Source organism: Lactuca saligna, chromosome 5 (genome assembly GCF_052625555.1).
Source record: "Lactuca saligna cultivar CGN05327 chromosome 5, ASM5262555v1, whole genome shotgun sequence".
Classification (NCBI taxonomy): Eukaryota; Viridiplantae; Streptophyta; class Magnoliopsida; order Asterales; family Asteraceae; genus Lactuca; species Lactuca saligna.
In genome coordinates this window covers 99398862-99470950 of record NC_136421.1, presented here as the reverse complement: position 1 = coordinate 99470950, position 72089 = coordinate 99398862, and the positions used below count along the sequence as shown (strand labels likewise).

The 72089-nt window shown below is 38.4% G+C and overlaps 1 protein-coding gene and 1 long non-coding RNA gene across 5 annotated transcripts in view; one reads left to right on the top strand and one right to left on the bottom strand.

The window, feature by feature from the left end:
* LOC145048851 (T-complex protein 1 subunit beta) overlaps positions 1 to 4813 on the bottom strand; it is a 6080-nt gene extending 1267 nt beyond the window's left edge. The window contains exons 1-11 of one of the 3 annotated variants that reach the window (XM_078997477.1): positions 4673 to 4796; positions 4525 to 4598; positions 3501 to 3539; positions 3342 to 3398; positions 2502 to 2567; positions 2297 to 2408; positions 2031 to 2159; positions 1827 to 1898; positions 774 to 889; positions 223 to 299; positions 1 to 77 (exon numbers count right to left, since the gene is read on the bottom strand). The exon at positions 1 to 77 is cut by the window's left edge and continues 409 nt beyond it. In XM_078997477.1, the coding sequence (XP_078853603.1) occupies positions 1 to 77; positions 223 to 299; positions 774 to 889; positions 1827 to 1898; positions 2031 to 2159; positions 2297 to 2408; positions 2502 to 2567; positions 3342 to 3398; positions 3501 to 3506 (712 nt within the window). In that variant the 5' untranslated portion in view covers positions 3507 to 3539; positions 4525 to 4598; positions 4673 to 4796. Of the gene's footprint in view, positions 78 to 222; positions 300 to 773; positions 890 to 1826; positions 1899 to 2030; positions 2160 to 2296; positions 2409 to 2501; positions 2568 to 3341; positions 3399 to 3500; positions 3540 to 4524; positions 4599 to 4672 lie in introns of all 3 variants that reach the window. The other 2 variants (XM_078997480.1, XM_078997476.1) reach the window with 2 other exon arrangements.
* Positions 4814 to 37467: 32654 nt separating this feature from the next.
* LOC145045870 (uncharacterized) lies at positions 37468 to 51739 on the top strand. Of its 2 annotated transcripts, none has more exons than XR_013681906.1 (4): positions 37468 to 37944; positions 38025 to 38087; positions 38346 to 38459; positions 51579 to 51739. It is a non-coding gene; the product is annotated as an uncharacterized LOC145045870 (long non-coding RNA). The 2 variants fall into 2 exon arrangements; XR_013681905.1 differs by lacking the exon at positions 51579 to 51739 and adding an exon at positions 42299 to 42461 and having other exon boundaries at positions 37469 to 37944.
* Positions 51740 to 72089: the final 20350 nt, after the last annotated feature.

Sequence of the window (72089 nt, the reverse complement as noted above, 5' to 3'; positions counted from 1 at the left end):
CTGTGTTGGCTACCAGGATGTTTGCGTTTTCTATGCGTTTTGGTTGTCCCAGACCAATCTTTTTGTCTAGAATAAATCTGCATCGACAAAAATTGGTTATATTCAAAGACCTAAATACAATTTTCAAGGTCCCGAAATGGAAGTTGTTGCAATTTTTTTTTATAAAGAGAAGACGCAGTTAGCAAAAAGAGAGATTAATAAGAATAAGATCATCTGACTCACCCCTCATCCAAAAAGGAGTCCTTTAGTGAACCTCCAGCCTTTTTGATGATCTGGATTGACTCCAAGTTTGTGCTACCCTGATAACAAATTGAATTTATCAGAAAAAAAAAAAGCTGCATGTAAGTTATATCATGTGTCTAATTGTCTATTTTACCCCTCGGAATAATGTCGTGTCAGTTAAATTTATATACCAACAGAAGAGTAAAATATTTAGATTGATCTCCAAAGACAGTGGTTAGATGAATTTCCATAAAACATAAGTCAGATAGAAATATGAAAGTAGGACATGGTTCTGAGAAAGAAATGTATAATCTATTTTCATTATATGTTATATAAAAATGCTCATATGTTCAAGAGTAGTTTTTACTTTTTAATTAATAATCTAGCATAATTTTAAAAATTAACACAATTAGAAACAATTCATAAATAGGTGATGAAATTACTGTTAGAAGATAAACCATTAAAAAAATTAAGATAGAAGTTAGAAGCTGATGAAAAGATAAAAAGAAAATTAATAATAAAGTAATAATAACAGCGGGTTAACTACTTACTTTTAGCCTCATAACAGCATCAACAGCCAATGTTGCAAAATGTTCCTTGTCTTGTGAAAGAATTTTAGAACTCAAAGTGGTCTTTGCAATCTTCATTAAGTCTGACCTAAATTTCTCTGCAATATTTAACATTTTCATAGGATTAAAAAGAGCAATCTAATCTTCATTTATTTATATTACATTTCAAATGCAAGAAATAGCAATGGACTTTTACTTATTTGTGTGTTATACAATACTCATTTAAAAAAAAAAAAAAATACAATTCTCATTTAAATTTTTTCTATTACACTAAGAGATTGTCTTTTAAATAATCTATCCAATTACAAGATTGTACTTATTTTTATTTTCTGATAAAGACATTATATGAAGAAAAATCTAGTAGTGATAAATGCTTTGTATTTGGATCATATTTATATGATTGAAAAATTACCCAAAGTACAATCTTATACTCCCTCCATCCCAAAATTATGAACACAGAGATTAAGAAAACATTAATTACCACTAAATTTATTAAATGAAATGACAATTGTACCCTTAAATGAAAGCATGGTAGGTTAACTAATAATGAGGAGTATTTTGGTAAAAAGGGATATTTATTTTTAGAAGTATGCTATTATTTTGGGACAAACCAAAAAGGAAACGTGGACTATTAACAGTAATAGGAGGAAATGAAACTAGGATGCTAACAAACAAATGAATTTCTTGCATTTAACCCTTTTTCTGAATCCTGGAGTTCATATAGAGATAAGTAAGATTTTTAGCAAGATATTTTCATTATTTGTGTAATCATAGCATTTTAGTTTGTACACACCATTGCACTTTTGAATTTCTTGTTATCAAGCCAATATATAGCAAACAAATGAATGAAAATACATATAGCTATTTCATGCATTTAACCCTTTTATTTATGAATCCTCGTGTGTTCTTTTAAAAATAAGCAAGATTTTTTATCATTGAATATTTAAGTGATATTAAATGTAACTAGAATAAACTTGAAGCTACAAATATAAGAAACTTCAAAAAAAAAGTATGATTTATGTAAACAATCAATACCTGCATCTTCTTTGTTATTCACCACCCTCTGTAACAATGCATTTCGGGCACAGTCAGCAGCCATACGGTAACCTGAAAATAAGAGAAAGAAAAGAATCACATACAAGTAATTTATGTTTTATATTTATATGATGTTATTAATTTATTATAGATAAATATACAAGTATTGCATTTTTGAAAATGAATAAAGCATGATGATGTCACCTGATATGATTGTCATTGGATGAATTTTTGTAGCTACCAACTTCTCAGCCTCCCTTAAAAGTTCACCAGCCAAAACCACCACTGAAGTAGTCCCATCACCCACTTCATCATCTTGCACTTTTGAGATATCTAATAATCATAAAACTAAGGAACATACTTTTTTTTCCTACCTTTGATTTATTGAAAATTAACACCACCTTAATAACCAACATGTGACAGTTTTTTTATTGCCACATGGAAAATGATTTAGAATATTTCAAGGATACCAATGAGGACTTTAGCAGCAGGGTTATCAATATGAAGGGACTTTAAGATTGTGGCACCATCATTAGTCACTGTCACACTATGTCCTCTACCTGTTGACTGTAATATTTTATCCTGCAAGTTTAAAAATTAAGTCATATAACTATTTGTTGTATTCACTATTTTAGGAGAAAGGAATTAAATGTGAAAAGGAAAAAAAAAACCAACCATTCCCTTGGGTCCTAATGTTGTCTTTACCAAGTCAGCTATCGCCATGGCTCCAACAAAAGATGCCTGAAACCCAGAAACATAGATTTTTTTAAGTATAAAGAAAAAATTATAAAACGAGATTTTATAATCCTAAAAGGAGGTAAGATTATGTTTATCAGTGATGAGTGATCCAAACCAACCCAGATTTTAATTAAATATAATTACTCTCTCTTCTTCACAATCCACATATACTGATATACACCCAAACATTTTAAATTTTGTTAGTTTATTAGCAATCCTTTATAAAAAATATATATATATTAATTATTGACAATCAACTTTATTGTTTTTAAGATTATGAGAATATATACAATAAGAATTTATTCAGTTCCACAAAAACTGAACTTTTATTATTATTACTATTTTGTCTTCTTAAGATTATAGGAAACATAAAATAAAATATGATAATATGCCAATATTGGTCTTTATTTGTAGAAAAAAAAATTACAAATTTTGGTGTATTTTGTTTTTAATGAAAATAGAGCCTAATTTCTAACCAATAAATTTTGTTAATATAATAAAATGAACCATCAGATGATGACACGTGGCAGATAGAGAAAGAGCCAACCCAACCGAGATTGGTTTTTACCTTTTTTTAACTGTTTCCTTTTGTCTTATTTGAAATTAGTTACCAAAGATCATGAGTAAGAGTAACCATGATCTAACGATTAACCAGATGAACAAACACATCAGTGCAAAATTACCAAATCAAGCATCAATCACCAAATGTATAACATATACATACATACAAATACATGTGTGCAAAATTTTGTCATAAATAAGGCAAAACACACTCACCATTCGGGCTCTTTCACCCTTTTCTTCTGTAGCTTCATCTTTAAAAAGTCTTTCAACCTGAGACACAAAATATTCACTTGAATGAATTGGGGTGCTAAAAAAAGAAAAGAGAAACAGGACCAACTAAAATTTAGTAAACTGGATGAAAGTGTAACATACCGCCATATAGAGAAAGTAGATTGATCAAATTCAAATGCTCTGAAACAAAACAAAACAAATTCAAGTTAACCATTATACATAATAAAGAAGTGGTGGATCATTAACTTATATTCGTAAATGCTTCTTTTTCGCTATTATTGCAAAGAAAAGTTACAAATTTTATACCAGAGCATAAATACAATAAAAATAATCTTTAAAATGTAACAACCAGTGAATACAGAATTACACCATATGTGAAACTCGATTGTCCATGAGTATTTGAAGACACATTTGCTACCTATATGAATAAGATTCTGTATAGTAATATAGTATCTCTTCTCTATGAAGAATAATTAAAAGGCATCTTAAGCATGATTAAAGTCTTGGGGTCCTCTTAGACATAGACACTACATTTACTTATCTAACCTTGACCTATGGTAGTTGACGAATGCCATGTTGTGGTTTTACTACTAAGTACTATTTAGGCTTTCAAACTTACACCCAACACCCATGTCATGATATATAAGGTTGTCTAAGAAGTAAGAAATTTCCTTCCATTTGCCATATATCACTCAAAGGGTTGAAGGGGGATGCATAAAGCTGTTGGAAAGGGCCAATGTGATCCTCTTCCACCCCCTTTAGGAACCTAGGAGAAATTATTATCAATTCATCAAAACAGCACTTTCTAACCTAACCCATGTCATAATATGCTCCTTCCAGTCCAGTTTGCTAAAGCCCCCTTACATGAATTGCAAAAAAACGACTTGTTTGACTGATATCACCATTTCATAAGAACAACAACCATTATCCAGCAATAATACACCTAACCGTTCACGATAACAGAGAGGAGACGGTGAATCAATATGTGCACCATATCAATCAAGTAGCTACTTCAGTAGTGACGTAGAATAACACCAAAAACACGCACGTTGTCTGAAATGTTGAAGAACTGTGTACCGAAACTCCAGGAACAGATCTCCAATGTAAAAAAGCATTCAAAAAACTGAACAAAGTATTTCTTATAACATCTGGATTATAGTATTACCTAATTTATTATTTGCTAACGATTAGCTCGCAACTGACGAGGCGACACTATTTCTATTACCCTTTCCCGATCTCCTTGATGTATACCGAAATGTTTAGCGTTAACTAACAAAATGAAAGAGAAACATGAGTAACAAATGAATACATACTTGTTTTACTTCGATCTAGCGGCTAGTTGCCTACTTCACACTGATGTTCTTCCTTTTGCGAAACAGAGAGCTCGACTACTGTTAGTCGTGTGTACGTTGCTTTTCTGAGGTTGATGAATTTTAGGGCTACAAACTTTGTGGTAATGGGCTTCGTTTACCCAAACCCGCTGGATAACCCGGGTTGCAAATCCGCGCCATGTGGACCCTGGAAGATTATGACTAGAGTTATGAAGAATTTCATATAGGATCTTTTTAAACATCAAACTTGTTAACTTTAATTTTTCAATATTATATTTATTTTTTATAAATTTTCAAAATATCATATTTACCTAAATATTTTTTTATAATGTTTTTAATATTTTATAATCATTTTTATACCTTAGAATTATTATAATAATTAAGAAATTTAACCATATTATTCTTACGTCTATGATAATGAAATGTGAACTTGTAAATTATTAGAATGTCGGCATCTTGATAGACAAAAAGATTCATCTTTAACCCTTTCGATGAAATATATATTTTGATTGTTTAGTTTTTGTTGTTATTGATTATTATCATTTTTGTAGATGGAAGATATTTTAGATATTATCATTGATATTTTGTTGTTGTAATTTTTTTTTGTTTTTTTTAAACCTTCTTCTCTCCTATAAATACATACATATTAAACATCAAACATTATTCACACTACTCTCTATTCTCTCTATTTTCTTCTAAAATAATGAATCCCGACAATCAAACTTTAACTTCCGATCGAAAGAAAAAAGTCATGGTTTGAGTATAAACATCCCTTCTTGAAACATTTTTGCTATCGATTCATCCCCGCAAAGAGTTTACCGCCCCCAACTCGATGCTCTCATTCAATCCCTACTACAATTCCAATACCAAAATGTTGGACAAGATTACCCGATGCAAGTTCCAAATGTTCCGTCGTAAATGTTTTCAAACTTTGTTGTGTTTCCGGATCAACAATCATCAAATCAACCTCAACCCCAAACTCAAACTCAAACTCAAACCCAAACCCAACAACACCAACTTGTCCATGAGTCAAATGACACAGAAGAAGAAGACATGGTTCCGAAACTCAACCAACACCACCACCACCAAGACGTAAAGGGAAAAACAAGCGCGCGAGGGTGACGCGCAACCGTGAAGACAAAAGCCGACAACATGGGTTCCACACGAAGAGCTAGTTTTGGTCAAAGCTTGGGTTGATATTTCTGAAGATTCGATTCAGGGAAACGCACAATTGGGAGACCATTTTTGGTTTCGCATTTTAGAATGATTTCGAGAGGAGCTAGGAAAAGGTGACGACTATCGTACGAAACATCAACTTAATTCGAAGTTTCGAGAAATAGCAAATGGGGTTTCAAAAATAAAGGGGTTGTACAACAACCTAAAAACCCAACGAAAAAGCGGTCAAGACGACGAACAAATACTTCAAGAAGCGTTGCAGTTTTACCTTGAGGAAAGTCGGAAAACCATTCAAGTGCCACGATTGTTGGAAATTATTGGTCCGATTTCCTAGGTGGAAAAAATAGGAGCAAGAATTTTTTTTGGAGTCCAACAATCAAAGCGAACGAAAACGGGCTCTAGTGGTTACACAACCTCCTCCGATGCTCAGGTCGGTCTAGATGTAAATCAAGACGACGAACTCAAGCTAGAAGAAATTGCCCGCCCAATGGGTAGGGACAAAGCGAAGAGAAAGGGAAAAGGGATTTCTTCGAGTGCATCTGATTTCAGCGTGGACATTGACGAAATGCGAAAGATAACATCGACGTTTGATCGATATAATCTAAATTTCTCAGAACGTTTGGCTTTTGATAAAGAAAAATAAGAAACAAGGAAAAAGGAGCGGGCGGAAAGACAAGAAATGGAGGACATTAAGTTTTTGATGGAAAACATCGATCATCTTTCGGGACCGGCTCTCGAGTTCGTGATGAAAAAGAGGGAAAAAATTCTGAAAAACTATTTTCCGTAGGTTGTTGTTGGTTAATTTGATTTTTAGTTTGTGTGTGTGTGTGTTTTTTCTACTTTTTTAAATTTTAGGTTTAATGTAAGGTTTATTTTAATTAATGAAATGCTTTTTATTTTTAATTAAAATTTATGTTTAATATTAATTTAAAATTTATAATTCATAACAAAAAAATTAATTTTATTTAATAAAAAAAAAAGTAAGGGAAGGGTTTCCCACCCATTCTTTGGGTTTTAGGTGAGGGAAAAGAGGGTATGGCCTACAAAAAGTGAGGGAAGCTTCCCTCCTACTCCTTCCGGTCTAATAAATAAAGATCTTTTTTTTATCGCATGTTATATTTTAATTTATTTTGTCACATGTAATTTTATGGTTATTTTAAATTAACTTTTATTCCACATGACATTTTATGATTTTTTTATTTTATTAAAATGTAGATAATATTTATATTCAATAACTAGTTTATAACCCTTGGGAACCATGGTTATAAAATTAATTAAATTTTTATAGTAAAAACTCAAAATTATTAATCAATAATTTTATATAAATTATTTTAAATAAATTATTAATTAAGATATATTTTTTAGTTATATAAAATTATAATTGATTCAAATAAATACGCGGTTATATAATTTGTATTAATTTTATTTTAATGTTATTAATTTAATGTAAATAGAGTAAAAATTTTAAATTTTGAAATTTAAAGTGGAGAATAATAGGTTGACAAGTGGTATGATATTAATTAGGAGACCTAAAAGGATGACACATGATAAAAGGAGAATCAACCTATTCTTTTATTAGAACTAGGTATGAGCCCCATATATTACATGAGTGTATTTAAAACAATTATATATGTATAAACATTTGAAAATTTTGAATTTATAAGACAAATGAGAAAAATATTGAATTACTAAAATTAAAGTGTTTTTTTTTCTTTTAAATTTAAACAAATCATTTAGATAAAATAATTAAAGCAAATTAATGAGATTTTATTTTAAAATTTTAAAATTATAAGGAAAGTTAATTAATGAAATTGACATGCATTTATTATTAAATTTAAATACCATATGGAAATTAATAAAATAGGAAAACCACAAAATTACACTTAGAATAAAAATTAATTCAAAATAACTACAAAATGACATGTGACAAAGTAAATGAGAGTGTGACAAGTGACAAAAAAAAAAAAAAAAAAAAAACTTCATTTATTAGAGAAGATATGGAGATGGAGATGGAGATAAATGCATATCAATTTCATTAATGAACTTTTCATCTAATTTCAAAATTACCAAATTAAAGATTCATTAATTTGCTTTATTTATTTATCTAAATGATTTGTTTAAATTTAAAGAGAAAAAAACACTTTAATTTTTATAATTCAATATTTTCTCATTTTTCTTATAAATTCATACTTTTCAAATGTTTAGAATTTTGTATTTAGTTTTTTTTTTTTTTAATAAACTCATGTAATACATGGGTCTCACACCTAGTTAATAATATTTTAAGACACTTAACATTATTTCACATGAATAGAATGATAAGTAAAAATGTAACATCCGAAAAATACAACCAATTTAAATTTTTCAAAACAACCCGATTTTCATTAAAATGTTTACAAAAAGGTTTTCAATACAAATTATTAGAGTATTCCCAGAATCACATTGCTACAAAATCATGAGGAGCGGTACGATCGCGCCTTCGCCTTGCCACGGTCTCCTGAAGAACCTGAAAAACATTAAACCACAACTGTAAACCCGAAAGCTTTGTGAGATACCCCCAAAATACCAACCACACATACACCCTTCCAGGCTGCGACCTTCCGGTCCAAAACATATAAAACATACATAACATAACAGAACATAGAACAGCCATACATATCGGGTCAACTGTGTGACTGGTCCGCCGTATCGGGCCTTCAGTCCACCGGATCCATCCTCCAGGTCTAGTCATGTCCTTCGAGTCTACAGTGGGGTTGGTCCGCCCGCATCGGGCCTTCAACCCACCTGGTCCACTCTCTGAGTCTACAGTGTGACTGGTCCGCCCGCATCGGACCTTCAGTCGGCCTGGTCCATTCTCCAAGCCTCGGCACATCTGGTCCGCCCTCTTGGGGCCTACAGCCTATCCGGACTGCTCGTTGGGCCTTCGGAACAACCGGTCCGCCCTGGGTATCTTGGCCTACAGCACAAAGCAGGACCCGCCTCAACCCATCTCCAGTCCAAACAACCATGTGCACAAAACATACATTCATATAACAGTCATAGACAACAAACCGAGCAAGCAGGTCACATAGCATATCATTATCCTAACCGGGTTACCGACCTAACCGGTCACTAGCATAACATCACTCTGTATATCGGGAAACTGACCTTAACAAGGCCTCCTAGCATGTACCATCCTAGCTACCAGGATGCAGACACATCAAACAGTAACATAATAACCATATCCGAATCTCAATCCAATAAAGGGTCAGCCTTGGTGCCTTAGACCCTGTTGATATAGTGAGGATAACTCACCTCGAAACTGTCGGCTGAAAAGATAAGATCCCGTTGCTCCGAACTCTGACACAAACTCCTCCACTGAACATCAAAACATACAACTCAATAAATACCCTTAATTACCAAAATACCCCTGGAAGACAACTGGTCAACCTTGGACAAGTCAAAGTCAACCCCTGACTGACCCTACTCGCCGAGTCAACCCGATGACTCGCCGAGTCCATATGCTCAGATCTTCCTTCAATCAGCAACCCAACTCGCCGAGTCACCCCAAGACTCGTCGAGTTCAACAACTCTGAGTCCACTCGCACCCAACTCACCGAGTAATCCCTTGACTTACCGATTCCTCGACTCAACCAGAAATATTGGGACTTCCTCGACAAGACTCGCCGAGTCCAAATGGACTCGTCGAGTCCAAGGCTATCTTCAACCTACTCGCCGAGTTGTTCTTCCAACTCGTCGAGTTCCAGGCCATCTTCAAGCAACTCGTCGAGTCACCCCATGTGACTCGACGAGTACCACCGGTCTGAATCCATACAGAAGCATCTCAGGCCATGCAATTGATCCAAAACATAGATCCAACCTCCTATAATCCATCCATCACGTAAAGTGGCAAACTTTACGTGAATCTAAAGAGATCTAGGCCTTATTCACCTTAGAACCAAGGTTTGGGACATGGTGGCTTCACTAAGCACTCAAACACAGGAACTTTAATGCACTCTAGGCCTTCAATATTCCAGATCTGAGGTAGAAACCTCAGATCTAACCTCCAAACTCCAAAACATTCCAAGATATACTCCCCACAAACCCTAAAATGAGAAACTAGTAAGATACAGCCCAAGAACGAAGGTTTTACCTCCAAAAGATGTCTCAATAGCAACCAAACTCGAATCCACACAAAGCCCTTTGATTCAAGCCACTTCTCCTTCAAGATCTCTTCAAACAACACCTCTCAAAGCTCTAATTTGCTCAATAATGGGACTCTCCACGAATTTAGGATTTCTGGAACTCAAGGGGGAATAAGGGAGGCTGTGGAGGGGTATAATGCTCTTTATATAGGGCTCAACCCCGAAAATTAGGGTTTTCTCCATACAGCACCTACTCGCCGAGTCTATCCATGGACTCGCCGAGTCACCCTCTAAAACTTACACCCCTTCAACTCTACTCTTGCGATTCCGGGATGTTACAATTCTCCCCCACTTAAATTAGGCTTCGTCCTCGAAGCCTACGGCATCTCATCTTCAAATTACTTCTCACGACACGTCGGCTGGCCTTGGCCGAACCCAGTCCCTCAAGGCACAACCATAAAAACCAGAAGCTCACTTTCTCCTTCCATACGGTGCCCCAACCACCTACTCAACCCGGGCACCAGCTGTACGCTCCGATAACCCCACTCAACAACCGAGAATTACCCATGATACCTTAATGCTCCAATTCTCATCTTTCACTTGACTCATATGGCTATAAAGCAACGAACCATCGTATCCCCGATCCGAATTCCACTCTATCCATCCCATGACGACCGAAAGACCCATTCTTCCATTCCGGAGCAACTCCCCCGAGTTCTCCTCTCGCAATCACACACACATGCTGAACTAGCTCAAGCACCCTCAGGTTTGGAAAACCCGATAAACTGATGATATCCTCAAACATCCTTCCAGGATGAACCGTTGATACATACCCAAAACCCTGATCAAAATCTCACTGAGAGTCCAAGACTCTTTCTCTGTATCCCTTCCGAACCCCTCTCCCTGGCTCTACGCCGCGGTATTCCCTCCGCACCCTGAGCAACATATCAAGTCGAATGAGCTTTTATTCTACCGCCGCAACACACTACTCAAAGACCATCGACAGACCACTCCAATCGTAACTCTACACTGCCGCTTTCACTTCCGTGAATTCGCACTCCCTTTTTGGAATTTCATTCCTCCCTCTTTCCTTACCAAGGAAACCACTCGTCCGCCCAGTCACCATGACAGGCACTATGGTGCTCATCCCACGCTACATTACCTCTTTAAAGCGTACCCGACATCCATGCATCCCCACTACTATGACTCTCATCACAGGAACTCTCAAGCCCATGCACTACCTTCGCTGCTCAAGATCGCTACCCGGGGCCAGACCTCCCAATGTAACCACACTGCAACATACGCAACCCATAACCTCGAACCGATCCAACAATACTCGCCGAGTCTTCAGCATGATTGGATCGCCTCCCCAGGCCTTCAGCCAATCTGGACCACTCTCAGAACCTTCAGCCAATCTGACTGGACTGTCCTCCGAGCCTTCGGCCTGACTGGTACGCCTACCGGCCTTCAGTCTATCCGGACCGCTCAACTAACATCCCTCATTCCGAACTATCCCTTCGGGAAAACCTCCCGTGCATACCGTTCTATCCCTCTAGGGGTTCCGAACTCTATCTCCATCATACATACTCGATCCCAGCCCGCTCCCATGCCTTCCACAATCAACTGCTCTAGGTCTGTATTCCGCCCCGCACGCCTGTTACTCACCCATACGAGCCTGCTCTCGACTGATAGAAATATCGCTGAATTTCCCAAACAGCTAAACAACCTCTCATACCCAACGATCATCCGGAGAACCTCCAATTCTCCCCCACTTAAGATACTGACAACAAATCACCGGTCGCCATCACCGATCTCCCACGGTAACCTTGCAGAAAATCAACACTTACACGCAAAATGTTTCTCACCAGCGCCAACAACTTTCATAAAAATCATGTTTCCACACTGAACAACCCGCTCGAAAGGAACCCAATCTTCAAATATCCATTCCTCAGACTGCAGAATCTACCCGACCTTCAAACCAATACCGCATCCGCCACCAATCCTCACAAGGATAATCAATGATAACTCGAAGTACAAATCCATAACCATGTCAATCCTTCCGGGAACAAAGGATACCAAAACGAAATCTCGATCACAACTCGCCAAACCCTCAAGGAACAAGGGATACCACACGAAAACCCGAAACGCAATTTCATAACCAACCAACGAAACTAGCAGATAACAATACTCCACGACAATCATAAATAATAAAAAACAACAGAGAGAAACATACCCGCAGCAACAAGCTGAAAAACACGACCCTAAGCCCTTGGGGGCTCCGCTCCACCCTGACCTCCACCTGTGATCCTCAACGTAGCCGGTGCTGGAGCCTGCACCGGTCCTGCAGCGAGCCATGGACAGTTGACCTTTAAATGTCCAACCTGATGACAATGATAGCATATCCTCAAATCCCGAACAGTAAAAGAGGGTTATTTTTTAATTTTTCCCTTGGACTTTTGTTGTTTATAACTTTTGTCGATTTTTGTCCCTAGTCAAATAATATATGCATCTTGGTCACTATATGTAAGGGGTGGAATTGGTACAGTACCAAGTTTTTTTCTTCAAACCATGTACCATACCAACTATAATTGTGTAAAGCCCGAAAACGGATCTACCAATGATCAAAACGAATAACAGATGCACAATACGAATCAATAAGCAAAAATCAAATGAAACCAAGCTTGCATACGCTTTAAAGCAATAAAACGTTAGATACAACTTGGGAAAACATGAAGGCATCAACAACCTTTAAAGTATGACACAACGCCCTATTTATAGACTCAACTTACAACCACAAGGTGTTTACGGTCGTAAGGAGTTTACGGCCGTAAACACATATGGACCGTAAACTCAAGACAAAAACAATTATCCTACACACCCACTACCACTAACTACTATGCCTAGACCAAACCATTATTCAGGGTCTTTCAATCTCCCCCTTGGTTTGGACTAGCTCGGACCCATTCCTTTCTTCACTAGCATGACATCCATCTGGCCCATCGTGCCGTTCCACATCTTTTTTCTCAAAATCTTAGCAACCATTCTTGTATACGCCTTGGCTCCCTCCTTATAAACATCTTCAACAACTTTGATTTGAAAGTTGCTTAGATAATAAATATCCCACTTTCGGAACTGCAACAGGTCTCTATGATCGTACAACCGGATACATCCATTCTTAAGTTTAATGACTGCACCAGAAGTATTCTCGTCATAAACCTAACACTCCAAAGAACTGAGCGATCCATCTTGATAATGTTGGGGTGCAAAGTTATTCATGATTGACTTTGTAAATGTTTGACTTTTGTAAAACCCACTTGCATGTGGTGCTTTAGCCTTTAGACCCATTTGGTAGTTAGAGTGAGAGAGAGACATGTAAACACCACTATAAATAGTGGGTTTGTCCACTTGTAGAGGTGTGCTTTGAGAGATGTAGAAGTGAGTGTGTAAGTGTGTGTTAATTATGTAGTCTAGATCTAGATCCTTTTTGTAACACCATATACATTCAATATATCTCTTAAACACCCAAATCACCATGTTCAATTGTGCAAGCTTTAATTCCGCATGCCAAACCATGTTCTTTGTCACTACATTTGGTATCAGAGCGGGTGTAACATCCCGAAATATCAAGAGTAGAGTTGAAGGGCTAAAAGAGTAAATTGGGAAAGAGTGACTCGGCGAGTCCATGTGCGGACTCGGCGAGTAGGCGCTGAGTGGAGAAAACCCTAATTCTCGGGGTTGAGCCTTATATAAAGATCACTATGTTTTCCTCCCAGCCTCTTTATCACCCCTTGAGCCCCAGAAAACCCTAAATCACGGAGAAGCACCATTGTTGAGTGGATTGGAGCTTGGAGAAGTAATGGTTGAAGGAATTTTGGGAAGATTGAAGGCTTGGAGCAAGGGGATTTGCTTGGATTCGAATTTCATTGCAGTTGGGGCATCACTTAGAGGTAATATCTCGTTATTGACCTGTTGTTATGTTGTTTCTTCATTTTGGGGTTTGTGAGAAATTGTCTATGGATGAAATGGGAAGTCTAGAGGTTAGATCTGAGGTTGCTACCTCAGATCTGGAAGGGAGAAGAATTAGAGAGCATGAAAGTCCCTGTGTTGGAGTGTTTAGTGAAGCTTACATGTCCCAAACCCTAGCCCCAATGTGCAAACGACTTAGATCTCTTTGGATTCACGTAAAGTTTGCCACTTTACGTGATGGATGGGTTGTAGGAGGCTAGATCTATGTTTTGGATCAATTGCATGGCCTGGAGTGCTTCTGAATGGATTCAGAACGGTGGTACTCGGCGAGTCACATGGGTCGACTCGACGAGTTGCTTGAAGATGGCCTGGAACTCGACGAGTTGGAAGAACAACTCGGCGAGTAGGTTGAAGATAGCCTTGGACTCGACGAGTCTTGTCGAAGAGTCCCAAATATTCTCTGGTTGAGCCGAGAATCGGTGAGTCGAGTGCGAGTGGACTCAGAGTTGTTGGACTCGGCGAGTCTCGGGGTGACTCGGCGAGTTAGGTCGCAGATTGAATAAAGTTCTGATTATGGGAACTCGACGAGTCACAGGGTTGACTCGGCGAGTAGGGTCAGTCAGGGGTTGACTTAGACTGAGGACTTTGATTTCGACCAAGGGTTGGCCGTTGACTTTTAGGGTTTGGTCAGCGATGTGGCCTTTGGGCCAAGAGAGAGGTAAAATAGTCTTTTAACCATAAGAGGGTGTTATGAGAGGATTTATTCTAGTCTCGAGAGTTATATTCATGAGAGTATTTGCCTTACGTGTTAGGCGGTGGCGAGTTCGAGATTCAAGTGTGGGGATATCTGCTTCCTGCTTGCCAGGTGAGTCTTCTCACTATATTTTACCTTGAGTAGGTAACCAGAGTTATGTGATTAGAGTATTTGTATGCTATATGTACGTGATGTGTTGTACTGCATTATTTCTATGTGATTTATGCTGTGCATGTTTATAGAGTTGGAACCGGAAGGTTCCCAGAGTTAGAACCTGAGGGTTCACCGAGTTTGGGTGCACGGACCCACAGAGTTATAGCCTCGAGTGGCTAATATGTGTTATGTGTGGTATTTTGGGGAACTCACTAAGCTTCGTGCTTACAGTGTTTTGTTTGATGTTTTTCAGGTTTCTTTCAGTATCACGGGACGGCACCGGCTTGATTGTACACACCAGAGAAAGAGTCATATTTTGGAGGATCCTGGTTTTCTATGCAAGTGAAAATGGAGTTATGTTTTGTAAATCGACTATGAATAAGATTCTAAACAAGTGTTTCTAAGAGTAAAATGATTATTTTAAATGAAAATTTTGTCTTGAAATTTACGGTGTTACAAGTTGGTATCAGAGCCTTGGTTTGAGGGATTCGGATGCGCCTTCGGGTAAATCTGGACTCAAACTGAGGAAGTAAGAAAAGTTTTAAGGAAATAATTTTCTAAAAACGAATAAGGGTTCAAAGAGGAAGCAAGAAAGAGTAGTGTGTACAATCAGCCAGAGCCCGAACGGTGATTTCCCAAGATACCCTTATTTTGTGTTATGAGATATTTATGATGCACTTTATGAGATATTATTGCATGCTAGAGACAGGCTAGGTATTTCATATGTTAGGACTAGAGTGGCCTGATTTCTGATGCCTTAGCCTAGGACTCGTTGTTATATGTGTTATGCTTTTGAGTATGTGATGAGTGAGAGTATCCAGTTAGAACCCATGAGGGGTAGAGTTACAGAGTTTGGTGGTACTTTCGAGGATGAGCCGAGAAGGTGGAGTTATCACAGAGAGGGAGTCCTATGTATTCTTCGATGCTCGAATGCTGCTTGCTTTGTGCTGTGGAACTCTCGATGATGGGAGTCAGCTACCAAGTGAATATGACGATATTCAGGAGGTAGATGGCTGGCATCATTAGGAGCTCTTCAGCAGCTGATAGCAAAGAAGGGGAGGACAATGGAAGAGCCTGGGGAGTAACCCTAGCCAGATGAGTGCGCTTGCAGAGTAGAGAATTTCGCTGGGGAGCGAGCACGCGCGATGGGATTAGTGAAAGGGCAGGTCGAGCAGCTACTTAGAAGCTCTGGGATGGTCCGTGTGGAAAGTATGGGTAGATGTGGCAGGTAGTATGGGCCCGTACTACTGAAAGCAGAGGACCCATACTTGATACAGGGAGTATTCTGAAGGTTCTAAGGAGCGGATTGAGGAGTGATGTTATGGTTCGGGTACCATACATCAGAGCATATTAAGGAAGTGATGTTATGGTTCGAGTACCATACATCAGAGCAGATTGAGGAGTGATGTTATGGTTCGGGTACCATACATCAGAGCAGATTGAGGAAGTGATGTTATGGTTCGAGTACCATACATCAGAGTAGATTGAGGAGTGATGTTATGGTTCGGGTACCATACATCAGAGTAGATTGAGGAGTGATGTTATGGTTCGAGTACCATACATCGGAGCGGATTGAGGAGTGATGTTATGGTCCGGGTACCATACATCGGAGCGGATTGGGGAGTGATGTTATGGTTAGGGTACCATACACCGGGGCATATTGAGAAGAGATGGCATGGAATGAGTACCATGGGTCGTAGTGAAGGATGTTTGTGGTTCTCTGGTTATTCGGTTATGAGTAAGTTCGATGAGGCGTCCCTTGAGAGGGAGATCGAGAGCCCCTCAGAGTATTTTAGTAAGGAGTCAGTGAGAAGGGAGAATTTCGATCTGATTTGGGCAATCAGTCGATAAAGGAGATGTCACCTCCTATGATCGGGGAGGTACTGATTATGTACGTGTGAAAAAAAAAAATGAGGAGCATGATGTTTTAGTTTTGGGTTTAGGGGTAAACCCTGCAGGTCGTCATTGGCGATGATTTCCCACCAGAGTATCAGGTAGCATGTGTGTCGCGAGGCAGTGATCTATCATGAGCAGATAGTTAGTTGGGACTAAGATAGTCGAGGGCCACGCTATACCTAATTGAGTTTAGTCGGGTGTACGGTAGTGGTATCAGCGGGGAGTTCAGTCGAGTTCAGCGGTGCCAAGAGTTTTCTATCCATGGGGTGTTGAATTTGGGAGTGGGTTCCTGTTCTTGGGATGATCCCGGTGTTGGAGCGTTGGTTAATGAGTTGAGGTGAGGGGTATGATGGTTTTATGGTTCAGTCTATGAGCCAGGGATGTTATCGAGCAGTTGAGTTGTTTGGTATTAAATTGGTACGAGATTTGGAACGGCTAGAGGCAGACGTGACGAGAAGTTCTTGAGGAGTTCACCAGAGGTTCAGAGTATATGAGGTCGATTCATTTCCTTAAGGGGGGATTATCGGGCGTTGTGTAGCACTTTCCGGGGGCAGGTGCGATTTTGCTGGAGAATATAGTTATGGGTTAGTTGCGTGCTATTTGGTAATGGTTCGAACCCTAAGTGGGGGAGAACCGGGTGCCGTATGTAAGAAAGCAGAGATTTGTCAAGAGCAGGTATAAGTGGAGTATATAGATATGCGGTAAGAAATCATGAGACCAGAGATGTCGGTGATCGAGGAAAGGGGTCAGAGTGAGTTAATACGGGAAGTACTTGTTTGAAAAGGATGAATGTCTCCACGACAGGTGTTTATTAGTCAGGAATCTGGTATTGGTCGGTGTTGGGGCAAGTAGATAAAGAATGATTGGGCAGCCAACTCCCGGGTCGGTATGCGTATCCTTGTTTGGATTTTGAGCGGCGGGAAAAAGGGTTTCGGAGAATTATCAGCGTATTTCGTAGCGTTAGCGTTTCTTCGTATTGCAATTGAGAAATTGAATACACCGAAGTTGCAACTTGGGAAAAATGAAGATCTAGTTATGGGGTTCAGAGGGAATGTATTATTGCATCTATATGGTGCTTGGGGCAGGAGATCTGTGGTTGTGGCAGGATCTTGTGATGTTCGGTGGGGGTGTTCCGAGGTATCCGGGTATTGATATCTTTATTTCGAAGTTATTCGTGAATCTTGAGTTGAGACGACTTGTGGTATATCAGGTATCTATGGAACTAGTGATAGCCCTTCGAGTATGGGCATACAGGGAGATTACTTGGGAGAGTGGATCTTCGCAAGGGTGGGCATCTGTTATGACGATTCCCTCCAGAGTCTGTGATGAATATTCGAGACGAGTATGGGTAGCCGCCTATGATAGTCTGTGGAGCACGAGCTAGTGGAGTCAGAGGGTGTTGTGATACTGCGGGGAGCCGTAGTACTCACTAGTCAGAGGGTGTTGTGATACTGCGGAGAGCCGTAGTACTCACTAGTCAGAGGGTGTTGTGATACTGCGGAGAGCCGTAGTACTCACTAGTCAGAGGGTGTTGTGATACTGCGGGGAGCCGTAGTACTCACTAGTCAGAGGGTGTTGTGATACCGCGGGGAACCGTAGTGCTCACTAGATGGCAAGAGAGTGTGATGATGGAATGTTCTCTGATCAGTGTATGATGTGGAAGAGTTTTGGGCTTGAGTAGCCCTAGTATTGAGTTTTTGGAGCCTGGATGTTGGACCGAGGGTGAGACTGGGGTCCGCGTCTCTGTTGGGGAATGTGGTGAGATGGCAAGGGATATGCGCAGCAGAAACCAGAGATCAGAGTGGAGACGATCCTCGGTTGGATTGTACTTTCTTGCATAAGGAAAAGAGAATTTCGTGACTTGCGTGTCACGGGGCCGGGATAGTGGTCACGGGGAGGAAGTTAGTGGGATATTTGGATCATGATTTGGGTGACCTTTGGAGGCTCAGCTGTGGAGTCAAAAGCTGACCTGGTGCCCAGTCTCGAAGAGGGATATATGATGAGCTAGAGCTTATCCTGATGATGTCGGAGGACACCTCAGAGGGAGTGAACGATTCAGACGCTCAAAGACATGCTTCGGGCATGTGTATTAGATTTCGGAGGGTGTTGCGGCACCTATTTATCCTTGGTTGAGTTATCCTATTTCAATAGCCATCATTAGTGCATTGGTATGCCACCCTTTGTGCTGTTGTATGGGAGGAAGTGTCGGACCCTCATTTGCTGAGGAAAGTGTCGATTCGCGGAAGTGGAAGTTGTAGCGAGAATGGATGATTTGGAGTCTGATGGTCGAACATTATGTCTGTGACAGTGGTATGGAATGACATCATGATGGGATGTCTTCTGAGGATGCGGAAGGGATTCCGCGGGTGTAGAGCCAAGAGTCTCAGGATGGATGTAGGGATGGAGTCTAGGACTCCCAGCTTGATTCTGATCAAGGGTCGTGTGCGTAGTGGTGGTGTCTCCTGGGGACGTTAGAGATGTCATCAGTGCGACGGGTTCTCCTAACCCGAGAGTGCGAAGGTTGGTGCGGCTTGGGTGCTTGAGTGCAAGAAGAGGACTCATGAGATTTGCTCTGGGATTGAAGAGTGGGCCTTTCTGTCGTCACGGATTGGATAGGATGGGATTTGGATCGGGGATCCGATGGTTCATGGCTTCTAACCTTTATGGGTCAAGTGATTGTTGAGATTTGGATCAGTGATGCTTCATGGGTAATTCTCGGATCGTTGAGTGTGGTTATCTGAGGGTACATCCGGTGCCCGGTTCGAGACAGTGGTCAGGACACCGTAAGGAAAGGGAAAGTGTGTTCGAGTTTCGATGGGTATGCCTTGTAAGAGCGGGTCCGATTAAGGCCAGGTGGCACGTTGTGGGAGTATTTCTGGAGTTGAGTTGTTGTAGGCTTCGAGGATGAAACCTAATTTAAGTGGGGGAGAATTGTAACATCCCGAAATATCAAGAGTAGAGTTGAAGGGCTAAAAGAGTAAATTGGGAAAGAGTGACTCGGCGAGTCCATGTGCGGACTCGGCGAGTAGAGTCGCGACCTGGTCGCGTGTTAAGTGGCCGACTCGGCGAGTCAGTGTAATGGACTCGGCGAGTAGGCGCTGAGTGGAGAAAACCCTAATTCTCGGGGTTGAGCCTTATATAAAGATCACTATGTTTTCCTCCCAGCCTCTTTATCACCCCTTGAGCCCCAGAAAACCCTAAATCACGGAGAAGCACCATTGTTGAGTGGATTGGAGCTTGGAGAAGTAATGGTTGAAGGAATTTTGGGAAGATTGAAGGCTTGGAGCAAGGGGATTTGCTTGGATTCGAATTTCATTGCAGTTGGGGCATCACTTAGAGGTAATATCTCGTTATTGACCTGTTGTTATGTTGTTTCTTCATTTTGGGGTTTGTGAGAAATTGTCTATGGATGAAATGGGAAGTCTAGAGGTTAGATCTGAGGTTGCTACCTCAGATCTGGAAGGGAGAAGAATTAGAGAGCATGAAAGTCCCTGTGTTGGAGTGTTTAGTGAAGCTTACATGTCCCAAACCCTAGCCCCAATGTGCAAACGACTTAGATCTCTTTGGATTCACGTAAAGTTTGCCACTTTACGTGATGGATGGGTTGTAGGAGGCTAGATCTATGTTTTGGATCAATTGCATGGCCTGGAGTGCTTCTGAATGGATTCAGAACGGTGGTACTCGGCGAGTCACATGGGTCGACTCGACGAGTTGCTTGAAGATGGCCTGGAACTCGACGAGTTGGAAGAACAACTCGGCGAGTAGGTTGAAGATAGCCTTGGACTCGACGAGTCTTGTCGAAGAGTCCCAAATATTCTCTGGTTGAGCCGAGAATCGGTGAGTCGAGTGCGAGTGGACTCAGAGTTGTTGGACTCGGCGAGTCTCGGGGTGACTCGGCGAGTTAGGTCGCAGATTGAATAAAGTTCTGATTATGGGAACTCGACGAGTCACAGGGTTGACTCGGCGAGTAGGGTCAGTCAGGGGTTGACTTAGACTGAGGACTTTGATTTCGACCAAGGGTTGGCCGTTGACTTTTAGGGTTTGGTCAGCGATGTGGCCTTTGGGCCAAGAGAGAGGTAAAATAGTCTTTTAACCATAAGAGGGTGTTATGAGAGGATTTATTCTAGTCTCGAGAGTTATATTCATGAGAGTATTTGCCTTACGTGTTAGGCGGTGGCGAGTTCGAGATTCAAGTGTGGGGATATCTGCTTCCTGCTTGCCAGGTGAGTCTTCTCACTATATTTTACCTTGAGTAGGTAACCAGAGTTATGTGATTAGAGTATTTGTATGCTATATGTACGTGATGTGTTGTACTGCATTATTTCTATGTGATTTATGCTGTGCATGTTTATAGAGTTGGAACCGGAAGGTTCCCAGAGTTAGAACCTGAGGGTTCACAGAGTTTGGGTGCACGGACCCACAGAGTTATAGCCTCGAGTGGCTAATATGTGTTATGTGTGGTATTTTGGGGAACTCACTAAGCTTCGTGCTTACAGTGTTTTGTTTGATGTTTTTCAGGTTTCTTTCAGTATCACGGGACGACACCGGCTTGATTGTACACACCAGAGAAAGAGTCATACTTTGGAGGATCCTGGTTTTCTATGCAAGTGAAAATGGAGTTATGTTTTGTAAATCGACTATGAATAAGATTTTAAACAAGTGTTTCTAAGAGTAAAATGATTATTTTAAATGAAAAATTTGTCTTGAAATTTACAGTGTTACAGTGGGTCTTCAAGATCAAGGTGATATTTGAAGAACGATTCTCGGTTTGGCAAATTTTGTCACAATTTTGAGCAATTTTGGTGAGTCTCTCTCTATGATCTCTCGTAATCATTGAATTCGTGCGTTGCGTTCTTGATTTTTGATCGTTTGACTCGTTGGATCAAAATTTCTTTGAAAAACCCATTTGTTGTGATACAATAATTTTTCTTTGATCAAAGTCCGATCCAATTTCATATTTGTGCGTTCAATTTGATTTTCAAATTGCAATCATATGTTTGAATTAAATTTTAATTATCTTCGAATTCATCCAAAATTCATTGAATCATATTGGAAGTCCAACACAATTAGTTTTTACTGTTCATGAATCAATTTTCTAAGCCCGATCTCATCAATATTCATTATTCATTTGTTAGCCCATCAGTTTCTTTTCAAGATCCAATATTAATGTTTGAGCCCAAAATATAACAGATGTATTTGACTTAATTCGCAGTTCGTCACTCTTCGTTCTCTTTATATGTTATACATATTGTTCTTGATTCACGTTTTGTTCAACCTGTTATCATAGATTTGATTTCGTTTCGTCATCTCTAACATTTGATCAGATTTGATTCCTGAGTTAGAATTATGAATCGGTTGTGTATCATAAACCGATAATGATCAAGTAATCGTCGATCCATTCTTTGATTTAGATGAAATTGATCAAGAGGAATCAATTATTATCTGTTTAACATGAAAATCAATGATAGATTCATGGATTTATGTTTGTCGATTGATGAATTAAAGAGTCAAATACAGAAAGTCAAAATTAATTTTTGTTTGAGACTTTGTGACTGAATCAATAATGTAATCAAAAATTGTTTTCTTTGGAGCCGATTCAAGAGGATTCGTTCTTGATGAGTAATCGATTTTGATACTTGATATGTGATTGAGAACGGAGGAATCGAAAGATGTTTTGGTTGATTGAAAGTGAAGGACGAACAAGTTTTAGGTTGACATCAAAGAGTGAAGGTTTTGTTTAAATCGGGATCGATGGTCGATGGTTTGGTAATAAACTGTGAACAACGAAATCAGATGATTATTCGTTCGAGAATGATGAAATCGATTTCAAATGGGTGTTTGATATCTTTGAGTGTCAAAATCAGTTTGGTTTGGGTTGATCTCTTGGATTTTAGATTTAGATGTTGATGAGTGAACTGAGAAAATGATTTGGGATTGTTGATAGCTTCGATTTTGAAGAAATCGTTGATGTACGAAGGATTTCAGTGTGGTTGATGATTTGGGAAGAACTCAACTAATGAATGTTTGAACTCGACTGATGGGTTTAAGATGAATTGATTTGAATATCGACATGAGAACGAACGAATGTTGTGTAAACGAAATGTACTGGGAACGAAGATTTTAGAAGGAATCGATGAACTGGGTTTATATACGAAGGGTACTTGTGTTTTGGGTATAATTGGGAAAAATGAAGGGTAACTGTGTTTGTTTTGGATTTAGATTCAAAGGCTGTTTTTGAGTTTGAACGAAGGGGTACAAAATTTCAGGTGTTTTAAAAAGCGAAGGGTAATAGATGAAAAAAAACACGAAGGGGGTGTTTGTGATTTGGATTCGAAGGAGTTTAATGTTGAATATTCGAAGGGTATATTCTGAATTTTCGAAGGGGGTATTTTGGAAATTCATACGAAGACTTTTACTGTTCATATAATTGATCCTTCGTATGCTTCGTATGTTCCAAAGTCTTCGTATGTTGATGAATTGAAAGCAAATGACATATTTTCGAAAACAGCCCTTGAACCTTAGAAATTCTGACACTTCGCAAATTAACTCAAGTTTCGAATATTTGACACTTTTCACCCGACTTCGAAAATTGGTTAAGGCTTCGCATTTTTGAGCATGGTCTTCGTATGTTTGGTGCACAAGGGCAGAATTTACGAAGATAGTCCCTGAAACTTCGAATTTTTGGTAGTTTTCACCCAAATTCGAAAAGGACTAATTTTTGCTGAAAATTGAAGAAGTGCATTTCAGGCCTCTGCAGTTTGTGCAAATTGACGCTTTCTACCCAGATTTGGAAAAGGGGGAGAGTTTTGCATATTTTGCTGTTTTGGGCGCAACGGGTCACTGCAGAATTTTGAAATTGACAATTTCTACCCATTTTTGAGAAATTTTGTCAAAGGCGATCCGTGAACGGCAATAAAAATTGAATATTTTTTGGGTTTTTCAGATTGAAGCACAAAGTTTATACCACATGTTAAGGGGGAGTTTTGACACGAAAAATTCCGAATAGAGCATGTTCTTTTTCCTTTGGAGTTTTATAATCAAATTTCGATTATAAAAAGGGGGAGAAGTTTTATATGGAAATTCGAACTTGAATTTTTCATATTACGCGGATTTGAAGACCGAAGTGATCTTGAAGTTTTGAAGATTACAAGATGATGCAATTGGATGTTCGGAAGTGATATATTTGAAATGGGTTTGGATTTATTGAAGATTTTTGGGGTGTGTTTTTATGCGCAACTATTGGGTGATTATTTGGAGTTTGGAATACTCAATCATTCGTTGCTGCTTGGATTGTATGGTCTCACATCCTAGAGCCCAAATTGAAGAGTCATGGAAGAATTGAAGATTGAAGTTCGTTTCGACATGTGTCACCTTTGAGGCTTGAACCGTGTAGTGCTTGATTTTGGAAGATTTGAAGTGGGTCATTCATTCCTAACTTTGAGGGGGAGAATGTTGGGGTGCAAAGTTATTCATGATTGACTTTGTAAATGTTTGACTTTTGTAAAACCCACTTGCATGTGGTGCTTTGGCCTTTAGACCCATTTGGTAGTTAGAGTGAGAGAGAGACATGTAAACACCTCTATAAATAGTGGGTTTGTCTACTTGTAGAGGTGTGCTTTGAGAGATGTAGAAGTGAGTGTGTAAGTGTGTGTTAATTATGTAGTCTAGATCTAGATCCTTTTTGTAACACCATATACATTCAATATATCTCTTAAACACCCAAATCACCATGTTCAATTGTGCAAGCTTTAATTCCGCATGCCAAACCATGTTCTTTGTCACTACAGATAACCTTGAGCAATAGGAAATTGTTTCACTTGCTTCGAGGGTGGCCACATGACTACCTGCAGAGGTTTATCGGAAGACGCTTCGAAAACATCTGGATGCTCCAAGATAACTGATTCAACGGTTGGCATTGTTGGAAAACCCTTCTTGACTTGTTCATCCAAAAAGAACTTGAATTGTGAAACTTGAGAATTATTCAGAAGATTGATAAACGGAGCCTGTGATAACTCCGCAAGATCAACTCTCGTCAAAGAACTAAGGAACTAAAGGCATGAATATCTTTATACAACTCTGAATTACCACTTTTACGAATGATAATCCAAAGTCAAAGAGGATCGTGAAATCCCCAAGTAGCCACACCAGATTGATCCCCAAACGTGTCTCGGAATCGAACAAGCTCAAGATCAGTTACAGTTACCATAGGTCCACCCTTAGAAGCACTCCGAGTAGCATTCCTTTTGAACAACAATTACCCCCTTTCAGCATCATCTTCTTGACCTTTTCGAATTATTTCTTGAATATGAGGAGCCACAGGAGGATCAACTGTGATACATTCAGCAGTGCCAGAAGACTGACCGATCGGTACGTCTACTGGAAATGCCTGCACGTGTAAATAAATTCTCTATTCTTCTGCAGTTGCCTTATATCTATCGCCAAGATCAGCTTCCAATTTCTTTTTCAATTCAAAGTAACTAGAGGTCAGCAGATTGAAATGTTCCTGTAAATATGAAATATGCTTACTCTTCAATTTCTTATCCTTTTTAAATTCCGCCAGTTGTCCACTAAGATAAGTTTTATCAGATTGAAGCTTGGACACTTGAATACGAAGATCAATATTCTGAGCACGAAGCTCTGCTACTTGTATATCAAGTTCGATGTTCTTCTGGCTGAGCGCTGAGACTTCCTTTTGTAAACTAGCAAGTGAAGGATTTTCATCTTGAGCACCCCCCTTCATCTATAGAAATGCCCTTTCCTCGAGGACTGGGTGAAAAGAGTTGTTCTTCTGCCATGTGTAAGGCTAGCCTCTCATAAGCAACATCCCTATTAAATCGTGGAACTTAAAAACTAGGTGGTACTGAAGAACCGACGACATCAAAAACTGAACTAGGTCCAGTTGAAAACACTTTCGTGGCAGAAAGTCGCGTAGTGGTAGCAATAATTGGCGGGGTAGGAAGACCACTAACCAAACTAGCAATTAGTTTGAACTGTCTTGTTTCAAGTCTTCGTCTCTTTGACTGAGGTTGGTCAGCTTGTGGAGGAAACACACTTACAAATGGTTATGTAGTAGGAGAAATAGACACGGGAGGGAAACATCCCACAACTATCTCCATATGAATTGAAGTTGACACCATTTGTTCAGAAGTTGGAGTTTGCGTCTCAAGATTTTCGCTTGACTTCCCTGTCTCAGTTGTTGGCAAAACAACATCATCGACATTTTGAAAGATTGTGTCAAGATTTTCATTAGACACAATGTTGGTACTACTGGCCAAGGAAGCCGCTATATCATCATTATCAAAGCCTGTCAGATCAAGATCCTCAAAAGAATCATTTCTCTCATCACCAGTAACCATTTCACCTCCAGCTTGTCTCTCACTCGACTCTTGTTTACGATCAGAAGCATTTTGGGCTTTTGGAGTTGGTGAATCTTCCTTTTCTGTTTCTTTGTCTTCAGACACATCTATTACAATATTTGCTGGAGTTGACCCTTCAGTAGATGTCTTCTCAGAAGAAGTCTGTTTAGACGATTCATACGACACTGGCGGCTCATCTAACTCCGTAAACTTGCCAAAATTTTCTAATGGATAAAGCCCTTGAAAAATGAATTTTCCTCTTCTGTTTTGTTTGATGAGTCCCACGGTGTGTGGACCCAAAACTTCATATCCAGTGTATCACCCGTCTTTCTCACCTCCGGAAACTGTATGTTGATGAACATCTGTATGAAACGGGGATATTGCAGAATAGTATCCCTTGTAGAAGCTCTGAAGTTTATTACGAATTCTTCAAGAATAAACTTTGAGAAATTGAAATGAAATCCCGCAGCCAGAGATACTAACGCACCAGTTGTGCGTTGAGAGATCTCATCTGCTCCAGATCTTCTACCTCAGACGCAGCTTACGAATACATGAGCTAAGAATCTCCAATATGGATGGAGCAGCTTTTTCAAAGTCGGCGGATATGTTCCCTCGTAACTCATCCTTCGTAGTATCCTTTGAACATCTTCAATACCAATTTCTGTCGGATAGTTAGGTTGATCGTCAATTAATAACGCCTCACGAACAAAGCTTTCATTGATCACAATGTCTCGACCTTGCACCTTTTTCGTAACTGTGAAATTGTTGTCGTTATCCATATGCGACCTGGCAGTCGCCCAAAATTCACGTATAAGATTCTGATAAATCACCGGGTTGACTGTTATTGCTGATGCTATACAACATTCACGTAGTCTGTGAATCATTGATCGCATGTCTGAATGTGTGACCGGTGGATCCGCAAGAACAATCGCCAGGTTGTGCATTTGAGATTCACCATCGTCTGCACTCAAACACAAGTGTAAGAAACCAACACCAAAAAATAAAATTTATTTTGACCCAAAAAAATATCATAATAAAAAATATGATCAAAATAAAAATTTATTTATCAACACATTTGAGAATTTACTGCTATCAAACCCAAGAAAATCGTGACACAAGATAATTGTAAAAACAGATAAAAAATTAGTTCTTGGGCCGTAAACTGGAGTTTACGGCCTAAAGATCTTTTCGAAAAATTGATACACGATGATTCCTGAATTATTTCAATCATATATGGGCAGTAAACACATGGATTCATGGGCCGTAAACATGGGGTTTACGGCCTATGCTTACGGCCGTAAACACCCCCGAATCGGTTTTTCTAATTTTTACACACATTGATACGGTGAAATGTGAAACAAAATACATATTTGTGATCTACAAAATATTACCTTTAAGATGATGTATTCGTTTTTCCGAAAATCGAGAAATTTTTTTTAGCGAGTTCTGGGAGTGAGTTTGCGGCCGGAAACTCGTGAATGAGGAGATTCCGGCAGTGAACTCCCTTTTTTACCTTTTTACCTTCCCTTACCTTCTTACCTGATAATTACCCAATATATCCAACTTCCACCAATTAAATTAAATTAAAAAAAACTTTTTGAGGATTAATTTAATTTCGAAAATAAAATAAAATAAAACTTAAAAAAATTAAAACCAACACACCACAACTTAAATGCTAGAAAAATAAAAACAAGGCAAAATAAAATAAAACTAAGTTAAAACAAAACAGTAAAAAGTAAAAATAAAATAAAATAAAATTTGAAATTGCACGCCAAAAATTAAAATAAAATAAAATTAAAAATAAAAAATATATTTAAAAAAAAAAAACTTTAACTACTATTTCTTTTTTGATGCTTGGATTAAAGTTATTGGACAATCTTATTTACTTCTCGGTACCCTCATTTTCACATCTCCGTCTGATCGATTACCAGTATTGTGGTCCACTTAAACACAAAAAACTTTTGACAGATTTGGACATTTTACCAATGACAAGATTCAGACATGTATCTAATTATGAATATCTATCACTATGATAAATTCTAAATCTTGAACAAATTTATCCTATGACCATTTAACTGACTACAACCAGGGATATTGTTGTCCACCTAAATCGAGCAGCGAGATCTACAGACAACCTGTATATGTTCAATTTTAAGTGTATCAGAACGTGTTTCCCGCTTCCTGACATGCTCCAGCCTTCAAGAACTTCCAGAGTACTCCTTACACCGGGTGAGCAGACAATCATTCAAAGAGAAGATAGATTCAGAATTCACTAACTTATTACTTTAGAGGGATTGAAAACTAGAAAGTTGCATATGCTGTGTACCAGGTCGGATTTGAGGTCACGCAAAGGAGACAACATATGGCTAACAAATAGGAGAAGTTTCACAGATATCACATGCAGAGAAGAGAATTGCATATGCTGTAATCCAGGTCGGATCTCTTCCAATCACGCAAAGGGTGCAGCATATGACTAACAGTAGGAAAGAAAAGAAAATGATATTCTACAAACCTAACTTATCGGAATTTACCAGTCACCCCATCCAACCGGAATTAAGGACAGAATCCGCACATCGAGGAAAAGTGACTCCACGGTTCCAGATACGGGTTATTTAGTGTGACCGATAAATTCCCATGTATATCTCCCTGTTCAACCTATCCGAGCATCGTGACATCAGGTTAAACGGATCTAACTAGGTCAAAGTTTGTCAAGTCCTTAAATTCATTAGGTTCAACTTTTCCTAGTCAAGTCCATTTAAAATCTTTCGTGCCTACCAGCACATCGAGTACAGATCATAGACGATTCAACTTGGCTACAATATGTTGATTTAGATTGCCCGTTATCACTAGATAATTTCATTTCCCATCACAATACTTACAACCGAAGTTGTCAACTGAAATGCTAAACAAAAACAAAAATATTTTTGGAGTTTTCATATTTTCTAAAGAAATGCTAAACAAAAATGACACCATTTTTGGATTTTATCAATCTTTAATTTTTGTTGTTTTTGGATTTTTATTTCTCCCCCTAAATTTGTGCATGGGTGAGAATACGAAACAAAACAATGCGCAAATTTAAACTAACCTAACAAAAATTCAAAATATAGACTAATAAAACCAAAAATAAAAGAAAAAGAAAATAAAAAATAAAAAACTTAATCCTCAAAACGTATCATTTTCAGAAATCCCACAAGCACATCGAAGCGAGCTTTGTTAAAAGGTTTTGTGAACAAGTCCGCCACATTGTTATCAGTGTGGACCTGTTCTATTCGAATTAAAGAACGTTCATAACAATCTCTGATAAAGTGAATTTTAATATCGATGTGCTTGGTTTTAGAATGTTGGACTGGGTTCTTAGCAATTTGTATGGCAGCTTCATTATCACAATAGATAGGGGTTTCTAAGTAATTCAAACCGTAGTCCAACAGCTGATGTTGGATCTAGATAACTTGAGAACAGCAAGCTGATGCAGCTACATATTCCGCCTCTGCTGTCGAAGTCGAGATAGTGTGCTGCTTCTTGCATTGCCGTGAAACTAATCTGTCACCTAGGTATTGACATCCTCCTAAAGTTGATTTCCTGTCAAGCTCACAACCTCCATAATTGCTGTCAGTAAAAGCATAAAGATCAAATTCAGAATTCTTCGGATACCAAAGACCCAATTTAAGGCTTCCTTTGATATACCGAAAAATTCTTTTAACAGCAATAAGATGAGAGATTTTTGGATTAGCCTGATAATGTGCGCATTGACAAACTACAAACATAATGTTTGGTCGACTTGCAGTAAGATACATCAGGGATCCGATCATCGATCGATAGAGAGTTTGATCTACGGGTTCGCCTTCTGGATCTGGAGTCAGGAGAGGTCGTTCAGCCATCGGTGTAGAAGCAGATTTAGCATCGTGAAGTGCGAACTTCTCAAGAATATCCTCCACATACTTGGCCTGATGTAGTAGGATTCCGGTTGAATTTTTTTTAACCTGACGCCCCAAAAACATGGTCATTTCTCCCAAAGATCTCATTTCAAATCTTTTCTTCATTACACTTTCGAACTAATTGCAAAGCTATTGGTTGGTTGATCCAAAGATTATGTCGTCAACATATATTTGAACAAGTATCTCGTCTTTGTCGACATGCTTTATGAACAATGTTTGATCGATAGTACCGCGAGTGTAACCATGTTCGAGCAAATGCTTTGTTAGAGTTGCATACCATGCTCTAGGAGCTTGATGCAGCCCATACAACGCTTTGTCCAACTTGTAAACATGATTAGGAAACTTCGGGTCGACAAACCCTGGAGGTTGATCAACGTAGATTTCTTCCTTCACCTTGCCATACAAGAAGGCAGTCTTGACATCCATTTGAAAAACAGTGAAATTCATATATGAAGCATATGCTAGGAAGATACGAATTGCCTCCAAGCGAGCTACGGGAGCATATACTTCAGTGTAGTCAAGACCCTCGACTTGTCGAAACCCACGAACTACCAGTCTAGCTTTGTTTTGTACAATAACCCCTGAATCGTCTTGCTTGTTACGATAGACCCACCGCGTGTCAAGAGACTTTTTGCCCTTTGGTAACTCAACTAACTTCCAAACACCGAGTTTTTCAAATTGATGCAATTCCTCATTCATTACATCCACCCAGCTAGGTTCATTTAGATCCATTTCTACATTCTTGGGCTTAATTTGTGAGATGAAACAAGAATACAAACATGTATTAACGTCTCCACTCTAGCTTCTAGTTTTAACCTCATCTTCTAGCTGGCCGATGACGTTTTCGATCGGATGATCGCGTTGAACTCTTAAGGGTATTTCTTGGCTGATATCATTTAAGGATACAGGGAGCGTGTGAATGTTGATCCCTCCTTCATTTGCTGGTTTGGCAGCACCAGATAGTTCTGCGACATAGTCATCTGCAATAAGATCAAGAAAGAGTAATTCCATGAATGTTGAGGAGACAGCGGAAGCATCGTTTGGAGTTAACTCTTTCTCCATAGACATATGAGGTGTCGTTCCAGCATCAGAAGAATCAGTATGGACTGATTGAGGACTATCATGTACCACGAACGGACTCTCTTGAGGAGTAGAAGATGATTCCCCCGATAATGTTGAAGAAGACTCCCCCTCAGATGTAGAAGAAGGCTCCCCCTCAGATGCAGCAGGAGATCCTCCCTTATGAGAACCAGAGGTATCTCCCTCAAGTGAGGCTTTAGCTTTCCCTTTTGATGAACCAGAAGATTTGGATACAGGCTTGTACACGACTTCTTCGTCTTCATCTTCAGAGATGCCCTTCCCATGCGAATCAGCTCGAGATACATTGTTTGAGTACATGTCTAAGGATTTAAAAAGTGACGTATAATCAAACAACCAATCCGGACCCACTCTTGCGTCTGTCTCATTCTCTTCCAACCAACACACGTTATAGGATTCCACAATCTGCTTTGGTTTTCTTATTGTAGACTCTATAAGCGGTGCGAGCAGCGTACCCCACAAAATAACAGTTATCGGCTTTGGCATTAAACTTCGGGTTGGCATCTAGGTGAAGAAGGGTGCAAGGACAGCCAAATACTCGAAAATAACTGACCAACGGCTTGTGACCATAGTAAATTTCATACGGGGTTTTCATTTGAGCTTTGTTGATGAGCACTCAATTTTGAACATAACAAGCAGTGTTTATCACCTCCGCCCAAAAGAAAACAGGTAGCTTGGAGTCACACAACATCGTTCTTGCAGTGTCTTTGAGTGTTCTGTTCTGCCTTTCAGCAACACCATTTTGTTGAGGTGTATGAGTTGAACTAAATTGATGCAGGATACCCTTTTCAGCACATAAGTGATTGAGAACAGAATTCTTAAACTCTGTTCCATTATCGGTACGAAGCACCTTCACCCTTTGATTGGTCTGATTCTCAACAAGTATGATGAACTTTTTAATCAATTCAGTGACGCCATCTTTGTTGGATAGAAAGAAAACCCACGTGAATCGAGAGAAATCATCGATCACAACTAAACAATAAGAACTTCTATTGATGCTTAGCACGTTCACTGGACCAAACAAATCCATGTGAAGTAGTTGAAGAACCTGACTTATTGAGTTAACCTATTTCAACAAATGTGGCTTTCGATGATGCTTTCCTTGAGCACATGACACACATTTTTCAAACGTGATAAAGTCTTTGACAGGCAATCCACGGACTATCTCATTCTTCGCAAGACGATTTAGGTTCTTGGCGTTAGCGTGACCTAATCTTCGGTGCCACAACATTGCAGTTTGCTCGGAGATCTTGGAGAACAAACAAGTAACTTGATTTGGGAGATTGCTATTCATATCGATAATATAGGCGTTCCCATCCCTTCGACTTTACGAGAATGCATTCTTCCGGGATGACAAAGCCTGGCTTTAAGATCATGCATTCCTTGTCAGTGAAATGCGTAGAATTGCCCTTGTCACAGATCTGAGAGACGCTTAACAGACTGTGTTTTAACTCGGGAGCGAAATTCACATTTTCAAAGCTTAGAACTCCATTTGACACCGTTCCCTTTTGTGTAATTTTTCCTCCATCTCCACCCGCAAAAGAGACATATCCCCCATTAAATGATTGAATGTTGTGTAGTTGGGTGATATCTCCCGTCATATGTCAGGAACAGCCGCTGTCGACGAACCATGGTCTGACGACATTTCCCCGCAACTGTCCCTGCAAAATGTGCGGGTTTAATTATATTTGGGCACCCAGGTCATGATTTTCCTGGGTGTTCCCGATTCCTTTTCAAATTTACTACAAATAACCTTATCAGGTGGCGTAGATGATGTATTGGGAATAGGTTTGGGCCTCCACTTATAATTAGATTTTCTGTATGTCGCATTTAATTTTGTCATGTTATGCTTAACAGTCTGCTTACAGCATGTATGACTTCTACCAGAGTTGGTTGAAGTTCCATTGCTGCTTTGGGAAGAGCTTGACCTTGGCATGGCTGAGCTCCTCTTTGGCAGACTTCTTGGGACATGGTGTTTAAAAACCTTTTTACGTTTGTGAAAAGTATCCCTTTTTCATTCATCTGCCCAATCATCATCTCGAGAATGACTTCTAGAGAAGTTTCTATTTAAAGACCTTCCTCTGAAATTGTTCTCCCCTCTTGGAAGATTATGGCTCATAAACATTCTATTCAGACAATTTCTAGCAATATGACCACTAGTGCCACAGTTAAAACAAATATGCTTGTTATTGATGGAACTAGTACTGCATTGTTTAGATTTGTTTTCCCTACCAACACACTTGCTTCTCTCACAAGAACTAGCAACAATATTAGATTGTGAGGGAAGGGAGGGTGCTTTACTGGTAGAGGGTTGTGAAACCAGTGGTATTTCAACATTTTTATCACAAATACACAAATTGTCAACCAAATTGTTCAAAGATTTATTAGACATATTAAAAACATTCAAAACAGTATTAGTATCAGGGGAAATAAAAACAATATCAGCTGAATCAAAAACATCACAAAACTATTGTCAATCAAAACATTTGAAAAAGAATTGTCTTTGTTTAAAGCTAAAACTTCAGGTTCGGACTCAGGTTTAATTTCAGACACAAATCCTTTAACTTCGTGCTGTGACTGATTCAAGGATTGATCTGCAGGAGAAGTAGAAATGTTAGTACTTTCAACATTAATAAACCCTCCTGAAACAAAATCATAAGATTCGCCATAAACCATAGAAGGTTCATTGGCAATTTCTTTCTTGGACAATGACTTATGTAGATATGAATGATTAAAGGGAGGTGGCACATTATTGTATCCTAGACCTTTCAATTGATTTCTTTTAAATTTCATGTTGTGGTCTATCATGTTCGCAACCACTTCACTTGAATGATCATATTTTCGAACATCAAGTTTGGCAGTTTCAAATTTGCCACTCAAGGACTCAATTTCAGCCACCAATTATGTGTTTTGTTTGACAACATAATCATAGTTTTCACATTTATTACTGTATTCCTCCTGTAGTTTTCTAAAGTCCTTTATTTTTTATTCTAGTTGAGCCTTAAGAGATTTCTGACCTTTCCTAAGTTGATATCCTTCATATCTAAGGTCTTCTACGTCCCTTTTTAATTTATCATTTAACTCACGAAGGATTTTAAGGCTATCTAGTTCGCTTTCTAAATTTTCAATTTTATCATGTAGGGATTTCACATAATCAATACAAGCTTGTGAACATGATGGAAGACTTACCTTGGATGAATTAGGTTCATTGGAAGAAGATACCATCAAGGCAAACTGAAGCTTCATCATGCTGTCCTCCGCTGCAACGATCCCTGCTGGTGTATCATCCTTTACTTGTGCCAGATGAGCATTTTCTGGACCAGAGATGTTGAGAGCTTGTATCTGATCTTCCCAGTCAAATGATTGTGCAACCATAGCCTTCTTATTGTTTGGTTGCCCGCTGTTTCTGCTGTTTCCCACTGCAACAATCGATCTGTTATTATTGGGTCTTCTGTTGGGGTGAGGACAATCACGAGCAAAATGCCCTAGCTCGTGACAGTTAAAGCACCTAAGCTTTCCTTTATTGAACCCAACCTTCCTGTCAGCGCTCATTCCCCAATTATTCTTTCCCATCTTCTTGGCAAATTGCTTTGCCCTAAAGACAACCATGACAATTTGCCATGTGATGTCCATCTCCTCAACATCCTCCGGATGGATTTGATCAAGATCTGTAAACGACAGTTGAGGAGGAAGCTCCCCAGCTACAAGAGCATTATAGCAATTGATTAGCCCTGCAACAAAGACAATGTTCTCATCAAGCTCCTTTCCCTTTGAAGAAGAAGAAGAAGCCACATTTGAAGGAGGTGTCAAGAATGATTGGTTCTGTGGCTGGGGCATGGCTGAGATAATGGGAGCCGATTGATGAGAGAGTATCTGAGTCTGAGGAGGTACATTGAAGGGTAAGCATGCAGATGAATAAGAAAACGAAGACAGAGCATTGTTAGTTGAAATGCCAAGGTTTGCAGTCGAGTATGAGTTAACATGGTTTATCTCTCTTTGCTTGTCATCAATGTCACATGCTTTGATGACAGCCATCACTTCAGTTAGGGTTAGGCGATTGAGATCTTTGGTCTTCTTAATCACAGCCACATTTATGTCCCAAGATTTTGGGAGAGCATTTAGTAGCTTCTTGTTGATCTCAGACTTTGTATAGAAGATCCCCGCTATAGTCATTTCGGTATTAAGAGTTGTAAACCGCTGCAACTGGGCTTCAAGAGTCTCGCCGGGCACATAACTGAACATGTTAAATCGTTACCTTAACATGTCTTGGCGACAATCTCGCATATCCTCGTTTCTTTCATATACTTCAATCAGTGCCTCCCATAATGCTTTGGCAGAAGTGTATTCTCTGAAACCTTGTGCAATGTCTGGTGAAAGTGCCATAGTCAAGATGGCCAATGCCTTCTCTTGTTCCTCAATGGTCTCGAAATCCTCATCGGTATAATTTTCAATCTTCTTATCCACCACTTTTCCCGCGACTGTAGTGGTGATTCTGATCGGATCTTTGATTACGCACTTCCAGACTTTAAAATCCTTCATTTTTATATATTTTTCGATTCTGTACTTCCACTCGGGGAAGCCATCAGCAGACATAAGTCGAGGAATGTGCGTAGTTGTTCCCATCACAGCGTCAAGTTCTTGGTATTGATTTGAATTTTGTGTTTCCATTTTTTATTAAGATAAAATTTAATTGAAATAAAATTTAATTAAAAACTTAATTTGCCGTAAACTGATAAGAGATTTTCAAATTTTTCTTAAGGCCGTAAACTGATGTTTACGGTCAAGGAAAATTTTGAATTTCGATTCGTAATAAAATTTATTGATTATGAATTAATCAAATTACCGTAAATATTTAGGTCGTAAACTCTAGTTTACGGTCCAAAGACAATTTTGAATATTTACTCAAAAAAACGACGGTGCAATTATCGGTTAACAGAAAATCAATTTCACGAGTTTACGGTCAATGAAAATTAAACTCAGGTATCAGATTTTTATTTGAAAATAAACTCAATTAAATGCGGGAATTAAAACTTGATATCAAAGGCTCGATTGCTGTGTGAGAGAATTGTTTGCGGAGAATGAAGCTTAAAGAACTCGTGGCCGTGAATACGAGTTTACGGCCGTAAGCTTCGAGAAACTTCAAATTCGACTGGAATTAAACCTTCTTTATCATTGTGAATGTCGATTTGGCTAAAAACGCAACTGTTGGACGTCTTTGACACTGGTTATGCTCTGATACCAATTGTAAGTCCCTAATTTGCCTGTGTATCAATCAAATCCGTTTGATGGTGCGGAATCCCAATCAAACGGATGATGTTAGATCAAATAGAAGAGAAGGAGAAGAAGAATAATATGAATCTTGAATGTATTGATAATACGAATTAAGTTCCTTACACAAGATTCACCCACACAAATGTTCCTTTCTCTCTGGCCGTAAACTCCTTCGTGTTCATCAATCTATACTCCTCACCCTAACACCTATATTTATACCTGAAGAATATGGGCTTGGTGGACATGGGCCGTAAATGGGTTTACGGCCGTAAACTCAACCGTAAACATGACCGTAAACTCCAGAAATATTACAGAAAAATATAATTGCCCAGAAAAGCAAAGTATAAACCATATTTTTGACCCAACAAATTGGTATAAGATTTTAGCTACTAGTACCATACCAAGTGTACTTGGTACCAATTAATTTGGCTACCAATAAATTTGGTTGGTATATATTGGTATTTGGTATATACCAAAATTTTTAACTAATATGTACTATACATGAATATAAGTTGAATTTGTGGACATTTGGTTGTTGCTTCTCTCGCTTCTGGTAGTATTTTTTTTTAGAAACCACTAAAAGGATTAAAAGATGTCCACCCCTAGCAAGTTGCTAGAGGAAACAAATGGTAACAGTACAAGTACAAGGAATGAGAAGTTAGTATTCATTTTTAAGTTTTAGTGTATGTACCACCGATCTCGTGCACATCAAACAATAAGTATCAAGAAATTTGTCGATCAATGTGTTAGTCTAATAATTCTAAGACTTGTTAGTTGTTATTCTAATTAAAAATGAAGATATGAGAACTCATATTTCTTTGTATTTATGAATATATATATATATATATATATATATATATATATATATATATATATATATATATATATATAGGTTGGTACGGTACAACCATGGTATTCAAAATTTCATATTGTTACCGTACCAAGACTACTTAATTGATATGGTATTACCAACCAAACATATTAGCTACCAAACAACTTAGCTACCTATTTAACCGGTTAACATGTTTGGTTGGTTCTCTGTACATATTTGCGAGCCCTAACTATATGGTCAATGGTGGTGGTGGCTGAAGAACTTACTCATATGTGCATGTCCGCTTCTCCTTCACCACTGTTTTCGTCTCCAATAGAAGGCTTGCACAGCTCCACTGCCATACATTTCTCAATGGACTTATCCCTTTTTGCTTCCTTTTACTTCCGCCTGCGTCGGAGTACCCAGCGGGGTTACTTTAATCGGTCCATTTATCCACAGTCTTGATCTCTTACCGCTTCTATTGCTTCAAATCACTAATTATTTCCCTCTCTTTCTATCACATCCCTCTTCCTATATACTCCCAGGGTTCGGTCTTCAATCGACAAACTCTCAAGCTTTGGAAACCATTTGGCATAGAGGATCCATCGACGCTTCACATTTGTTTGTTTGAAGGTATTATGACTGGAGTCATCGCCGCTCTGTTCAACATCATCCACCGCAACATCCATCCATCCAATTTCGATGCTATCTCCACTGGTATTTCCACTTACTCTACCGATTGAGGTGGTTGGTTAGTGTCGTCATGGTTGTTAATTTTATGTTTTTTTCTCCTTCAGTGACGGCGATGGTGATAGTGGATATAGGGTTCCTTTGTTCTGATTGTCGACCACCACGTTCAGGTTAAACCTATCAAAGGCAGACACTTTTTCTTTGTTTCTATCTCTAATTTAAACGTTGTATGTTGGAAGGATTCATGAACTTGATTTTATCAAACTATCGAATTTTGATTTTCGTGAATCATTTTAAATTATTGCAACAACTTAGTCCGACTATTCCAAATAAAAATTCAGGTTTTTAATCAAGATTATGCTTGCATAGATTTTGGAGCCGTATGACCAATCATTAATACTTATGTTTATGTTCTTTTGTTTTTGAAGGTTTTAAAGAAATTTTTGGTTTGAAAGGGAGCAAAATGGATCTATGGAATGAATATTGTGGCCAAACAACAGGCTTTAAACAATTATTGGTTCATGAAAGGTGTGCTTGATGAGGTATGTAATCACTTCTTTCTACAAAAAAACATGTCGTTCTAATTTCTATTTCATGTATAAACATAACGTCTTTGATTCGTTTAAGGAAGAATAGTTACTTAGTGAGTATACTTTCCAGAAATTTAGCAAATTTACATGAAAATCTTGATGCATATGCATACTTTATATAGTATCATATCTCGAACTCCAGAGGTATTTGACTAAATTTATGATTAAGGGTTGGAGGAACATAGCAAGTGCTCATATGTTAAATGTTTCGGTTGTTTTTTTCACCATAAATATTTGGTATTTTCCAGTAGCAAATGTTTTATTTTCACCTTGTGTCCAATGGATGTTTGGCGAACTTAGTACTACTTATGAAGGATCTTTTTGATTTAATACCATCTTACAAAGGTATTTTGATGTACATTACACGTGAGTGTATAGAGCTTACCGAGTGTCAATTGGCTGAGCTTTTTTCCGTGTTTACCTTTGATTCAACTTCAAGAAATCTTAGAGTTGTGTATGAAGGTAATACTCAACCTGATTGTTTTATTTCATCGTGTTTTAAACTTTTAATCTTAGATTTAGTATTTGGTTGAAGCACTTGGTTGCAGGTATAACACCACATAAGGTCCCCATTTCACTAACCCACTTGAGAATACTTGATCTCGGTTTGTGGTTCCTTCACTTTTCATATGTTCTATCAATGATGAGTAGCGCTGAAAATTTAGAGGAGACCAAAGTGGAGGGAAATATCAACTACATTTTATCACATATAGATATTATCAGTTACATTTTATCACATCATCATGATTTTACTTACAATTTTAACAAGAACAATAAACTATATAAGGAAAGGTATATATATATTATCATTAAACCTAAGTTATGCATGTTGGCCTCATAGTCATATGCCCTTTGTCAAATTTCTTTTCTTTATTCATTACTTTTTTAACCTTCGTCTCATGCACCACAAAAGTAGTTGGTTTGACGGACGCTTCGATTATATCTGCACATTTTAGGGCAGAAAGAGACTTAATATCAATCTTTCTCGGCTAAATATATGAGTCTGTAACATACAAATTCGATTCATTTGTGAGGGAAAGGGTGTCGTACTCGTAGAAGGTTTTGATCAAATGTAGTTCTTCTGGTGTTGTATGTGACAACCCAAAATTTATTCCGTCATTATAACCCGTTTCCGTTAATAAAATACTCTATTTTATAAAGAGTTCCGTTAATTTGGGGTAGAAAAATTAATGAAATGTTTTATTTTATTTTCATTTTATGTTTTATTGTTGTAATAAAATAAATAATAAACACGTAAATTACATTTCTATTTAGTTGGAAAAAGCTTATTTTTAATTACGACCATTTAATCGGGTAAAACTTTAAGCCCCGTTTAACATAAGTATCGGGTAGTCGTATACCGGGTACAACACTCAAGCCCTATATAAGGGAGAGTGGACACTCTTTAGAACCTTTTTACCACACTAGACACACTTTCTCTCTCTACTCTCTCTCCTCAAGTCCGATTTCACTCCAAAAACGCAAGTTTTCGCTTCCAAAACGTAAGTTCTCTTACCCTAACTTGTTCTAGACATCATTGACTTGTGTTTTAATCCAAAAATCATTCAAGAAAGCCAAATGAAAGGAGTTCACGGCCTAAGAAGCTCCTTAGGCCGTAAACACCTAAAATGGTGCAAAAAATGCCCAAGTTCTTCCCTTTAAGCTTAGAAACAAGTTTTGGACTTAACCTAGAAGTGTTTGAACCTTGAACCAACAATTTTTAGGGCTTGAAAGAGGGTTTACGGTCCAAGCACATGCTTAGACCGTAAACACCCTCTAAACATACAAACAAGCCCAACAACACTTCCAAACTACATTTAGACTTAAGATATGGCTTAAGGACTTGCTATTTCGGACTTGGGACAACCAAACATCAACAACAGAAGGGTAAACTATGCTTAGACCGTAAACTCCCTTAAACCAAGCCAAATGACCCTCTAAACCCCTAAAAAGCCTTACACCCTCACTAGAACTTGTTAGGAATGAACCAAAGACCTTGAAATCAAAGAATGGAGGGTGTACAAGAGTTTACCACCGTAAACCAAGGGGTTTACGGCCATAAACTCCCAAGGAGTGGTCCTTGGACCGTAAACTCCAAGGGAGTACCCTCCATTAACCTTAAACACCCCTACAACAGTGTATATTACCTTAGAACCACTTCTAGAACCATAAGAGGCTTGAAAACACTCAATTACACTTCTCCCATGAGTTTACGGCCGTAAACTCATGGGGTATGTGGTCTCCCAACCGTAAACTCACTTTAGGTGAGTTTTGGAAGAGTAAACTCCATGGTGGGGTCTTATACTCGTTCCTTGCAACCCATTAGACTTCTAGCACTCAACCATAGAACTTTTATTCACACTAGGATGTCGTTATGTGTTTAATTAGAGTTTAAATCACTAATTACTTGTAAACATATGTCTCCATATGTTATTAGGAACCTAAAGGGTGTTCAAGTCTTTACTTGACACTAAAGCGCTCTTCCGACACTTCCACCCGATCAACTCATTGCAGGTGAGTTCATACCCCTTAATGAACATTTTTAAATGTTTTTACATGTTTTAGGGGGGGGGGGGGGGGGGGATACAAGTATAATTCTACCAGTTTTTATTATTGAATCATATGTGATTCACAAATTATCATCAAAAAGGGGATTTTCTACACTGCCAACTGCTTACCAATAAAACTGTTTTAGTTGATTATCAAATGCATTTTTAAGATTAAATTTGTCGTTAAACCATTTTCAAAATTATGTTTAAATTACTTTCTTTATAAATATATCTACACTAATATATTTATATAAGTAAGACTTGAAGGACTTAGGACCGATAGCTCGTCTTATTTCCTGTTCTTGTTTGATGTGGTCTTAGGGTACCTGTTGTCCGTCCGACTGTCGTTGATTTCTTAGTTATATATCATATATATTTGTGTTAGATATGAAAGTCTTCATCTTATATGCTACCTTTGCATTACAAAGGCATGCAATCATACACTCTAGTTAACTATAATAGGTATAATTAAGACCACTGCTCGTTACCTCTACTACTACTATACACACTATAACCGTTAATATTACAAGTTAATGCAAGTATAAGAGAACACTCTACTTACTATACTAAAAGTCTAACATACTAAAGCATAAGAGAATTCACTAATACAAAGTAGAACACGCTATCCCTCTATAAGGTACTCTACTACACTTACACCATGTGACCAGGGCTTCCCGGAAGGAAAGCAACACTACATGTATAGATCTATACGGGACTGCCGCTATTACATCCCGACTGTTAACTACAGTCCGAGCCGACTAGGCCTAGGTATGGCACTACATCACTTCACTACGAATGACTGGGAAGGTCATCGGACACTCTACTATCACACAGTTGGTCACATGAAGGATTACACTATATCCAAACAGATACACTAAGACTTAAAGTCTAAACTAATATCCCGAAGTAATTAAAGATCTATTACAAACTATAGTTATACCACTACTACTGTTAGCAGGCATAACATTTCTTCAGCTATGTCACTCACATGAGATTTATTACTATACTTTTACAAATCAAAGGTTTCAACGATGATACTTTTACACACTCAAAGGATTGACTTACAAATATACCTTTCTGGAAAATATAGGATTTTCTAGGGATTTCTACTACTCATAAACATAAGTTTCAGTTTCTATATTACATGTTGGTAAAACTCTCTACACAAACAACGACACTAAAATCTTATGAACACACCAGCTTTATGCTGATACTCGTTTTCAAAATAACTTGTATCCTCAGGTCAAAGATAGACAGGTACTGGGGCAACTTTTGGAGAAGATGGAGCATATACAAGACTCATCTTTTATTTTTGTTATACTTTGGTGTCTATTAAACGTGCAGAACACATTTGTAATTATTATCACTATATTAATGAAATGGTCGTTGTTTCTTGTTTTTACTATTATGCAATTGTAATGATACTGTACATGATGTCCTCCACCCCAGAACGTATTCCACCATTCTCGGTTTTGGGGTGTGACAGATTGGTATCGGAGCAATGTTTATTGTGAATCAAGTATATCAACCTATAAAAGATATACGAACTATAAACACTTCGGGACTAAAACAATATGACCAATAATATATACTTCTAAATACTAAAATATTTAATTAAGTGTGTGTGTGTATATATATATATATATATATATATATATATATATATATATATATATATATATATATATATATATATATATATATATATTCACCACTACAAAAAGGATCAATATCATACTAGGAAAAAACAAAAGTATTAAGATTGTTGAACAACACAATTAAGCTTAGAGACATACAGTCACATCTGGGGGGATGTAGCCTGATCAACTACATTTATCCAGGAGTGACTAGCATGTGCCTAAGAGTGATTGTGGTGTTGCAACAAGTCTTAAAACTTACCAACACTACCACAAGAACGTTAGAACAAGAATACTATAGGAATATTCTGCACTCTACTAACTACATATGTGATAACTAAAAGGGTCGTTACTGGTAGGATAATAGTTGCTAAGTAGATACACCACGGTTACATGTGACTAGGGCGCTATAGACTCAGAATTGTGGCCTTTGCTTCATTTCATGTTCTTGTTTGATTGGGGATCTGAAGTTAGGGTTGCTTATTCGAAGGACTATCTTGCTTCGGTTACATGTAATTGGTATGCACTACGCAAGTATTGGGTCGACTAATAACGATCCATCTTATAAGTATCCTAGATTAGTACGTCTATTAACCTTTCTTTCCCCCTTTCTCGCGTAGATAGCATGGATGGCTTCCACCATCCCGACGATCCGTATTATCCAAACCAAGGCAATGGAGGATGGCTCGACGAGGAGCCAGAAGATGATCACCCGATCCATTTGGATGATCACCATGCTGAAGGCTTCTCGAATAGCTCCAGCTCCGAGCCAGAAGTTAACAAACTACCCCCTGTAGCTCCAAACCCCAACCCCCGTCCGACATTTCAAGGTCCCACTCCCATGTGGGAAATAACCCTGAACCGATGGAGCGATGAGCAGGGTCAACCGGTACCTTACGATGGAGACCGAAGATTCTACAACATAAGCGAAGGAGGATCAGCGGACCGAGTCTTGCCTATTATGATCCGAAGGATTTCCAGAAATGCCGAGCAAGGCCAAGCAGTAATTAGCTGAGTTGTAGAAGTGGATGCCAACTCAAATCTTAACACTGGTCGCATCCGCCACCTTGAAGAAGCTATGGAAAGGACAAGGAGGACGAACGAGGCTCTGCAGCAACAACTAGCTGCATCCCGAGCCGAAGTTAGGAAACTCCGAGCACGTCAGAGGACTTATGAACGACAACTTCAGGAAGTTATGTGCCAACTAGCAGATCTAAGGGTTCGTCCAATGGGTACCCGTCGACAGTAGAAGATGTCGAAACATCCCCCTCTTTTGTTTAAGGACTAGCCTTTTCTTTCCTACGCTCAGTAGAGCACTTGTCTATAAACATTCCTAACTTTGAAAGTACTCTAATTAGGCCTCTAGATTGCCAACATTTTCCTTTTGGTTTGGTGTAAGACCTACTGTAAGGCCGCTTTTCCCGAACTTGTATTACATCAATACTACCAGTAATTGGCAGTTAACTACTCTATTGCTATGACTCTCTATCTGAATTTGGACTATGTTGATTTAGTCCATAAAACACTCCTATCATACTTGCAATAGACTCTTACTATTGTCACTATCTCTATGAGCTTTTAGTAAAAGATGCCTCCCCGTAAGCGCTCGAACAGAGGTAGACCTGCAGTTCAAACTCCACCTCCACCACCTCTTCCTCTGCAGTTCGATCCAGTGCTGTTTCAAACAGCCGTGATCGCAGCTGTGACGGCAGCCATAACCCAAATGAATTCTGGCGATGCTAGTGGAGCCGGAATGGGCACCAACTCCAGACATGGTGAAATCCCCACTCGTGCACAGGATGTACTTATAAAGATTTCATGAACTGTAAACCCACATTTTTCAATGGGACCGGAGGAATCGTCGCTCTGTCCCAATGGATCGAAAGAGCCGAAGCTGTTTTCGAAATGTGCTCATGCCCCGAAGAAAGCAAAATCAAGTTCGATGCTGCCACCTTCACTAAAAGGGCCCTGACATGGTGGAATGGCCATGTCAATTCACTCTCCTTAGTAACAGCCAATGCCATGGGCTGGGACACACTAAAGGACCTACTGAGAAAGGAGTACTGCCCTAGAGGTGAAGTTCAGAAGCTTGAAAAGGAACTCTGGAACCTCAAGATGAAGGAGACAGATATAGTGGCTTATACGGCCAGGTTCTGCGACCTGGTGGCTATGTGCCCTAACATGATCCCTTCTGAGAGCAAGAAAATCAAGCGATACATCTGGGGTTTAGTGCCCCCGTATCAAGGAAACGTTCTGTCTTCACATCATGCAACCTTTGACAACGCCAAGGAGTTGGCCCACAGGTTGATCGATCATGAGACTCCTTCTACTCCAGCAACAGCAACCACAACTGCCACTGCACCACCAAAATCAACTGACAAAAAGAGGAAGCTTTGGGATCAGAAAAAGGGCAAGAAAACTCAAACCTCCTCCAAAGACCAACAAATTGTGGCTGTCCATGCTGCCACCACTCCTACTACCCCTGCACCAGCCAAAACTTATGTTGGGAATCTACCCAAGTGACCCACGTGCCCCTTCCATCACAACGACTCCTGCCATGAATTGCATTGCACCAACTGCGGCCGGAAGGGCCATACCGTTCAGTTTTGCAGATCCCAACCCAAACCCATTACTCAAGTTTTCGGCTCGGGAGTGAGTCAGGCTTGCTATGGCTGCGGTGAAGTTGGTCATTTCAAGAAAAACTGTCCGAAGGCCGGGAATACGGGAGGAACAGAAAGACTACTCGCTATTGGCCACAACGAAGCAGTGACGGACCCCACAGTAGTCACGGGTACGTTCCTTCTCAACAACTCTTATGACTGTGTCTTATTCGATAGTGGTGCAGAAAGAAGCTTCATAAACCAAAACTTTAAACACTTACTTAAACAATCCCCATAACCACTAAAAGAAACATTCATCGTAGAAATGGCTAACGGAAAGACCGAAAGCTCTAACGAAATTTACATAGGTTGTACCCTCACGTTAGACGATCATTCATTCCCAATCGATCTCATACCGGTATCGATCAAGAGTTTCGATGTCATTGTTGGCATGGACTGGTTGAGTCTTCATCGTGCTGATATTCTATGCTTCGACAAAGCCATCCGCCTAAATCCACCAGATCGCGAAACTCTGTTAATCTACGGAGACAAACCTGGTACGAGTCTTCGTATCATCTCAAGTATTCAAGCCCAAAAATACTTACGTAAGGAATATCGCGCCTTCCTTGCACACGTCGTCGACACAAGCCAGAAAGCGAGAGATCCAAAAGACATCCCTGTTGTATGCAATTTCCCGGATGTTGTTCCAGAGGAGCTTCCAGGTTTACCTCCTAAACATCAGGTTGAGTTCATAATCGACCTAGTCCTAGGAGCTACCCCCGTAGCTAAGTCGCCCTATTGTTTAGTGCCTGCCGAGATGCAAGAACTATCCGGTCAACTTAATGAGCTGCTCAGCAAGGGCTTTATAAGACCGAGCTTCTCATCCTGGGGAGCTCCGGTCTTGTTCGTGAAGAAGAAAGACGGATCGTTCCGTATGTGCATCGATTATAGGGATCTCAACAAACTCATGTTCAAAAACCGGTACCCTCTTCCTCGTATAGACGACCTGTTCGACCAACTACAAGGGGCGAGTTACTTTTCCAAGATTGATCTTAGGTCCGGGTATCACCAATTACGAGTCCTTGAGGAGGATGTTCTGAAGACAACCTTCCGAACTCGTTACGGGCACTACGAGTTCGTAGTGATGCCCTTCGGGCTGACTAACGGACCCGCAATGTTCATGGACTTGATGAATAGGGTGTGTCGTCTATACTTAGATCAGCTCGTCATCGTCTTTATTGATGATATACTCGTCTACTCTAGGAGTGAGGAAGAGCACAAGAATCATCTACGACGAGTCTTAGAAACCATACGATCGGAGAAGTTATACGCAAAGTTATGTAAGTGCGAATTTTGGATCCGAAGAGTTGAATTCCTAGGACACGTGGTTAGTGAGGAAGGAATCCACGTGGACCCATCTAAGATTAAAGCTATCGAGAACTGGGCAGCACCAAAGACGCCTACGGAAATTCATCAATTTCTAGGCCTCGCTGGCTACTACCGCAGATTCATTCAGAACTTCTCTCGGATTGCGAAACCTCTCACCACATTAACACAGAAAGGCGTACCATTTGACTGGGAAGAGAAACAGGAGAAGGCATTCCAGACCCTGAAGCGAGCCCTATGCACCGCAATGTGTTATCCCTTTCCGAAGGGACAAAAGATTTTGTGGTATACTGCGATGCATCGAACCAAGGGCTCGGTTGTGTCTTGATGAAACGAGGTAAGGTCATAGCCTATGCCTCAAGACAACTGAAGACACATGAGATTAACTACACCACGCACGGCCTCGAGTTAGGGGCGGTTGTATTCGCTCTGAAGATCTGGAGACATTACCTGTATGGAACGAAGAGCATAATATACACTGATCATAAAAGCCTCTAACACATACTGAACCAGAAGGAGCTCAACATGAGACAACGACGGTGGGTCGATCTACTCAATGATTATGACTACGAGATTCGTTATCACCCGTGGAAAGCCAATGTAGTAGCAGACACACTAAATAGAAAAGAGTATTCTGGCCGAAGAGTCAAGTCACTAACAATGACTATCCATTCGCATCTATCCGCACAGATTAAGGAGGCTCAGCTCGAAGCCTTAAAGCCTGAGAATGTGGTGGGAGAATCCCTGCGTGGAATGGATAAGAATTTGGAGGTCAAGGGTGATGGAGCCTATTATCTCATGGACCGAATTTGGACTCCGCGCCACGGTGGTTTCAAAGACTTAGTCATGAAGGAAGCACACAACACTCGATACTCCGTTCACCTAGGTTCAGATAAGATGTATCTGGATCTCAAAAAGCTATATTGGTGACCTAACATGAAAGCAGAGATTGCTACCTTCGTGAGTAAGTGCCTTACTTGCGCAAAAGTCAAGGTTGAATACCAGAAGCCATCAGGTCTTCTCCAACAACCGGAGATACCGGAGTGGAAGTGGGAGCGGATCACCATGGATTTCATAACTAAGCTACCCAAGACAACGGGTGGGTTGGATACCATATGGGTCCTCGTCGACAAATTGACGAAGTCCGCGCATTTCCTACCCATCAAAGAAATAGACAAGATGGAGAAACTCACAAGAACATACATTAAGGAGATAGTACGACTACATGGTGTCCCTGTATCTATTATCTCTGATAGAGATAATAGGTTTACTTCGAGATTTTGGCAATCACTACAAAAAGCATTAGGGACAAGGCTGGACATGAGTACCGCCTACCACCCGCAGACTGATGGACAAAGTGAGAGGACAATCCAAACCTTAGAGGATATGCTGCGAGCCTGTGTAATTGACTTTGGTAAAGCATGGGATACACACTTACCCCTTGTGGAGTTTTCCTACCACAATAGTTATCATACGAGCATTAAGGCAGCTCCATTTGAAACCCTCTACGGTCGGAAGTGCAGATCCCCTCTGTGCTGGGCTGAAGTGGGTGACACTCAGTTAGCTAAAGGATGAGTTCCTGACAGCACTCTCACGGGTCCGGAGATCATTCGAGAAACGACCGAGAAGATTGTACAGATTCGCGAATGATTAAAAGCCGCCAGGGATCGATAGAAAAGCTACACAGACAAACGAAGAAAACCTTTGGAATTCCAGGTGGGAGACCGAGTCCTTTTGAAAGTCTCACCCTGGAAAGGCACAATACGCTTCGAAAAGCGTGGAAAGCTGAACCCAAGGTACATAGGGCCTTTTAAGATTCTCGCTAGAATCGGCCCCGTAGCTTATAAACTCAATCTACCCCACGAGCTAAGTAACATACATCCTACCTTCCATGTCTCAAACTTGAAGAAATTCCTGTCCGACGAGACTCTCGTTATCCCACTCAATGAGATCGAAGTTAAAGAGAGCCTCAACTTCGTGGAAGAGCCTGTGGAGATTATGGACCGGGAGGTCAAACGAACGAAACAAAGCCGCATCCTACTTGTGAAGGTTCGATGGAACGCCAAACGAGGACCGGAGTTCACATGGAAATGCGAGGATCAAATGAAACTCAAATATCCCCATCTCTTTGCTTAGTAGTACTGTAATAACTTAACTGCTTAAATTCTAAATTTCGGGACGAAATTCCCTTAACGGGGGGATAATGTGACAACCCAAAATTTATTCTGTCATTATAACCCGTTTCCGTTAACAAAATACTCTATTTTATAAAGAGTTCCGTTAATTTGGGGTAGACAAATTAATGAAATGTTTTATTTTATTTTCATTTTATGTTTTATTGTCGTAATAAAATAAATAATAAACACGTAAATTACATTTCCATTTAGTTGGAAAAAGTTTATTTTTAATTACGACCATTTAATCGGGTAAAACTTTAAGCCCCGTTTAACATAAGTATTGGGTAGTCGTATACCGGGTACAACACTCAAGCCCTATATAAGGGAGAGTGGACACTCTTTAGAACCTTTTTACCACACTAGACACACTTTCTCTCTCTACTCTCTCTCCTCAAGTCTGATTTCACTCCAAAACTGCAAGTTTTCACTCCAAAACGTAAGTTCTCTTACGCTAACTTGTTCTAGACATCATTGACTTGTGTTTTAATCCAAAAATCATTCAAGAAAGCCAAATGAAAGGAGTTCACGGCCTAAGAAGCTCCTTAGGCCGTAAACACCTAAAATGGTGCAAAAAATGCCCAATTTCTTCCCTTTAAGCTTAGAAACAAGTTTTGGACTTAACCTAGAAGTGTTTGAACCTTGAACCAACAGTTTTTAGGGCTTGAAAGAGGGTTTACGGTCCAAGCACATGCTTAGACCATAAACACCCTCTAAACATACAAACAAGCCTAACAACACTTCCAAACTACATTTAGACTTAAGATATGGCTTAAGGACTTGCTATTTTGGACTTGGGACAACCAAACATCAAAAATTGAAGGGTAAACTATGCTTAGACCATAAACTCCCTTAAACCAAGCCAAATGACCCTCTAAACACCTAAAAAGCCTTACACCCTCACTAGAACTTGTTAGGAATGAACCAAAGACCTTGAAATCAAAGAATGGAGGGTGTCCAAGAGTTTACCACTGTAAACCAAGGGGTTTACGGCCATAAACTCCCAAGGAGTGGTCCTTGGACCGTAAACTCCAAGGGAGTACCCTCCATTAACCTTAAACACCCCTATAGCCTTGTATATTACCTTAGAACCACTTCTAGAACCATAAGAGGCTTGAAAACACTCAATTACACTTCTCCCATGAGTTTACGGCCGTAAACTCATGGGGGATGTGGTCTCCCAACCGTAAACTCACTTTAGGTGAGTTTTGGAAGAGTAAACTCCATGGTGAGGTCTTATACTCTTTCCTTGCAACCCATTAGCCTTCTAGCACTCAACCATAGAACTTTTATTCACACTAGGATTTTGTTATGTGTTTAATTAGAGTTTAAATCACTAATTACTTGTAAACATATGTCTCCATATGTTATTAGGGTCCTAAAGGGTATTCAAGTCTTTACTTGACACTAAAGCGCTCTTCCGACACTTCCACCCGATCAACTCATTGCAGGTGAGTTCATACCCCTTAATGAACATTTTTAAATGTTTTTACATGTTTTAGGGGGGGGGGGGGGGGATACAAGTATAATTCTACCAGTTTTTATTATTGAATCATATGTGATTCACAAATTATCATCAAAAAGGGGATTTTCTACACTGCCAACTGCTTACCAATAAAACTGTTTTAGTTGATTATCAAATGCATTTTTAAGATTAAATTTGTCGTTAAACCATAATCAAAATTATGTTTAAATTACTTTCTTTATAAATATATCTACACTAATATATTTATATAAGTAAGACTTGAAGGACTTAGGACCGATAACTCGTCGTATTTCCTGTTCTTGTTTGATGTGGTCTTAGGGTACCTGTTGTCCATCTGACTGTCGTTGATTTCTTAGTTATATATGATATATATTTGTGTTAGATATGAAAGTCTTCATCTTATATGCTACCTTTGCATTACAAAGGCATGCAATCATACACTCTAGTTAACTATAATAGGTATAGTTAAGATCACTGCTCGTTAACTCTACTACTACTATACACACTATAACCGTTAATATTACAAGTTAATGCAAGTATAAGAGAACACTCTACTTACTATACTAAAAGTCTAACATACTAAAGCATAAGAGAATTCACTAATACAAAGTATAACATGCTATCCCTCTATAAGGTACTCTACTACACTTACACTATGTGACCAGGGCTTCCCGGAAGGAAAGCAACACTACATGTATAGATCTATACGGGACTGACGCTATTACATCCCGACTGTTAACTATAGTCCGAGCCGACTAGGCCTAGGTATGGCACTACATCACTTCACCACGAATGACTGGGAAGGTCATCGGACACTCTACTATCACACAATTGGTCACATGAAGGATTACGCTATATCCAAACAGATACACTAAGACTTAAAGTCTAAACTAATATCCCGAAGTAATTAAAGATCTATTACAAACTAAAGTTATACCACTACTACTGTTAGCAGGCATAACATTTCTTCAGCTATCTCACTCACATGAGATTTATTACTATACTTTTACAAATCAAAGGTTTCAACGATGATACTTTTACACACTCAAAGGATTGACTTACAAATATACCTTTCTGGAAAATATAGGATTTTCTAGGGATTTCTACTACTCATAAACATAAGTTTCAGTTTCTATATTACATGTTGGTAAAACTCTCTACACAAACAACGACACTAAAATCTTATGAACACACCAGCTTTATGCTGATACTCGTTTTCAAAATAACTTGTATCCTCAGGTCAAAGATAGACAGGTACTGGGGCAGCTTTTGGAGAAGATGGAGCATATACAAGACTCATCTTTTATTTTTGTTATACTTTTGGTGTCTATTAACTGTGCATAACACATTTGTAATTATTATCACTATATTAATGAAATGGTTGTTGTTTATTGTTTTTACTATTATGCAATTGTAATGATACTGTACATGTCGTCCTCCACCCCATAACGTATTCCGTCGTTCTCGGTTTTGGGGTTTGACATTGTAAGTTTTTTTTCCTGCTATCTATTTTATTTATCGACGCCCAAAAAATACAAATATAAGTTGACGTATGGTTAATATTATGTACTTTTTTTTCCAAAATAAATACAAAAAACATTTTTCCATTATAGCTATTGTGATAAGTGATGTTTTTGTTTGCTCTTGAAGACCATTATAAACTATGTTATGATTTTCTTAAAGACTTTTTTTTTTCACTTTAGTGTTAATCTTTGATTTTATTAAAGTTCATGGTTTATTTTTAACAATTTGAAAGGCTAATGTTTTGATTTTACATTGAAAATTGACCATATTCCCCCTCATAAATATGTAGATTTAGTAGTACAGGTGATAGATTTTGCCTACTTTTATTAAATTAAGGGAATGATGACATTTTTTTATTTGTTTTTGGTATACCTCCTATGAGAATCGGGCCCAGTACAAGTGATCCCTTCTTTCACCTGAGCAATTGAAAGTGCTTGAAATTGATTCCCCGTGTTTTGATTGTATCTTACTACTATAGTTATACAAGAAAGGGGTAAATGTGTTTAACAAATTCTATCATAATTTCTAACACTTTACATGAACTTGATTACTTAAACATGTATTTGTATCAAAATATGGCTAATTTAATGGTGATGGTGGACGGATATTGGTCTTCATCAATGCGTATATGTACATCAAATTTTAATTACGTAAGCATCTATGTCCAAACTTAGCTTGCTACTCCAATGAAGGTTCGATTACTTTCTTTATTTTGTTTAAAACAACCAAATATTGAAAGAATTATGTATCTTTGAGTCATTATAAACAATTTTTTTTCTATCATCAGACGGATATTGACTTGATGAAGAATCTTGGAATAGATGCTTGTTGATTTTCAATATTACAGTCAAGTATATTCCCAAGTAAGTTTACTAATCATCTTAATGATTATATAATAATGTAGTATATTGTCGATTCATTTGAATGTGATAAATAAACTAACATGTATTTCAATGTTAACAGATGGAACAGACAAACCAAGAATGTATCGAAAAAAGGAACCAACACAGTCAACAACACCATTTGACTATGCCCAATAAAGGGATATATAAAATATCATGAAATACTGAAGGCTTCTAAACCCCGCAACGCGGGAGATCTTTTCTATTTATTATTAATTTTCAAAACTATTTTTTTATAAGATAAATAAGACAACAACAATATAAAATTTTTAATAAGATAATAATATAAATAGTACTATAAGAAAAATATATTCTGAACAAATCCTCATCAATCTTTTTATTTATTTATTTATTTATTTATTTATTTTTTTTATTTTAAAATTCCAAATATTACATAGCTAAAATTTAAGACAAAAATAATAGTCATAAAAGATCTTTCAGTTGGTTTTTGGTTTCAAAAGCTTATAGAATTATAGCCGCGACTCATACATTGTTTGTCATTCAGTTGCTGACGGGGCTTTGTAGCGGATCCACAATGTCGTAATGGGAGGCATTGGGTACTCTCCTTCCAATTGTACCATGAGATAGTTATTGATGTACACAAGTGCAAATATAAGGACCCGGTGATTTTGAAACTCTCTAGGAACTCTCTAAAGAGGGAAAAAAACTACAAGACCTTCAATGGTCAAAAATTGAACGATCACACCAAACCAAACTTGTTGGCTATCAAGATACTTGTCTTAGACATAAGCATCCAATGTTTTGTTGGTTATGACTTAGTCTTCATAAAAAAAGACAATTAATTAACTACTTCATTGCATCTAACGAAAACTCTAGCGAGTCTTCATATGAACTCAATAACTCGTCTAACAATTGTTGACGAATGTAAAGCCACCGATCTTCACCATATCTAAGACAAACGACTACCGATTGAAAACCACAATTTACATCACTCAATACATTTTGTATATGTGCGATGTATGGATGAAATATATATGGAATTTCCTCCAACAATGTTGTATTGGTTCCTCCTATAAGTCTATATAGTATAATATTCACCATATTCAAGTCAATCTTGTATGAACCATAACCTATCAGATCCTCATTCAAATCTGTCTGGTATGAACATTGCTCTATTGGTTCCTCCTATAAGTCTATGTTGTATGAACATTGGCCTATTGGTTCCTCGTACGAACCCATGAAGAATGAATTATGCCTGGCTGGTTCACCGTTCAAGTCCCGAAATGATGAACAATACATTGTTGTGTCACACCCCCAAACCAAGGATGGCAGAAACGTCCGGGGGTGGAGGACTTCATGTAGAGTATCACAACAATGAGTATAATAGTGCTCAAAGTAAATACAACCAACACAAATATAATTGAAAACGTTACATCAAAGCACATGTTTACATGATTCACATCAATTACATTATGATACAAAATGAGCTGTTTGACGAATTATCGTCCCATCCTCAAAACGTTGTTGATTTCCTGTTTTCACTGAATTCCTGAGAATACAAGTAGTTTTGAAAAGTGTCAACACAAAGGTTGGTGAGTTCATAAGAGATTTCGTTAGAAAAGTAAATCGTTTTCCTGGTAAAAGCGTTAGAATATGTATCCAGAAAATCCGATATTTTCTTTAAAATCTGTGTAGTGTAGTCTTATGACTGAAGACCAAAATGTATAAGTAACCTTTCTTATTAATAGAAAATGTTATGTACTTAAATGGACATGGACACGTTTGAATTAAATGAAATTTCTGTGTGTTCTCATGTTTGTTAATACTTTATATATATATATGTAGTCCTAAATTAGATGACCGAGTAATAACAAGTATTGACCATACTTAAAGGTATGAATGTGGTTTCAAATGATGTGTAGTCGTAACTACCAAAACCAAAAGTGTATAGTAATATCTGTACTCATAGAGGTAAAAAGTGATTTTAAATCGACATAAAACTCATTTAGGTTTTAAAAATAAAATCCCGTAAACTTATGGATTGTTATATCCCTATGTGAGTCGCTATAATCATACTATGACTATGTGAACCTGCCACGACGTTCTCAGGCGTCGCGAAAACTGAAATGACATTTGTCACCCGTAGACCTGTAGGTCCCACTGTAGCTAGTAGCAAAGTGTGGGGTGTCAAACCCAATATAGATCTATATACAAGTATCACGTTCTCCCTCAAGGAGATTCTGATTATAACTACCAGGAATTATATCCCGCACTCGGACGTACGGGGAGAGATAGAGAGAGAGAGAGAGAGAGAGAGAGTCTCACAATAGAGGTTAACAAGTTTACGTGAAATGTGTGTGAACATAAATCTTTTCTGTATGAATGTACCCTTTCTGTATGAGTGTGTTGAGTGATGTATCATAAACTATACCTATTATAGTTTATCTAAAATGTATGTAATATGTATGAACTCTTTTATGGAAATGTATTAGTGTTATGAATTTATCAAACTATACTTTTTATAGTTTATTATACTTGTTCTAAAATGAAGGCATAATATTTATTATGATTGACTTAGTTTCAGTTCATGATGATAAACTAACAAAGAACACATTCAATAATTAGAACTTATGATTATACACTTTGCTCAACATAATACAAAGTGTTATGATATTTATATGTTGTTGGCTAACTTTAGCTTTTCTGCACTGTTTTGGAAAAATCATAGAAAAATCATACGAAGTCGAAAACTAGATCCGTAAATTCTGAGAGTTCAAAAAATGTGTCTAGTTTACTCATAATTTTTATCACGATTTTTAATGATCTCCAACTTGGGTGAAAAAGTCCATAATCACAGACTGGTCCGGATTGTTGTTTGAAATGATAGGCAGTTTTGTAAAAATCACCATAAATTGTAGAAAAATCGTATGGAGATGTGCAAGTAGTCATTTTAAATCTAAAAACTTGAACTATTTGCACATTGTACAGTTTTGAAAACAAAAATGTTTAAGATGCCCAAAACAGTCCGTGAATGGAGTTGAACTTTTGTGATGAAGGCTGTTAGAAAAATTTAGTTATGTTCTTGGTGTTTTAACTTGTATTCCCCCCATGAAAACTTGAGAAAACATGAAAATGTAGGGGTATGAACTCACCTTGAGTGATTTCAGTAGATAAGTGTTGAAGAAGAGAAGTGTTCAACCCAAGAACACTTGAAGAATCACTTGAAGATTCGAAGCTCTAACACAAATATAATGGAGTTTGTGTAAGATATCCATGATTTGAGTGGAAATAAGTGAGATAATCATAAAGAGAATGGATTATGCTTACCAAATGTGGAGGTAAAACTCAAGATCAACCCTTGAATCTCGAATTTCTAGAGAGAGAAAATGAGAGAGGAAAAAGTTTGATCTTCTTGTGAAATGAGAGCAAATGAGAGGAGTGAGGAGAGAGGATGAATATTCAGCTCTCAAAAGCATGGGAAAGAGTGATAATTGAGTGGAAAGGACATTTATGTGACCTAGGTAAGGTGGGGAGGTGTGGCTGGTCATAGAGTGGGTGTGGGAGTGGTTGCTTGTGTCATAAGGTAAAGCAAAGTCAACACTCCACCTCTTTGTACTTTACCCACTTGCTTTTATTATTTAAATAAAGATTTTTATGAAAATATGATTAAATTGTGAATATTTAGGGTTTATTATGTTAAAATATGATTTTGGGTGAAAATCCCGCATTAAAATAATTAAAAACGGGCCTTAAACGTAAAACTACGCGAAAACCGGGAGAAAGGCATTCCCAGCGAGACCTCTCGGTCCCTAGGCCGAGGTTCGGTCCTTGTTGGGGGCTGTAGCCGGAAACGAGGCGAACAGAAGGAAACGAAGGGGCGAGGAAGCGAGAGGTGAAGGCGAAGGTCAGACCCGAAATGAACCGAATGAACAGTAGTGAACAGTACTCTCGGGTTCGGTTCCTCCTGGGCTCGGGTTCGGTTCCACCTGCTCTCGGGTTCGGTTCCTCCTGGGCGAGGTTCGGCCCTGAGAGGACCTTCGGCTCAGGAGGGTTCGGTTCCTTGCTCTCAGGTTCAGCTCTCTTGCTCTCGGTCCCTAAGAGGACCTTCGGGTCCTAAGAAGCTTCGCCTCTTATAAGAGGGTTTCGGTTCCTAAGGTCCATTTTTCTCGTTTTTACCCCGTTTTAAGCCGTTTTTGACCCGGTTAAGGGTTGGAATGACCCGAATGATTCTAAAAAGTTACGGGAAGCTTTTGAGAGAGATTTGACATTCTTGGAGAGATTTCTCATACAGAGAGATATTTGAGAGAGATTTCACATACTTGGAGAGATTTGGGAGAGATTTCTCATACTTAGAGAGGTTTGGGAGAGATTTCTCATACAAAGAGAGTTTTGGGAGAAGTTTCACATACTTGGAGAGATTTGGGAGAGATTTCACATACTTAGAGAAATTTGGGAGAGATTTAACATACTTATAGAGATTTCTCATACAAAGAGAGTTTTGGGAGAGGTTTCACATACTTAGAGAGATTTCAAATAGAGAGAGATAAAGTGAAAACGATTGAGAGAGGTTTCGAGTGTGGCATTTGTGAGTGTCTGGCTCCGTAATGCAAGGTCCGTAAACACTGTTAAGCCTTGTTTAAGGATCTTACACACTCCCGATGAGTATGCAACATTGTTGTATTGGTTTGGCTAGCTACGTACCACAATTTTCGGTTAACGAGCTCTAGATGTTCGCACTTTTGATTTATGATCTCTCATTAGAATAGAGAGTTGTGTAGAAATTTCATAATGTAAATTCTAGTACCCAAGGGAAAATTGAGTCAAACGGTTTGACTTGTTGACTTTAGTTGACTTTGTCTTGACCGAAATTTGATAGTTGTCACATGTTGGCTCCTAATTTAAGTTTTAACAACTATATTAGTGAGGAGCTTGACTTTGATGTTGGACACGCTTTACTTTTGTGCATCCACGGTTATTTTTCTTAACCTGTCACACCCTCGAACCGTCAGAAAAACAATGGCGGAAACGTCCGGGGGCGGCGACGTCATACGTAGTATCACAACAATTGTATCATAGCAATCAAAGTAAACACAACCATTCCATTACAATATGAATATTTACATCTGTTTGAAAACATAGTTTGTACATAACATTATATAACAAAAGATAAAGACGAGAGTCCAAAAATGCTCCGTCTTCTCCAAAAGCTAGTAAGGTACCTGTTTATCGTTGCCCTAAGAATACAAGCGGTTTTGAAAACGTATCAGCATAAAGCTGGTGAGTTCATAAGCATGTTTTTGTATTGAATACTAGTCACCGAGTTTGTATAAATAGTTTCTTTTCATTATAAGTAAATATCGTTTGTATCAAAAATCGTTGTTACCAAGTTCTGAAATATGTACGTATGTTTACCAAGAAAATCCAATATTTTCTAACATGTTTGTTGGTTTTTGAATGAAAGGTACGTTCTGTCTGAAAACCCTGGCTACCACTGTAACAATTGGTAAAAATAGTTACAATCGTATGATGCTATGTTTTGATTATTAAACAATATGAGTACTTTATCAAGAATGGTTGAAAGAATTTAACCTCTTTTATTTAGATAAGTTCTTGTGAAATATAAAACAAGTAACTAATGGTAATTTCGTTATGATGTATGACTACGAACCATCACCGGTTTGTGAAATTAGCATATAACATCATTTAAACGCAACAAACTTAATTTTTGTATCAACATGTCTCTAGTTGATAAGTAAGTTAGGTTCTATGTAAAACGTTTGCTTAATAGATGTGAAGGATCTAAATTTGACAAATATACGAACCAAAGTGACAAAACGTGTTTAACGATATGGTTAACCGGTTAAATGTCACGAAATTATACATTGCTCAATAAATTTTATATTTAAATAAATTAAAATATAAAATGAATTATTATAAGGTATAATTAAAATGTATTTAAGTGTTTTTGAATAAAAAGAATAAAACATAAACATTAAAGTTCAAATACACAAAAACTACATTGTTATTTTATAATAAGTATACATGTATGTATTTGTATATATGTATTATTATCTAGTGAATGACTAGTTATGAGTCATGAATTAAAGTGATTTCATGTAAGTTTTATGATGTCTAAATCAATTAAGATAAGAGAATTGGTGGAGATAAGTGCCAACTTAACTAATAAGTGCTTAATCACTTAAGACATGTTACTAAGAATGCTTATTAATCCCTCTTCTAATTTTTGAGATTAAGACCTTCCCTCTCCTTAACTAGAACTCCTAACTAACTAAATAACTAGTAGTTAGTTAGTTAACTAACTCTATCTCTAAACAACCACCCAAGCAAGTGGCTAGACAAGATCACATCACTTAAACTCACATCTCATCACAAGCTAGTCTAGGTTTTGTCCCCTTATCCTCTTCCACTCTTTTCTCCTTCATAATCACGAAATTTCATCTTCATTTTACCCTCATTTGACCAGAAAATACTCCAGGGAATTTCTCTCAACCTTCATCTCATTTTCAAGCACAAGAACTTCCTTCCAAAGCCATCAAAACCATGAACTAAAGGGCTGCTGTCCCTTTTGTGTTTCAGCCACCATTTCACCCATCTACACCTTCCTTTTGCTTGATATTTTTAACACCAAATACCCCTGGAAGTTACTTGTTTTGATACTCAAAATTATTGATTCAAAACAGTGAGTAAACTACCCTTTTTCTTGCTCTTTTGCTGTGAAATTTTCGTGACAGCAACATAGCCAAAAGAGTGGCTGTTTTGGAGCATCAAACCAACAACCAAAAGTTCATCTTCAACCTTCCATTATTCAAGTATTCACATAAGGTGAGTTCATACCCCTACATTTTCATGTTTTCTTCAAGTTTTAAGGGGGGGAATACAAGTTAGAACACTAAACATAACTTAAATTTAAATGACAGCTTTCTACAGAAAAGTTGAGTCCTGTTCACGGACTATTTTGACCATCTTAAACTTAATATCTTTCAAAACTGTACAATATGAAAATATTTCAAGTTTATACCTTTCTAATGACTACTCGCACGTGTTCATACGATTTTTCTACAATTTATGGCGATTTTTATAAAACTGCCTGTCATTTCAGAAGTGATTTCGGACCAGTCTGTGAAGATGTTCATTTTCACACTAGTTTGAGACCACTAAAAATCATAATAAAAATTAGGAACAAAGTAGACTCATTTTATAAACTCTCAGAGGTGACGGATTCAGTTTTTGACTTACGAGGATTTTTCTATGAGCTTTCTAAAAACAGGGATAGTAAAGGGTAAAACTATCAAAAGTGGTTTATAGATTTATTAACACCTTCTAACATTTTTGAGCAATGTTTATACATTAAGGAAGTTAAAACACAACCATTTAAATATGTTTAATTACCATTTTTACAAAAGTGATAAGTACAAAAAGGGCTTTAGTATCAAACTTAAGGATTATTTCATGCAAAGTTTCTAATAAAAACGTAAGAATATGAACAACAATTACGAAACATACCAAATCATCTTTTAAAACTTATACATATATATAACCATATACATATATAGGTTTTATTTACAAACTTGTCTTCTACATCAAAAATTTCACTTTACTCGTTTTTATCAAATGAATCACTTGTGATTTATTACTACTATGTGAAAACTCTTGTCATACTTTGTGTGCATTAGACTTACGCAAAGTATATAATGATTTCAAAGTACCTTTCATTGTTAAGTCGTTTTATACATTCTAAAAACTTATGATTTATGCTTTGTCAAACATTGTGAAAAAGGATAGACTTTGCATAAAAAACTATCACTTTAATACAGGCTTAGTTGAGAATCCATGAGACGTGTATATCTTCAAACGTTACTTTTCTTTATTAGAAAGTAATGCTGCAAGTCCTGTCTATAAACAGAGTCTCCCGTTCGGAGAACGTGTCAAATGTGTATAGATCTATACGGGAAGTCATGATCCCGCGCCCTGACTGTTAGCTACAGTCCGTCCTTTGGGGTGACAGTTTGTCATAACGCTACGACGTCTGAAGAACGTCGCTACAGGCATATTATGTTTAGTATGGTTATAAAACTCACCGGATATACAATTAATACGGTATTATGCTTTTATGAACGAGTAGCTATTAAAAATATGCTACAACTTTTAAGCATGTCGGTTGCTTGCGATTTTCGGTCTTAGAGACTGCTAGTTATGTTAGGAAAATAAGGGTTTTTCCTGGATACAAACCAAACAACTAATAGGAAAATAAGGAATTTTCCTGGTGCAATTACTTACAACTTATAACACGAACATTCATATGCATTTCATACTTTTATAAGAAAATAAGGGTTTTCTTGGAAAACACAACAGTTCGTATCTCAACCATTAGGGAAAATATGAGATTTTCTAATACATTCATTGTCAACACAACGAATCATAACTCTTTACATTTGAAATACTGCGTTTTCTAGAAAACATACACGGACTTTCGAATGACGTACATTTTCTGAAAACACTACTTATGAACTCACCAACTTAATTGTTGACACTTTTTCTTTGAAATAACTTGTATTCTCAGGGAACCGCTAAGCAGGTTTGGAGATCAACTTTTGGGGATTAACGTGCTGACGTTAATTACTTCTTTTGAAAGATGTTTATGTATTTATCTTTTGATCATGTAACGAATACAATTATGTAAACATTTTGAAAAACTTAATATATATGGTGGTGTGTACTTTCCTTTCTATGCTCGTTCGGAAAACCCTGGTTACCACCAGTATGTATAGTAGTTTTATTACTTAAAATAAAACTATATGTTTTGTCCCTGGAATACCCTCCAGTAAGTAGATAAGTAGTTTTATTAGTTAAAATAAAACTATAGAAGGAAGGAATCCCGTAAACAATGATTAGTTTTTACTTATTGTGAGTCGTATAACCATACTAATTTGACCTGTGACCTCCCGGACGTTCTTCAGGCATCGTACTATTACAAAATTTGTCACCCCAAGCGTGCCCGCCTAACTGTGGCTAACAGTTCAAGTGTGGGATTGTCGGTTCCGAATAGATCTATTCACAAATTTCACGCTCTCCCTCCAGGAGACTCTGGTTATACTTACCGATGAGGATTTATTGGTACCCCGAGGGGCAAAACGAAGATAGTCTCACAATCCTGTATTAACTAGTTTACGTGTTTGTTCGGTTGTTCTCGAATTCGAAATCATTTGTAACGGTGTAGAATATAAATAATTATACATAAAATAATTATTTAGCATGATACTCTAGTTTTGTATTCGTAGTAATGGATATAGTTTATATGTTTTGACTCTGCACGAAGTTTGAACCTGTATGACTAGTAATGAAATCCCAAACTATACCTATTATAGTTTGAATGGTTGTTACGTTTGGGTATGGTTTTGAAAAACTATGCAATTATGCTCCGCATAATACAAAAGGGATAAATGTATCTAAACATTTGATAGAAATTCATTGTAATTGCATCAATTTTTAAGTTATGAAAACCTTTATGTTTAGCTTGTATTCCCACCTGAAAACATGAAAAACTCGGAAAAGTGTAGGGGTATGAACTCACAGTTTAACGTAGGATTCGAGTGTACGATCGATATGAGTGTTGAGTGTTAACGGATATTCTGAACGTAAGTGGACCCTAATAATCATATGGTAACACATATATGTATTAGATTAGGGTATTTCATGACTAATCATGATGGGAAACCATCCTAATGTCTTGGAAATGTTTGAACTAAGTGTTCTAGGACCCACATGTAGTGATCCTTGCATGTTTAAGGCCAAATATGAGCATTTAAGTGGGTGTTTGGCCATAAAAGTGAGTGTGCGGACAGGGAGTGTGGTCAGACTTGTGTGTGTGGCTGCACACAGGAGTGTGCGGCCGTACACTCCTTGTTTGATCCCGAAATGTCGATTTTTGAGGTATTTCAAGTTCCAAACCATGTTCAAATTTGAATATAGGGGCCATACTCTCACTTTGGAGGGTATTTGAGGTGTGTGCAGCCACCTTATGAAGGTGTGCGGCCGCACTCCTTCAAAGGATGAAGAACACGAAGAACACTATGAGTTTTAGGCTTAGATTTAGGTCTTTTACCACTATAACAAGCTGAATGATGAAGTAGTTCACGTTTTTTAGGCCTTAAGAGTGTTCTTGGATCAAGTTTTTAGAGAGAGAAAGTAGAGAGAGAGAGTAGTGTGCAGCCAAAAGAGGGAAAGAGTAAATGAAGGGGGATCTTCTCCAATATATACGGTTAGTTGTGAGGCTAGAGGGTGTGTGCGGCTAGATGTGCGGCTAGCTGGCCGTACACGCGGGTGTGAGGCCGCACACACCTTCCTTGGTGTGGTTGGCTCAATTTTGTGATGCTACACACTTTCTAACCCTTTGTAAGACTCATATTTATGATATACTAAGCCTAAAGCACTCATATGGACCTAAAATTTCGCTAAGAGATGGTAAGTTCGAGATAAATATCGATATACGAATCAATTGCACATGATAAGATTTTCGGGTTGTCACATAACCGAATGTTCATTGATCAAATTTTTTGATGAATCTATTATCTCTTCCACCATTCTTAAATAATTGTATTTGATATGATCTCGTTGATTGTTGTAAATTTATTTAAACCTTTGCATGCGATGATCAACATTAAGATCACCATATTCTACGGATATAGAAGGCGTCCAATCAAGCTTTCTACAAAAAGCATTAATCGAATCCAATGGAATAGGCGAACCTATAGTCAACCAGACAAAATATCATAAAGTGGTTATAAGTATAAAAATGCCAATTTAATCAAATAGATTAAACATACCTATACAGACATACATCGCAAGTTCGTGACCACATGGTAATCCAAAACATGTCCACAATTGACATCCACAGTTCTTAGGAGTTGGTACAAATCATTTTGACCGATGAAGCTCTTCCAATATGGTTTCCATAGCATGCACTAAAACACGTTTGCATAGTACTTCGAATATATAATCCTTAAACCTTGGCATATAAGTGATTATGCAACATGTGAAACTTTCTTTGATAGCAGTTTCTTGTGATTGTACAACTTTTTCAATAACATGTACGAATTTGTCCAAATGAAAATTCGCAAATTCCAGGTGTTTTTTCATCTTGATGTTTTGTCTCTCGATTTTATTTGTTGTTGAATTTCCAAACTTGGCATGTTTGTCAGTCCACAATGATACATATCTTTCAACATACTTCCCCAATCAAATAGTATAAAGATAATCAAAAACATCTAAAAGGTGAGGAAAAACAAATTAGTTTGAATGAATTGATAATAATTGTTAAACAAATTAAGACTGCAACAAATATATTAATAATACATGCATGTTCGAACAAAAACGGTTGAAGGCCTGCATAATTTTGCATGTATGCATTTAGTGTTGGAGATTCAACTGATTTTTTCCACTTTAGATGAAGAGAATCCGAAGTCTTTTTTGGTTTTATTCATTGTCTGCAATGCTTTGTTATATCGTTGAATATATGTCACCTACAAAGTAAATGATTACTTTGTGGAAAAGCATCTATGCATGCTTTCATCAATGCCAAATCTTTATCGGTGACGATAACACGAGGGCAAAAAGAATCGTTAATCGTCAATTTAAAACAAGTCAATACCCATATATAGTTGCTCGTTTTTTCAGTATGCATGAATGCAAAAGGCTATGGAAAACGTCTTGCTTGTAGCAATGACACCAACAATTTCTAGAAAAGGAAGATTATACTTGTTTTATAAGTAGCATCCATCAGCACCGCATATGGAAATGCTTGTCACATCTTTAGTGATGTTGGATGAATAAAAAATAACTTTTTTAACTCGTTAGTAATCATGTTTACACAATACTGTAAATTGTACCGTTTAGTTTGCAAAATGTGCATAACATTCTACAACAGGGTTCTACCTTCTCGTCGAGATCTCCCCAACTTTTGGACAAAACTATATATTATAACATCCTAAAATTTTAGATAAAATTTTCATTTTTAGTTCATTCCAAAATATCCAGTAATCATGTCAAAACAAACAAGAGTGTATCACAGTGAAACAACATCAGAGTACAAAATCCCAAAATCACATAATGCGAAAAACATGGGCGGATGAGTTGCGATCAAGTCGGGACCTTCCCTTTTGAGCTGGAAGTACCTGAAACATAAACTAAAAAATGTAAGCACAAAGCTTAGTGATCTTCCCCAAAATACCCCATACCATACATGCATAATAGTCAAAACATAATTCGGTCTATTTCACCCCCTTCAACCTCTTTCAACCGGTACTAGGTATATTTCATCCCCTTTAGTATCCTTCAACTGGTATTGGGTCTATTTTACCCCTTCGGTCTCTTTCAACCGGTATCGGGTCTATTCCACCCCTATAGCTAGCATACAATCATAACAACAAGAGTTACAGAGACAACATGCACATAAAAACATAGCATTAAATTGTCACAAAGACAATCGTCAACCCCTAACCATAAATTTAGTGGGTCGATATTGGTGCCTTCAACCCACGACTACAATGAAGGAAACTAACCTCATTCTGGAGATAAAAAAAAACTATGCTCGGGCTAATGAATCATAAAATCCTCTCACTCAATCATAAATAATAAAACCATGTAGGTCATTAACCCAACCCAAGAGTTTAAATCATAAGTCTCAACTTCAATAGTAAAAAGGGTTCTTCACCTTTTCCTTAATGGGCCTAACATACCAAGGCCTAAATCTAAACTACCCCAAAGTCCAAATGTCACACCCCGAAAACCGAAGGCGGAATACATTTTCGGGGTTGACTACCGTGTTTAGTATCAAATCCAATGTACATAGTAAGTAAAGTAAAACAAGCATTACATTACATAATAACAGTTTTACAGTTGTTTCAAAAGTATAGTTTGTACAGTTGTGATACGTAGTATATATAGACAAAATAAAACGGGTCTTCATGTACACCGTCTTCATGAAAAATGATCTTCGAGTACCTGTTCTAACGCTGACCTGAGAACACAAGCGGTTTGAAAATCAGCATAAAGCTGGTGAGTTCATAAGCGGTTTTGTTTTACGAAAATGTATCGGTTTCCTTTCTGTTTCTGAAATGTTATGTACACCAAGAAAATCCCGTATTTTCTTAAAAGTTGGTTATTGTTTCACAAATGTAAAGTATAGTAAGTTTGTACACTGAAAACATGTTTACTCATGTGAAAATGTATAGTTGGTTATCTGACTGGTTAAACTGTTCTGTTTACTTATCATGTGTTACCAGGAAAGTCCCATACTTTCCTTATTGTATGTTACAAATTGTAAAAGATGTAATGTTATCCATTCTGTGACTCTTTCTAGTTATGTAAGTGTTACCCAGGAAAGCCCCATGCTTTCCTGCATGTATGTATCTTATGTAAACGATGTGAAAGATGTAAAAGATGTAATCGTGATTAGATTCCATGTTTTCCCCAGGAAGGTCCCGTACCTTCCTGAATGTTAGTTACAGTAAGTAAAAGATGTAAAAGATGTAAACGATGTATAAAGTAATCCATTATTACTGTAAGTAAATCTCTGTTATCCTAATTGTGAGTTCCATAACCATACAATAGACTGAAACCTGTGGCAATAAGTAGTCCACATGTGGCAATAAGTCGTCCACATACTTATGACTTTCGTCACCCTTGAACCATTTCGGTTCGGCTATAGCTAGCAGCCAGGTGTGGGGTAGTCAGCCCCGTATAGATCTATACACTCAAGTCACGCTCTCTAAATACCAGAGATTCTGGTTATGGGTGTAGTCCTCCACTCGCGTAATCCAGGTGGAGTGTTCTCCGAGGACGTGTCTCCAATCGTACCGGAATAACAAATTTACTAGTAATAATATGAAAGTCCTCCACTCGCGTATGTGCGTGGAGTGTTACCGAGGACAAAACAGTGTATAGGTATTATATTCAAATGTTTTAATGTCATGCTTTTAACTGATAAAATGTGGAAAACCATTTGTGAAATACATGTAAAACATACTAGTTTAAAGACTTATTTCACAAATATATGTTATGTGATCTGTATATTCGATCTGTTATCAGTTGTAGTTATCAGTTATAAAAGCATAAGAATATGAAACACATATTTGAAAACATGTTATGAGTACAAGAATTCCCTTGTACTTTGCTTGTGTTCCCCCTGAAAACAGTGAAAAAGGGTAGGGGTATGAACTCACCGGACTCGGAAACGTGTCGGTTTTGAATGCTAGACGTCGGTTCGGGGTTTGATTACTCGCGATGACCCTATGTAAAATGATATAATGTCCATATATATACAATTAGAGATACATTCACTAATCATATGGAACATTACACTCCAATGAGGTTAAACACCTCAAAACGAGCGTTCGGAGTGACCCGGGTGACATCTTCGGACTTGTAATGGCACTAGGGACTTGGGACATGAGTTTACTCTCCATAAGTAAACATTTAAATGAGTTTACAACCATGAAACACACTCACACATGAGTTTACGGCCGTAAACTCATGTTGGTGTGGTTTTGAGGGTTTAAGGGCTCAAATGGACCTAGAGGTTGCTAGAATGGATTTTCTAAATTGTCTTGGAACACTTGGACTGAATTTAAATCATCAAAATGCTTATTTTATGGGAGTTTATGGCCCAGTATAGGCTCCTGGCCATAAACTCCTTAATCTTCATGAAATGGGTGTCAAATGTTGTTAAAACCAATCACATGTGATTCATAAGATTATTCCAAGACCTAGTATGATTTTTATGTGACATTTGAGGGGTGTTATGGAGTTTACGGCCCATGAGACCCTCCTCATGGCCGTAAACTCTAATGTAGGGTCATACAAAGTGTTTCAAGGTCTAAAACTTGTATAGAAGGGCTTCTAAAATTCATCTAAAGGCTTTAGGGGTGTTTAGTTTGCATTCTAACACCAAAAGTTTTGGAGTTTACGGCCTAAGAACAAGCCTTGGCCGTAAACCCTTATAAGTCCCACAATTGATGTGTTTTAGACCCTTAAAGCATTTTTGGTTGGTCCCTTGATTTATTCCAAGTCTTTTGGTGGTGTTGGATGGCTTTCTAACACTTTAGAATTGGGTTTATATCACATTTTGGGGAGTTTACGGCCCAAGCACTATCCTTGGCCGTAAACTCACATAAGTCCCACAAAATTCATGTTTCAGGTGTCCAAATGCTAAAACCAAGGTCCTACAATTCATATCTAAGCCATAGGAGTGATTTGGAAGGGTTTTAGGGCATGAAAAACCCCTTTTACTTGAGTTTACGGCCTAAGCTTATGCCTTGGCCGTAAACTCCTTTAAATGGCTCAAAATCATAGTTTTAAATGTTCTAAGTCCATACCTTGAAGTCCCGTAGCCATATCTAAAGTCCAATTGAGTTTAGGAGGGAGTTTAAGGGCTTAAAACCCCATTAAATGGAGTTTACGGCCCAAGCTTGTTCCTTGGCCGTAAACTCATGTTCTTGGCCCTAAAACTCAATTAATTCATCAATTTGAAGGCTAAAGGTGTTGAATAACATGTTAGGGAGGTTACCTTAAAGATTTGAAGCCTTAAACTTGTGATTTGGACCTTAATTCTAGCTTGAGGAGAGAGGTTGTAAGAGTTTAGTGAGAAATTGGCCAAAGGCTTCAAATGAAGTCTTAAACACGTTTATATAGTGTTTAAGTTTTGGACACGGTGGAATTCTACCCGATACCGGCGTTAGACGGGGTTTTTGGTTGTACCCGATTGAGTTACCGTAACCCGATACGGTAAATTCTAGAATTATTCCGATCACTAGAGTTGAGTGTTAAAATGATTTCTAAATGTATTAAGTCACCCATTAAGTCATTTTAAATGTGTACTAATTAATGACTTAATTAAACTGAAAAATCAGAAATCGGAAATCAGAACGACGATCGGTTGCGCGAAAGAGTTACATTAAAATGATGCAGAAATTTCGGGTTGTTACATTATTCCCCCGTTAGAGGGAATTTCGTCCCGAAATTCAAGTTTAGAACATAAGACAAGATACAAATCATGGATAAGGAAAGAGTTGTGGATACTTCTGTTTCATTGAGTCTTCCCGTTCCCAAGTGAATTCCGGTCCCCGCTTGGCATTCCAGCGAACCTTCACTAACGGGATGCGACTTTGTTTTGTACGTTTGACTTCTCGATCCATGATTTCGATCGGTTCCTGCACAAAGTTGAGGTTTTCATTGATCTCGATCTCGTCTAAGGGAATTGTTAGGGTTTCATCGGATAGGCACTTTTTAAGATTTGAAACATGGAAGACAGGATGAATGTTACTGAGTTCGTGAGGTAAATGAAGTTTATAGGCAACTGGACCAATCCTGGAGAGGATCTCAAAGGGTCCAATGTACCTCGGATTAAGTTTTCCACGCTTGCCAAAGCGTACAGTGCCTTTCTAGGGCGAGACTTTCAATAGGACACGATCTCCAACCTGGAATTATAGTGGTTTCCGACGATTATCAGCATAACTCTTTTGACGATCACGTGAGGCTTTCAGTCGGTTACGGATTTGAATGATCTTTTCGGTGGTTTCGCGGATGATTTCAGGACCAGTGAGAGCACTGTCGGGGATTCGACTCCTGGCTAACTGTGTATCCCCCACCTCGGCCCAGCACAGAGGGGATCTGCACTTACGACCGTATAGGGCTTCGAACGGAGCAGCCCTAATGCTGGTGTGGTAACTGTTGTTGTATGAGAACTCGATCAAGGATAGGTGTGTATCCCATGACTTTCCAAAGTCAATGACACATGCCCGAAGCATGTCCTCCAGGGTTTGGATTGTTCTCTCACTCTGTCCATCGGTCTGAGGATGATACGCCGTGCTCATATCTAGTTTGGTTCCAAGGGCTTTCTGAAGAGATTGCCAGAATCTGGAGGTAAACCTACTATCTCGATCAGAGATAATGGATACAGGTACACCATGAAAACGTACTACTTCCTGAATGTAGATTCGCGCGAGTCTCTCCATCTTGTATGATTCTTTAATCGGGATGAAGTGAGCGGATTTTGTCAAACGATCGACAATTACCCAAATGGTGTCGTACCCACTAGAACACTTGGGTAGTTTGGTGATGAAGTCCATGGTAATCATCTCCCATTTCCACTCGGGAATTTCGGGTTGTTGGAGCAGACCTGAAGGTTTCTGATGTTCGACTTTGACTTTGGCGCAAGTCAGACACTTGCCCACGAATGTAGCTATCTCAGCTTTCATGTTTGGCCACCAGTATTGTTTCTTGAGATCCAGATACATCTTGTCCGAACCTGGGTGAACAGAGTATTTGGTTCTATGTGCTTCCTCCATTACTATTTCCCTGAATCCACTGGATTTGGGAATCCATATTCGATTCATGAAACAGTGAACTCCGTCACCTCTGATCTCAAGTTTCTTTTCCATTCCTCTCAAGGTTTCATCTAACACGTTCTTGGATTTGAGGGCTGCATACTGAGCTTCTCGGATTTGCGTAGGTAAGTTGGAATGGATGGTCATCGTCTGGTTCTTCACTTTGTGGTTTGTACTATCCTTTCGGCTAAGGGTATCTGCTACCACATTGGCCTTGCCGGGGTGGTAACGGATTTCACACTCATAGTCACTGAGTAATTCTACCCATCACCGTTGCCTCATGTTTAAGTCTTTTTGATTAAAGATGTGCTGCAGACTCTTGTGATCAGTGAAGATTGTGCACTTGGTTCTGTAGAGATAATGTCTCCAAATCTTCAATGCGAAGACTACTGCTCCTAGCTCCAAGTCGTGTGTGGTATAGTTGACTTCGTGTGCTTTCAGCTGTCTAGAGGCATAGGCAATCACCTTTCCTCTTTGCATAAGCACACAGCCTAAACCTTGATTAGACGCATCGCAATAGACAACGAAGTCCTCTGTCCCTTCTGGCAGAGACAGAACAGGCGCGCTGCATAAGGCTCTCTTCAACGTTTGGAATGTAGTTTCTTGCTTATCACTCCAACAAAAGGGTACACCTTTCTGTGTTAGAGTGGTTAACGGTTTGGCGATTTTGGAAAAGTTCTGAATGAATCGTCGATAGTAGCCGGCGAGACCTAAGAATTGACGAATTTCCGTGGGTGTTTTCGGTGCCGACCAACTCTCTATCGCTTTAATCTTGGAAGGATCTACATGAATACCCTCCTCGCTTACTACGTGACCGAGGAAAGTTACCTTCCGTAACCAGAATTCACATTTGGAAAATTTTGCATAAAGCTTTTCGGATCTAAGAGTTTCCAACACTAGCCTCAAGTGCTGTTTATGGTCTTCTTCACTTCTGGAGTAGATGAGGATGTCATCAATGAACACGATAACGAATTTGTCTAGGAAGGGACGGCACACCCGGTTCATCAGGTCCATGAACACAGCTGGTGCATTGGTTAGACCGAAGGGCATCACTACAAACTCGTAGTGTCCATACCGAGTCCTAAATGCTGTCTTGGGAACATCATTCTCCTGGACTCGTAACTGATGGTACCCCGACCGAAGGTCTATCTTAGAGAAGTAACTGGCTCCCTGGAGTTGATCGAAGAGGTCGTCTATTCTTGGAAGAGGATATCGGTTCTTAACGGTTAACTTGTTCAGCTCACGATAGTCGATACACATCCGAAAGGATCCATCTTTCTTTTTGACAAACAGAATCGGAGCTCCCCAGGGTGAGGAACTCGGCCTAATGAATCCTTTACTGAGCAACTCATTGAGTTGACTGGATAACTCCTGCATTTCCGCGGGAGCTAAGCGATACGGGGATTTTGCTACGGGAGTAGCTCCAGGAATTAGGTCAATACGGAACTCGACCTGACGTTCGGGAGGAATCCCTGGAAGTTCTTTGGGAAACACATCGGGAAAGTTACAGACTTCGGGAATGCTCGCGAGGTCTCTAACTTCTTGTTTCTCGTTGATCACATGAGCTAAGAATGCAACGCACTCCTTTCGAAGGAATTTTCGAGCTTTGATGCAAGAAATGATATGAAGGTTGGAACTGGGTTTATCGCCATAGATTATGAGAGTTTGATTCGAAGGAAGATTGAGACAGATAGCTTTTTCGTAACAAAGAATGTCAGCATGATTGGGACTCAACCAATCCATGCCAATGATAACATCAAAGCTCTTAATGGAAACGGGCATGAAGTCTATAGGAAATGAGTGATCATTTAGGGTAAGCGTACAACCTATGAATACGTCGTTAGCGCTTTCTTTCTCACCATTAGCCATCTCGATGGTAAACGTTTCAGTTAATGTTTGAGGATTTGGTTTTAGATTATGTTTGAATGCATGACTAACAAAACTCCTTTCAGCACCCGAAT